Source organism: Bombyx mandarina, chromosome 06 (assembly GCF_030267445.1).
Source record: "Bombyx mandarina strain Sakado chromosome 06, ASM3026744v2".
NCBI lineage: Eukaryota > Metazoa > Arthropoda > Insecta > Lepidoptera > Bombycidae > Bombyx > Bombyx mandarina.
This window is the reverse complement of record NC_143213.1, coordinates 4,620,732-4,692,820: the sequence shown is the minus strand read 5'-3', so window position 1 is coordinate 4,692,820 and position 72,089 is coordinate 4,620,732. Positions and strand designations below refer to the sequence as shown.

The window sequence follows — 72,089 nt, the reverse complement described above, 5'->3', positions numbered from 1 at the left end:
TCTGGCAAGAAACTCAGCGGGCTGATGCTTAGCTTAGGTTGCATGTCGTTCGTCAGACGCACGACTTTGTAGGTCATCGTGTGATTGTTATGCTGTACGATGCCTATTTGCGAAGTAGTCTTGAATATAACGCACTCGTGTGGGATCCTCGCGAAGCAGTTCAAAAGCTAATGCTGGAAAAACTACACAAAAAATTTTGCAGGTTCCTATTCAAGAAAATGTATGGATACTATCCGTTCTTGTATCCATCACTTTATGTGACTGGTATGGTCGGATTAGATACTCTTGAGCTCAGACGGAAGATGACTCTTATGGTGCATTATTATCAGCTATTGCATAACAAAATTGATAACTCCACTGCACTGGAATCAGTGACGTTATAAGTGCCTATGTGTGGAGGGGTGCGTCGCCAGCGGCAGCTTCTTAGTCTACGGGCACGAAACTTGCGATGGTCAAGCGATGGCGGCAGCGGCGCGACGGCGATGTATACAAAAGCATTGCACAGTATGGTGACGGGCACGAAACGGGCGATGGCGGAGCGGGGCGATCGAGCGATGGCGGAGCGGGGCGATCGAGCGATGTACGGGCGATGATGGGGCGACGGCGACGCGAAAGCGACGAGAACAAACTAGTTTGGTTTCATCGCTTGCGCGGGTACAGTGTTGTGTTCAATTATTATTTTAGTAATGGAAATTGATAATGAGGAATTTATAATTTAACAAAGAATTTAAAATTTCATTGAATGACACCTTAGCGTGTAATAAAGCGTAGAAAATTCTCCCCAATTGCGTCTTCGTTGATTTATTGGATGAACACCATCTCTAAGTAATAATAATAATTCCCTCATCAGGGGACTAGGCTCCAATAGTTCTTTTCGACGTAAACTCATGATTCGCACAACACTGTATGAGCGCTGCTGCTCGCCAGCATGTTTCGCGCCCGCGCAAGATATCGCTGCCTACCCGCTCCGTGTCGCGTCGCCCCGCTGCCGCCATCGCTCAGCCATCGCAAATTTCGTGCCCGTAGACTAAGTACTAGGCACGCGCGTACGCAGCACACCGCTAACTCTCCGACGCATCGTGCTGTCTCGCTACTCAATGGCTTGCTAGCCTATGCTCCGGAAATGGATATATTCCATGACGGTTTGCAGCGATTTATTGTTGTTGTTAGGAATTACTTAAGCTAATTATTATTACCTTATAAATGTTTTGGTTTGTACTGTTAATTTGTAAGTAGACTAAATAAATAAATATCGAACCTTTGCCGAGTTCGACAAGTACAGTTACTGGAGTCCCTACTCCTAGTGTTAGAGCTAAAGGTATCTAATGCAAAGGTTAAACGTATGTCCTGGTGGTATGGCGAATTATAAGCCGACATGAGTAGGTACCTCCATCCTATTTCTGTCGCAAACAATAAACAACACAATTGAAATTATCACCTATTTTACGAGACATTATCGTTTCTGAAACATTACATTATTACCCACTTAACATCAGGTGGACGATGAGCTCATTATCTGTTCCATCAACTTATTAAATTTATTTTGAAACATATTGTCGGAATCTCAGTTGCGTTTTGCTATAGCTGTCTAATAAAGGTATTAGTATAGTGGTTTACATTACGTCGTATTAACAATAAATACGCGAATATCTTGATTTTGTGAGACAAATTTACTCCACAACGCTATTTCTTTATAAAGTAGCAAAAGTAATCTGTCACAAAACATTTATTAATGTCTTTCATCTTAAGTCACGAAGAAACGAATAGAAAAACAGAGTATAAAAAATTAAACTTTTTTTTTATTTACATAGGTCCTTACAAACATAATATGTAAGATATATGTACGCATTTGCTTTGAAATAAGATACGTATCACGGGACTTTAGTTTTATTACTCTCAACGAAGAAACCGGACGGCTTGTCCCTGTACTTTCGTTATTTAATACAAACTGCTCCTTTTAGATCTAACAAATTTAAGCACGAATTTGAAGACACTAAAAGAGTCCGCAATAAAAGCTACGAGATAGCGGTCATGAAAAAAAGCCATCTCCGAAACTCGACAAATTAGAGAGACGTATATTAATTTCGCCAGGCTCACATGTTGCTATTAAAATTCTTCACACATGAGCGAGGAAAATAACGCAGGCATTCCTTAAAGCTTAAGGGGGAATTCGCTAAAATAATTAAACGAGATATGACTGCTATTAATCGTGAGAAACTCTTGCGAAGTGTCATATGCGGAATTTAAATGTTTTCAACAATTTCGTTGTTTGAAGATTTTGAGGTATTTAACTTTTTCTTTCTTGCCTTTTGTTTTGTATCTTATATAGGCAGCCAAGTATGATCTTTGAACGCAATTGTCTTTAGTATATTCATATAAGGCTACCAAGCATGAGCACTCGAACTGAATTCAAATTATCGTGTTGCTTCGCATGAGAAGCATACTTGATATGGCTAGGTTACGCGCGCACTTAAATAAAAGTACTAAATAAAACTACCCTATGCCTATGGGCTAATTCGCTCGTCGAGCCCTTCGTCGCAAGCGACGGGTTCGACGAGGACGGTGACCGGTGCTTGTGGTACCTAAAAGCACCGTTAATGGATAGAAACCATTACACATACTACCATGTATTTGTCACTGCCCACTAAGTTTCTCGCCGGATCTTCTGAGTGGGTCGTGTTTCCGATCCGGTGGTAGATTCTGCGAAGCACTGCTTTTGTTAGGGTCAGTGTTAGCAACTCTCCCAGTTTGAGCCCCGTGAGCTCACCTACTAGCTAAGGTTATGCCGAAATAGCCACTCAAGGCTATCAGTCTAGGTAGAAAAAAAAGGATTCCCTGTGCTATGGGAATTAGAGACCGATATACAGACTTATTTCCATTTAAATATATACATATTATTATATAGATAATAAACAGCCAGTCAATGAGCAAATAACTAAAATTCCACCGATGCGCATTGCAGTTTTACAAATTAGAAGAATCGGTGAAGAAAGACGAGACAGCTCTTTTCGATCGCCATAAGTATTATTATTGTACCGTAATTGTCAAACTTTATTTAATTTTATGTAAGATTTTATAATAAAGTTAGATTGGGAATATGTTTCATTAATAAAGAAGATTCGCTGGAGCGCAATATAGTGTAACACGACGATCGGATATCGGTGTTAAGACGCGTTGACTTCGAGTTACTTCTTACGTTCGAAATTTTCAAAAACACTCAAGATCACAGAATGAAAGACATTTCTAAAAGCAAACAGTACAAGCGAAAAATTAAACTTTTATTGTATGGAAAAGTATAAAAGAGGTACGGTAATATGTCGATCCTCCCGCTCTTGGTCACGTTTTCTCTAAAGACAGTCTCATTCGACGTAAGCACGTGTTAAACTACAATTTTCACCGCTGTTCCAAGTCCTTGTAGTTTTTCGTTTTTGAAATATCTCTTCAATACGTCGTTTATGTTATGAAAAATATTTCGTACAAAGGATTTTAACGTTTCCCACGTTTGTTATAAAACACAATTTGCTATAAAGTCATAATGTAGCGTTTCAAATATATTTTCAGAATAGGACGTTAATTTGTAAATGGATGGAAGCAGTTTATTTATTAATGCTCTTTATGCAACCAGTTTATGTAAATGTCTATAAAAATAAAAAAAATATTATTAGACTGCAGACTTTAGGGTTCTATGATTGTTTAATAAAGAAGTCAAAGGTAATTTTTGGGGTTGTAAATAGTCCTCATAGGTGCTATACTAGCTCGTTACTACTTATTGTATATTTCGGTATAAAACTTTCAGAAACTCTCATACTATTGATATAATCGTGTGATTTCAGGATTTTATTGCATTTTATTGCTCATTTCGCAGACGAGAGTATGTCCTACATTTCAAATTAGAACACTGCTTCACGGCAAAAATAAACAGGATATTGATAACTCCGTTCGGGTTAGTTGCCCCTAGGACAATAATAAAAATAGCTTGTTCCACACAAATGCAAATGCACATCTAAAGTGCTATTTAATATGAGTCAAATTACTACACGACTATGTAGCACAATACTTTTCAGTTATTTAACCATTTTATAAATGACTAGCTGACCCGGCTGACGTCGTAGTGCCTCAATCGATAAATAAAAGACCTAAGCTTTTGTATAAAATAAACTTAAAACAAACAAAAGGAATCCGTCCGACGGGGGACACATCAAAGGAAAAACAAAATTGTTATTTTTATTTAATTCCGAGCATTTTCATATTTATTACAAATAATTCAAGACCAAAATTAGCCAAATCGGTCCAGCCGTTCTCGAGTTTTAGCGAGACTAACGAACAGCAATTCATTTTTGTATATATAGGTTTTATGGTGATTGAATTTCGATACTTTGATTAAGTTTCTTTGTTTATAATTTCACCTTCAGACGTTTTCTTCACATATCCAAGTTTCTAGTTTATTTTACGAATTGAAACAAAATAAGTAGAGAATTTAAGAAAACTTCGACAGAAAACGCTGTCGAAATTCGATTCGACGATTTCATTTTTGATTGAAATTGAACTCACTTGGAAAATTTTAAATGTAAATGTCTGCGAAAATATACATGTGATCTTCTCGATCGATCTGTTTCTTCATTAGAAATTTGTAAAATTTGTAAAATCAATAAGCAATAAACTTTAGTGAACATCGAAAAAAACATTTGTATTTATTTTCTACTAGCTGACCCGGCAGACTTCGTAGTGCCTCAATCGATAAATAAAATACTTAAGCTTTTGTATAAAATAAACTTAAAACAAACAAAAGGAATCCTTCCGACGGAGGACACATCAAAGGAAAAGCAAAATTGTTATTTTTATTTAATTCCGAGCATTTTCATACTTATCTACCTTTTAAGCCTTCTCTGGACTTCCACAAATAATTCAAGACCTAAATTAGCCAAATCGGTCCAGCCGTTCTCGAGTTTTAGCGAGACTAACGAACAGCAATTAATTTTTATTTATATAGATAGATTATGAATATGAATAACGTTCTTGGGGGAAGAATAACGCTGTGTTTTAAAAATGAAATTCGCAAATTGCGTAGTGACAGCTATATTGTACGCCTGCACTGCCTCACAATTGTCGGTCCGCCTATTTTTCTACTGCCAAATAATCAATAGTCCATTTCTGAAGTCGGGTTTGACATTAATACCTGTGAACTCTTTTGCATTTATCTGAAACAAAGGATCAACAAATCGAAACATCATAAGCTATCATCTTATTTACTCGATTTACATTTATATTACCTATGTTTACTGGCGCATCAACGTGCCACAGAGAAACTGCTGGTCCGAGTTTGAATTTTCCGCTTCATGCGCTTTAATCAAAACCTCTATACATAAAAAATTACGTTTGGTTCCGAGAGATGAGATTTAATTTGCGGACCAATCTCGAGTTGTGTTTCTCAAGGGCTTCGAATTAGTTCTATGTTTACTTCTACGCTGTTAAAACGTATACGTACATTTTTAATAGCATTAAGTGTATAAACTATTTTAGCTCTTAATTTAAGGGCTTTGGATCTATCAAGAATAAAAATGTTTAATGTTGTCGCTGACATATTTTTCGGCTTTTGAAGATTGCTATCATATACAGCGTGCTACACACAATAAATTTATTAGACCACATGTTTCGGTAGCTAGTTGTTTTGTCTTTGAAGTGAAAACTTCTTTAGCATCGTTGTGATTCGAAAGTTGACGAAACGAAAACGCGATAGTAAAAAGAGACAGATACATAAATTCATAAGATTTAACGTGGGAGAAAATGAGATAGGAAGCCAAGTGTTTCTTATATTTGTAGTTCTCTTTGTGCTCTACTTCATATGTAATATTCGTATTTAATATATTCTGAATAAATCTATGTAATATACTTGTATAAAATGTAAAATAATTACCAAATTTTGTATCACTATGATCATTACTAAAACCATAAGTTATCCTCTTCCCGAAATTTTGTATTCGTCTCATTATTTTGAAGCCAAAAATTTTAAAGGTTTTCACTTCTACAATGTTTGAATTGCACACAATATGTTTATTTGATAATGAACTAGCAGTCACGCTCGAGAAGTGACAACTTAATACTTAATTAACAGGATTTTGTCGTTGTAAATATTAAAATTTTAATTAATTCGTGTACTCTAAATACAAGACGGTGTAGTTGGTGGCGTGTTTTGAATATTTTCAGTGTGAGACTATTTGATGAAATTATGAAAGCCACAGGCTAATTTGTGGTTTGTTTATTCAGAAAAATTACACTAATGAAAGGCGCAATAAATGCTACAAAACAAAGAGTGAAAGCGGAAGTATTGGTCAATAATAATGTCCATAACAGATTTTTAAAATAAATAAAGGTTTCGTTCTACCTTGTTTTTAGCTAAGCTATGGGACCAAAACCTCAATTGTATTAAAAAAAAAACTTCCTTACGCTTCAAATCAGGATAGCTTTTTTTTATGATTGAAGGATTACTGGTGGCCCGGAGACCTTTCCAGTTTCACCAGGGCAGGTAGGCGAGCAAAAGCTCAGCCAGGAGTCAGGATAGCTTGACTGGGGCCCTACTAAATAAATACGATAGTAGTACTTATCCGCACTGTATGTATATGTAAGTACAATGCGATCTACAAACAGTAAATTACCAATTGTTTGAAACGTGAACGGCTAAATGCAAAGATATTTAATTCTGTATATCTATTTAGAAAGCTATTTTAAATAATTATATCATGAAACTGATAAACAAGCAGTAAAATTAATTTCGGATAACCTATAACTCTATCGAACACTGAATGTTATTTTTCAATTTTGTTTTTATTGGATGTTCAAATACCCTCGTTAATTACTTTGGAGTACCAGTACGCAAAGGTAGAACATAAAAGTTTTTGTTCTATCAGACTAAAACAAATTATGACGTCATATTTTATTTCCTTGAATATAAATTGGTTAAAGTTTTTTTTTTTTTTCTAACAAAGAACTCACCTGCTGAAACGGGCTTTCTGTCAAAACATTCTTTTGTTTCAATAGAAAATTCCGAACGGAGTTGAATTTTTTTTATCGGGGTACGGAAATACTTTCAGAACTGTAATTTAGTCGAAATTACTTTAAATTGCATGAGATTATGTTTATTATAGAGCTTAAGTTGTTCGTTAGATACCGTTCATATTTTTATTGATTTCAAATGAATATAAAATCAGACATCAACAGCTCTTTTGTATGGATATTTTAAGATACATACGTACATATATATGTACCTAAATATTTAATTTCACGATTAAGGTAAAAGTATTTCAGTACATGTACAATCTATGTAGGATGTATCTCTTAATAAATATTGATTTTCGTTAATATGTATGTATTCGTTATTTTTAATTAACACATAACATGATGTACTACATATGCATAAAACCTGCTATTTTTCATACATTCTATTATCCGGATTTTCTATTATCCGAATGCCTAACCACAACAGTTAGTCCGGTTAATCGAGTTTCCGCTGTACTTGAATTCAAGTTAAAAAAAAAGTAGATGGCATTGGTTGTTTTATTCATCATGTGCGTGGGTATTAATTAACGACCCAGAATAATTCTGATTCAATTTTTTATTTAACTACTATTTCAAACTTTGTATCATCGTTCATTTAAACAATACGTTGTAATATGGACACTGTCTGTTTTACTACTACAACAAGTAACATCATCATATTATGTTGGTAATATTCGTAATAATAACAGATGGCGTTACTGGTTCATATATATCTTTTACTGTACTATCCAAGCATTTTTTATTTAAATTTCAAATAAACATTTGCCTTATTATTGAAAAAAAGTTTTGAAAACGATTGAACAGCAGTGATGAAAAGGACGTGTGAAATAGGTCACGGTCCTTTGATCGTGATCTTCGAGTTCTTAGAGCTTGATATCTTCGATCATTTAACTACATTTAAAGAAACGCAGACTAGCATGCAATAAGTAAATGATATATGTATGGTGAAATTTTAGGGTTATCGAACTATTGAATATGGTTGAACTTTTTTTTTATTGTTTAGATGTGTGGACGAGCTCACAGCCCACTTGGTGTTAAGTGGTTACTGGAGCCCATAGTCATCTACAAACTTAAATGCGCCACACACCTTGAGATTTAAGTTCTAAGGTCTCAGTATAGTTACAATGATGAAGAACAAATATACAGGAATTCATGGTGGGCGTTGAACTTTAGGAAACGTTGAAATAAGTTAACTGTAGTGTTGACTCTTAACTATTTTAGCTTTACCGACGTGATAGATTATTAAAACAATCAGAGATTAAAAGAATAATTAGTGATTTAGAACCAATGGATTTGCGAATTGCCACCATGTGCTACCGCTGTCAACAAGGGCATAGATTATACACTTAATTGAACAAGAGAATGAATGACTTCGCACCAAGTGTATCGTCTATGGATTTGACAAACGTAACGCTATTTGGTGTTACCCGCTCATAACTGAAACTACCATTTAGCCGAATACACACAATTAATAATTATAAAAATAACAAACAAAAAAATACCAACGATTATAAAAATAACAGAATAAACTATAAAACTCAAAATGATTATAAATGGTTTTCATTATTTAAAAGTGTAATGCACCGTTATTTATATTATATTATATTATAATCAAATGTAAATAAATTATAGCAAACAATACCTCGAATTCGTATGTAAAATACGAAAAAAACCTTTTACCCGATCTATTCGGATGCAAAAAGGACACAACACTAAATTGATCTAAGAATAGTGAGAAAAGTAAGACACTCTGATCGTGATGGATCGTGCCTTCGTCAATATGAAATGTCACCCTCAATCTGGCCCAGAAACCGTCTTGTACAAAAACGGCCGTATCCTAAAAATCGAGTGTCCTTTAAAATGTATTGCTTACCACATAGCTTAAACAAAATAGTTTTTTTTTTTTTTTTTTATTACTTAGATGGTTGGACGAGCTCACAGCCGATCTGGTGTTAAGTGGTTACTGGAGCCTATAGACATCTACAACGTAAATGCGCCACCCACCTTGAGATGTAAGTTCTAAGATTTCAGTATAGTTACAACGGCTGCCCCACCCTTCAAACCGAAACGCATTACTGCTTTACGGTAGAAATAGGCAGGGTGGTGGTACCCATCCGCGCGGACTCACAAGAGGTCCTACCGCCAGTAAAAGTTTTTTCAAGTAGACCAGTTTTATTCAAGTAGACCTCCCTAGACGCTTTTAAATCGTTATAACTTCACGCCGATTCAGAATTTGGCTTCATTTCAGACACATGGCCATGATAACTAAAAACTGAGAAATAAAAATATTATGTCACGCACACAATTTATAATTAAATCGAGCCAATAGAACAAAGTTCAATTCACTCCACTCGAAGACTCGCCCCAGAGAGTTTTCCACTTCCATTGACCTCATACGGCCGCGGCAGCAGCTTGGCTGTGCCGCTGGTATTACTGATCTCCATAAGCGATGATGACCACTCATCATCAGGTGGGCAGTATGCTTGTCTGCCTACAAGGGCAATAGAAAAAAAAACCATTAAACTTAAAATATTGTGTTGCAAATGAGTAGCAGCTTCACTATCTATCTGCTTGCGTGAACACATCTTAGCTAATAAAAAAGCAATCTATAAGTGTGATGTGCCCTTTAACTTAAAAACAAAGTACCGAAACAAAAGTTATTTAAAACCAATTAGGTTGTATGTAACGAGCATTTTGGGACGCCTACAGAACAAAAGGATCCCTAATGATTTTTCGAGTTATTGTTTAATATGACATTGATTAGCGGAGATTCAGAATTTTTAACGCTTTTTGTCGATGTTAATTTGAGTGTTTTACTGGTTGGGGACTCTTTTTAATAGCTTTCAGTCTGTCCTTTAAATTTATGTGATTGTAATTCTATAATGAGTTTTATTTCAATGTCTACAGATGCTTTAAGGGCTATTGGGAATGGAAGTATATACTTATTTAGACGTATAGTATATTTATAGTAGAGTATATGTATAATATATGTATTTATAGTATAGTATTTAGTATAGTGTATGTATACTCCCATCCTAAATAATTCTAAAATAAATCCTAAATAAATGTTCCATATGGATGTTACATTTAGCTCTTTTTATTTCCAATTTCAATTAAAAATTAACTCACAACTAACTCGATGCAAATTAAAATAGTGAAAAATGAAACTGAAACCAAACAGTTTGTAAGAGATATAACCTTTTTCATAAAAGTATTTTCTGGTTGCACGCCATATGAAAAGCAGAAACCGCCTAACAGAATGAGGTCAAGTTTTAAATGTGGATGCAATTTTAACTCCCCTACACTGCAACTTGGTACGAGCTGAGTTTTTATTTTCAAATATTAAAGTCGTGCTGCTCTTTATATTGGTATTTTCGGCAACTTAGGCAGGCATAAAATAAGCCCATGAAATAAGATGGCATTCGTGTAGAAATAGTTTGTCTTTGGTTATAATTATATAGAAAGACAAATGATTAACGAGATATACGAACACCTAAATGCATAACTCCAACCATCAGTATCCAGGTGTTGAGTTTTAATGAACAAATTTGTGTGTTGATAATTTATTATTTAGGGAAGTGATTTACATGAAAATTTCAAACGCAGCTAGAGACTTAATGGTAAGAGATAAGGCTGCACGTGTGTCACCCTGTATAATTATAATCACCTGTATAATTTTGGTGCAAAGCAAAATATTTATTTTAACAGTTAGATTTCATGTCTTGAAACGGGTAGGTAGCGGTATTAAAATTCTTAATGATTTTTGAGGTTCCGTATACTCTCAGCACCGGTTGAACTATGATATCGTCTCAGTTAGTACGATAAATATTAATACATATGTAAATATAAGTGAGCGACCAGTACATAAAAAAAGATGGGACAGGGGTCGTGGTAATTTAAACTTAGAATGGCCAAAAAGGTTCCATATTCGACCTGATAGCAAACGGTTTTCACAGTCCACAAATACCATAATATAATACTTCAAAAAGGCCGAAATCTCGTATCTATTTAGCGATGGCTTTTCAGGGCCTTGGTTTTACAATTGTCTTACAACAACTTTTTTAGTAAAAATCCATTTTTGTGCAGGAGATATCTTCTTTTTTGGGGGTTTTCAACGGTCCATAACACAATAAACGATTATCAATAATTACAAGACATTATGTCCATTATCCAAATATTATCCAAAAATCCATTATTATGTGATAATGTATAATGCTTCTCGATCAAATGTTGGTAGGAAATAATTTAATGGCTCCAAAACTGTATTAATTTATCAGCGTAAGTACTTACTTAAAGTAAGCATTAAATATAAAAATAACAAGCTTATGTTGTGTTCCATAAGAAAAAATACCAACTTGTTGCTCTCGGAATACACGTACTACATATTTTAATTAATTTTTTTCTTCAGTTGAAAATATTTCGTGCATACCAATGGCATTAGATACCACTCTCCATACGTAGATTTATATATATCTACAGCGATTGTAATTGGAAAACGGCAGCGCTTATATTAGTCAACGACGACAACAGAATTGATGACGTCAAACTATTTTAAATCATCGGCGATACACCACACCAAAATATACTTGAACAGTATCCCGGGAAATGGATACCAAAAAGCGTTGTAACATGTTGTGCTTGTTATAACTCATCGAATCACAAAATTTCTAAAGTAGGCTGGTGCCGATGTTTTGAGAAAAGTGCCGCTGACGTGTGAAGAGCGCTGACGTCATAGATTTGATTATTTATTGGAGATATCAACGATTTCCATAACCTATTAAAATGGCTTGTATCACATTAGATTATTTAATTGGAAGCATATTGTACAAGAAAGGAAGCAAATTAGTATAAAAGAAAACTGTAAAGCAGTTGTAGGTGAACAGAGTTGTTGTCAAGTGTTGGATAGGTATGGCTTTGGTAAGTTGGCTATGAATGATGTTTTATCCACCACAAACACAAACACACACACAAACAGCATTTAATAAAACACCAATTAGTCGAGCTTGCATAATGTTTGCTCTAAACAGAAAATTAGCACATAAAAACTGTTTAAAATAATTGAGAGACTCGTTCCGAAAAGTTATAGAGGTAAAGTTTCACCTCCGAACTTTTATTAGCAGCATCGCGGTTAAAAATCTCGTAAATATTACACACAAAGGGCAATAGCTTGACTTTATAAACAGGTAAAGTAGCCACTAAATTTACACACCGAAATAAACGTTTGCTAGAAAGTTTAAAAATATTGAGAATATAAGTGCTTATATTTTCGTACTATCAGGAATGAAGTGGCTGGAATAAAATTGAAAACTAAATTTGGTGTAGTTTGCTGAGATAATTTAATTAAAGTGAGATATAGTTATGACACTTTAGTAAGTGGGTATGCGATATGTAATATGAACTACGAATAAATGACTTATTATTTATTCGTAGAATATGAATTCAATAATAGCTCCGTGGCTCATTACTCATGTCAAACTATCAAAACTATCAGAGAAATACTTCAATGGGATTTTAAATGAATTGAAAATGAAAAATATATGTTAACGCTAATAGTCCATTTTTTTAATATATTTGAGTTCAATCTAGGCTAAAGAATGAGACGCCCAGTGTACTCTATGAAGCGTTGTGCCAAAGCCAGTTTCAAAATCCGCTTTCTTTGAGTCCTTGGGGTGAGCTGCGAGCTTAGTTTACTGACGTAGTCCCCTACCTTTTCTGGCTCGAGCGAAGATTAGACGTTTGGGCGAGAATGCAGGGGAGTTGTTTAGTAGGTTGTATCCGATAACTTTGCAGTCACGCATATGTGCGCCCTCGTGACGCATGCATCTCGTAGGGGGTTCGATCCTCAGATTGAAAAAAAAAAACAGGTGCCAATAATTCCAACTAAATTCGTACTTTCACGTGCTTACGAATGACTTTTACGATGAACTAATAATATCATATAATAAATATTGAAACCTGCAAAAAATATGTTTACATAATTACTGGTGATAAGCCATATTGTGAGCTCGCATAGCTTGGTATTATTCCTACCTAATTGTATCACGAATAATTCACGAGTTCTAAATGTGGGATAACAGATGTATTATACAATTGGGAATTAGACCTCATGCATTAACGCATTCACTTGGTGAAGCATTTCGGTTCCGGAAATCACTAAATAAAGTCGTGAAAAAAAAATTTAAAACAAACGTACACTTCTCAAATTCATATTCATTTTTATTCTTTAACCTCAAAATCTTCTTCTCTTCTCAGTCGGTCTCTTCATTACTGAAGGTCGCTTCAAGCTTGAAGTGTTGATGACTCGATGCACTATGCTTCATGTACGGTCACCGTCCTCGTCGAGCCCCTCGCTTGCGACGAAGGGCTCGACGAGCGAATTAACCCATAGACACAGCCCACTGAGTTTCTCGCCGGACCTTCTCAGTGGGTCGCGTTTCCGATCCGGTGGTGGATTCTGCGAAGAACTGCTGTTGCTAGGGTCAGTGTTAGTAAATCTCCGGTTTGAGCCCCGTGAGCTCACCTACAAACGTTAGAGTGAAGCTGAAATAGCCTCTCAATGCTATCAGCATAGGTAGAGAAAAAAAAAGCTTCTTCACGTCTTCCTGCCCTCGGCGGTCTTTAAAGCCTCGGTTATTGGCTATACACCTACTTATATTGTTAACAAAATCCTTACCTAGAAGTTAGGCTCGATGAATCGCTGCAAAATGTCTAAACCATACCAACAGCCAGACGCTGCATAATAAAAATGCAAATTTGAGAAACGAAGCCGCCAGTAAAATTACGACCAGTGCACGGATCGAACGGATCTATTTATAAATTAGCGCTTAAACGTGGAACTTAACGGAATATATTGAGATAGTTAACATATATTTCATACATTTCATGTTTAATGCATACATTGTACTTTATACGTGACTAGCTGACCCGGCAGACTTCTTAGTGCCTCAATCGATAAATAAAAGACCTAAGCTTTTGTATAAATTAAACTTAAAACAAACAAAAGGAAGGTCCGACGGGGGACACATCAAAGGGAAAACATAATTGTTATTTTTATTGAATTCCGAGCACTTTTCTGTTTATCTACCTTTCAAACCTTCTCTGGACTTTCACAAATAATTCGAGACCAAAATTAGCTAAATCGGTCCAGCCGTTCTCGAGTTTTAGCGAGACTAACGAACGGCAATTCATTTTTATATATATATATTTATTTCGAAAAGAATAGTGAATATCTAAGAAAATTACTCCCTGAAGCCAATAATTTATCTAACAAGAATCACGTTACAGTAGTCATGTTTTTAAAGCACTTAGAATAATACATAGTTAAGTAGGAGAATAAATTCCGCTGCTTGTTTGTTTACTACAACGAAGTTAATTAATCATAAGACCATTATTTAAGAATAAATAAAATAAAATAAAAAAGCCTGTATTTCCTTATCCTGCACTTATTTCATTTGAAATGTGGTATTTATTTGTTAGTGTTTAGTTAGTTATTAATGCTTATTGTCTAAATGTTAGTACGAATTAATTTTTGTTATTGGATATGGACCCCTCATCTCGGGTGAAGGCCTCCTCCAGTCCTTTCCACTGATCTCTGTCCTTGCCGATCGTTTGCCAGTCCTTTCCTATTATTTCGGTTATGTCGTCAGCCCATCGTCTTTTCGGTCTTTTTTTTAGATTATTTAAGAATAAATAAATGTAAATAATAATCTATAAATAAATGTTTTAGTGGTGGTAGGACCTCTTGTGCTTGTGAGTCCGCGCGGGTATATACCACCACCCTGCCTATTTCTGCCGTAAAGCAAAGGTGGGGCAGCCGTTGTAACTATACTTGAGACCTTAGAAATTATATATTTTTTTTTTATCTCATTTTATATCTCAAGTTGGGTGGCCCATTTACGTTGTAGATGTCTATGGGCTCCAGTAACCACTTAACACTAGGTGGGCTGACCCATCTAAGCAATAAACAAAAGTTGACGGTGAAATTGTTGAAATTTTTATTGAAACGATCGTGCCTTTTCCGCTGGCGTTCGATTTATCTATCATAACTGTATGAGAGATTAGTTGTGATGACCGAGATGATATGGGATTGTCTTAATTGAAAAGAGAGTTATTAGAGATCCAATGGATTACTCAGAAGTAACTGCGTTTGATAATAGAAACTGAAGAAGCTCTTAAAATATTAATCGCATCTTTTGCAAACAATGAAGAAAAATAAAATCGTTAAATAGGTTTTGACAATACTGAAATTTTTCCGTCTTTTTAATTTTTATATTATTAAAGCATTTTCAATTTCATTTCAGCAGGTCTTTCGACCGTAATAATTGCGATGGACCCAATTTAATTTTACGTAGATTTGTTAGCTTTAAATATTAGCTATTAAATTTAAGACTCCAGATTGTGTAAGTTTCAGAACATTTTACGGTAACAATTCCCCGCTGCTCAAGTATCGAGGCTATGATTTTAATCGGGGCTCGTAACTTTCAAGTTGCTTGTTTGTGGATGCTGTAGAAGTACTAAACTTCGACTCGCCATAATTGACTTTTCGTGTATTCTTTAAGAGGATATCTCAAGAAACAAACAACGCTTAAGTTTGTTTTCGATCCATCGGAAACTACTTTGTAACGAAACGTTTTCACAGAAGCCGAGAATAACTTGTCGGAATTCATGAGATTTACATAAATAAAGATAAATTTCTAAGTGCCTGCGTCTAAGTCGTTCGACTATTTAAATTGCATCTGAATTGCTTAGAATGTATTTGAAAAGATCTCATGTGATTTATAAGGATTGCGGCACGAGGCTGGAGGCGTCTTCACAAAGGTCATCGCTCCGTGGGGAACGGTTTTGACGTTCGAATAAAAGTTCCACAATATTTTCAAGTACAGTCTCGTAAATGGTAATTCAAGAGGGAGTAAATGGGGAGAGTTCACAACTTGCCCGGAGGCTGTATTAAATAGGGAAAGTTTGTATTAATATGAGGTATTTTTATACTACTGGCTGTCGTTTTCATGTCTGAACGTTGGCGATAAAAAGCTCAAGTTTCCCTTTTCAATCGCATTTAATACGAAAAGTTTCAAAATGGTGGCTAAAGAAATAAATACATTATAAAGTTGAGAATAAAAATTAAATTGGTACATCTCGTTAGTGGAGACTAAATGTATACGAAGGAGCTAGAGTATTCTCCTAGCAAATTATGACTCTCTTGGCTCCCTCAGGCCGTTTAAATAATCTCGGCGCGCAATAAAAGCTGGTCGAGCGATATATTGCAAGTACAGCGAGGCCATTAGGGGGAGGAGTGCAAACATCCTAGCGAACTAATGGTCTGACCATGAGTAAACTTGCCCCTTGACGTTTACTTTTCGAGGGTTTATATTCTATGCTCTAAAGTTTGCACAGTCGATTATATTATATAAAGAGCATTTCGGACTGAGTCGCGTCAAACTATGTTGACATTACACCGTTGGCAAGTTTACCGAGTATGTTTACTTAATCAATTACTTAGATACGGTTTGCTAGGAAGTGGTGGTTCTAAGTTTAACTAAGGGAAATTAAAAAAATTAAATTCAACCAATAGCATTCAAATTTTAATATTTTCATCACTTTTTATGTTTTGTTTCTCAAACAGTATAATTTAAAGTCAAGTAACAGAACACATACTATATAGTATAGTAGTATATAGTATACCGTTGATCCCGAAAAAAAACATTGTAATGCAATAGTCGACAAATCTCGGATGACCTTCCAAAGTAAAATATCTAACTGATCAACAAAACAAAAACAATTATGTGTTATTCGTGTTCCTAACTTTCTACTAGAGATCTTCAATAATCTATTATTACTATGTTTTAACCATTAACTATCTGCCTTACCTGTCTTATTGTAACCATTTTACGTAAGTTTAGGTTTACGTAGGTCATTATCGGATCCTTCGACACTTAACGATAGTTTTTGTCACTTAACCTTCACTCGTCATCTTTGAGCACTACTGAAATTAATTTCGCGATAGTATCGAGGGTTGAGTAGGGATCTGTAAGGGATGAAACGCCCGGTGTACCCGTATCGGGCGATTCGATTGTGGCACTATTAAAATTCTACAGGTAGGTGCTATTTTATTTCTAGTTAACACATGTTTACGAATGTATTACCAAATGAAGGCAGCGTGTGATAAAAATCAAATTGGCAAAAAATGCTATTTGTATAATTACTGGCGGTAGGATGTCTTTGGAAACATGTTGCTTATTTATGCTGCGAATCAGTAATGCAACTAGTAATGCCAGCCGTTATGTTATAAGAGACTTATACCTCATCTCTCAAGATGATGGCCACGCTCAAGATACGGTGACTAAGGCCTCCAGTAGTTACTCAACATCAGTCATCATCAGGATCGTGATCTTAATCATTGGTCTATGAAAGAAATAAATAAAATATTATTTTATGAAACCTGCTTCTAATTCTCTAATTGTATTATTGTATGTCTGATCAGACGGACAAAGATTCTTACGTAAGTATTCACAATGCTTCCATATCTAACTAAATTAGTTTATTCAAGAAATTCTATTGCGTTAATACAACTTGTCTTCAGCTTATCTCTCTCTAGCTAGAGAATGTTTCGTGCTGTTGCAGAGAACATAACATGTTGTAGTTCGCTTGCAGCCAGATTTTAATGTTTATTCGCATGGCTCGTACTGGCTTTGAAGTTAGTAATGTGATTTAGATAATGGCTTTGGTTGGTTCTTGTGAGATTTAAACATAAATTCTAGTTTGAAGGAGCAGAGTCTGCAGTTGATTTTAATTCAACACCATCTTTTTGTGTTTATTGTTTAAATAATTTAGATTTTGTTTTACAGAATACTGATCTATCATTATTGATGGTATTTGCTTCTAAATGGTTCTTAGGTTGCTTTGGTTTCCAAAATAGTTCTTTGTATATATTGCGACATATACACAGCACATCCATACACAGCTTTGTAATCTCGTATCGTGTTGTAATCGTAAAATCCTTTCCAGAGCAGAATGAAAACAAGTCAAATCGTTCGAAACATTGGTGTCCAAAAGATTTTGCGAAAATTATTAGAGAGAATACAAATCTATACCTACCATTAGAAATGGCCTTTGTTAAATTATTTCCTGCTTGCAGTTGCAAATAATATTGCTTTCTGAATCGAATTACTATCGAAGCTGAAATCTAAATTTTTAACAATAGTTTTTTTGTTATGTAACCTATTCAATCTCCCATTAGCCTCATAATTCTTTTTTTAACTTTAACACTCTCTTAGACTTTTCCCATGTCGTTACGAACTACGCTGTTTTAATCATAACGTTTTTGTATTAATGTTAGTTTTTTGTATTGTTAGTGTTCTTGTAACACCAAGTGGTTACTCTATATTTTCAAACAAAGCATTTTATGTTATGTATCAGTGATACAGTGGCAGTGAGCTGAACCATATTATGTCTGAAATCAATAAACATAATTTTGCAATTCGATTTTTCATTTGTAATATCACTCTTTGTCAGCAATCCTTATCCAGCCATATTAAGCTCCGTGTATATTCCATGTAATACTGCCGGATAATAATTGTTGTGCTTGTGTCAGGCCGAGCCATGATCTCGGATTACCAGAGCAATTTCAACAGAGACGGTTACACCCAGCGGATCGGGCTAGCACGCTTCCCTTGCTCCTACAATATGTGTTTGTCACAGGGAATTTTAGAGATTAGACAGAAAACATAATGTCAGGTTTACACATAACACACAATCTTCTCAATTTAGGCTACACTATTTTTATCCAATGTTATCCATTTATGAATTTACGATTTGTAACATACAGTTTTAAAAATATGATGGAAAAACGATTTTATTTTGAAACAATGTACAATTAACATTAAATTTTTCATTGCTGCCATAAAACTTGACTCATAACACCATAGTATAACAAAAACTACATCAAAGTCTGTATACCAAATCATACCGAGGTACCATAATATATCAAAAAGCATCAGTTTTGATATAAATTTATGGGCGGAACGATTAGCTTTGGTCCAGAGATCTTTCCGGCTTCACACTGAATGTGTGATCTAATAGAGCTTAGGGTATCGATCACCAAATAGAATACATCGGACAAACCTGAATTTCAAGAATTTTGAATTTATTAAAAACACAAGTTCCCAACAGTAATAATTGGACCGTTGGCCTGTCGAGCTTTAGCAACCGTTGCAAGGATGACCTATTTTAGTTTATTGGCTTTGTAGACATATGGCGAACCTGATGGTGACTGGTCAGCGTCGGTCATAGCGTGAGCAATGCGAAGAGCACAGCCAAGTCACGGCCTACCGATTCCTAGTGTAATTCTCTCTTGTATTATTGCAGTCGAAGGATTAATTCATCTGAACTTCAGCTCAAGTGTAATCACTGGAGCTGGTATTATATAGGTGGTAGGTGAGCTCTCGGGGCTCAAACCAGAGGCTAACACTAGCCCTAGCAATAGCAGTGCTTCGCAGAATCTACCAGCGGATCGGAAACGCGACCCACTGAGAAGATCCGGCGAGAAATTCAGTGGGCTGTGTCTGTGGGTCCATGAACTGCGGCAATTGCCTAAGACTAAGTGAGCTGTAAACAAAAAAGTAATTAAATAATGAAATTATTATTCAACTGAGACTTTCATTGAAATGTCTAACAGTAAATTTTAACTTCAACGTATTGATCAGGGTTGTTAATCCGTTAAGCTGTGATCGGCAGTCCGGGATTCAGATAATGTGGGTATTTACTGTTTAATGAGGAAAGGGATGGATGAGGTTAGCTTCCCGAAAAATATCGCTAACATATTATTATCACTTTAATGTCAAAATCATTAGACTTGGAATTTCAAACATAAATTTAAGTAACTTCAATTATGTTTAATTAATTTAGATGTTAAATTTATTTTAACGTGTACTCATTTAATAGTTTCTTTGAACTTGAATGCTAATTCAAAGGAAAACTCATGATGAGATAAGGAATATAGTTTGAGTTTTGAGCTAATCGAAATCTGGAAAACGGTAATTGCTTCAATCGAGACAAGTGAGCGGTTTTACTAACGACTTTTGATCCAGTCCGTAAAAACTTTAGATTATGTTTGAAACTAAAATTAAATTTTGTGTCCGAAAAATGTGACTTAAGTTTTTTTAAATATTTACGAGTTATTAATTATATTCGAGTTTACCTAAAAATTAAAACAATGAAATTCGTTTTGATAAAAATAAATATCTCAGTAGCGTAACTTTGTAATCTTACGGCATTAACGCCTAAAACAATTGCCGGCAATTTCAATTCTACCTATATACATACCTACCCGCAAGAACTAGAAATAATATATATCGACGCTTGAAAGTCAAACGTGAATAAGCGACAATGCGTGCGACTTTACAGTAGACTAATTTAAGATTGAAATACCTGAAAAAAAAACTATTTTAACGAATCTAGCTGTAGGATTGAAATTATTTTAATAGACCTAGGAAATATATATATTTTTTTGCGCATCGAATATGGTTATTGCCTATCATTTATGTACAAAACAGTTATTGTCGCTTAGTCACGTTTGCCATTTAAGCGTCGATATATTTAGACAAGACGATAATCGAATGCACTTACTTTGGTAGACACTCATTGCTACGTACAACAGACATTTGTTGTGGCAATGGCACATAATTTAATCGATTAACAAATGCAATGAGATTGTCCATTAAACAAATGCAAATCAGTAACTTATTATTTTTAATTAATATAATTTATAATTCTGTAAACGTACTCGAATAAAAGGAAAATCTAGGCGTCAAAAATAAATTTATCTAAATTCACCTTATTACGATGCGCATTACTTATCATTAAATACGAACTTTTTTTTTAATTGCGTTGATTTTCAGAAGTTCCCAATCTTAGACGTATAAAATAAATTAGTCTAGACGAGAACGTAATCAAAGGTCAAACTCAAATACAATCTGATGCAAAGAAAGGTCCACGGGTTCAATAATGTTAAAAATAATAAAAACATTGATATAATAATAAATAATATAAAAAATAAAAAATATAAAAAATAAATAATATAATAATAAATAATAAATATCATGTAAATTAGAAAATATTTAGGATGACGTAATTAAATACAATATTAATTTATCCTATTTTTGTTAATTATGTTTTATATTGCATAGATGAATGAGGATCCCACGGATTTTCTATTGTTCATTTTTACCGAATTTCGTAATGATCAAAACGTGAATGCCGCTATTCCCTTTAAGATGATATAAGTTCGCAATTTTAATCTATACTAATATTATAAAGAGGATAGATTTGTTTGTTTGTTTGTTTCGAATAGGCTCCGAAACTACTGGACCGATTTGAAAAATTCTTTTTCCATTAGAAGCCGACATTGTCCCTGATGAACATAGGCTACTTTTTTTATTTTATTTTTTATTTATTTTTTTGGTTTCATGTGTGTTTTAATGTTTCCGAAGCGAAGCTTCGTCGCTAGTCATATAGTAAAGTGGTTGTGATAAAAATAAGCAGGATCATATATGGTTGTACGAGTAGACAGTAACCAGCTTTTGAATGAATAGCTAGCTGCAGCGGGTTTTGATGTCAGTTAATTTTTTATTCACCTACAATTTATGAAAATGTCACTAAACACAGTTATAGATAGGATATTGGTGTTCAATATAATTGAGAATTCATTCTTATGGTACAAATTCGTAGTATCGATGTTTTGACGTTAATAGGCTATGCAAATAATTTGATACAAGATGAACCCGAGCATCTGCCGTCTGCTGACAAATCTAAAAAAAAATCTTAAAAGGGTTTCTAGTAAAAAAAAAAACTGAAGAGTCCTAATCCTCAATAGCAAACTAAAACTTTTTGATACCCTGAAATATGATACTTTTCATCAAAATGCTAATTGCAATTTGTTATTTTGTAGAATAAAGATATGTATATACGTATAATTGCTGCTTTATTTCTCGTACCGAAATTAAAGTAATTTTGAAAGGAAAATAAATTAATAATCAAAGTCCATTTACGATATTCGAATACTTTGACGATAAAAAAAATCTCTGTATACAATTAAAAAACTCAAATTCAAAAGAAGAAAGATTTGTATTTTTGTGATAAAATAATGAGCTTTGTTTAATAAAACATTCTTGGTTCTGTAGTTTTAAAGTATTTTCGCTATAGCTATATGACAGTTAAAATATTTGAACGTGCAAATGAAAGTTAAGGTCATTATCAGTGTCGATAAATCTATTGTGAAGCCGCTTTTTTCTAATCATTAACCGCATACCAATCTATATTAGGGAGAAGACCTTTTAAATCTTCTTAGCCTTGTTTCTTATAAGCTAACGCTTTTTATTCGCTGTTAAACAGACAAATCGGCTTCAGTACGGATTAACTTGTCGCCATAAATCTTATTAGGGACGCGCAGCTTATTTGCATGGTTGAACTTTTAGATAGACAAGACGATCTTAAGGGATATGCCGTGATGTTTTTAATTGCATACGAAAAAAAATATCAAGTCCAAATGCTACCACATGTTTTATTTTTTATTTTTTATTGCTTAGCTGTGTGGACGAGCTCACAGCCCACCTGATGTTAAGTGGTTACTGGAGCCCATAGACATCTACAACGTAAATGCGCCACACACCTTGAGATATAGTTCTAAGGTCGTGATACGTTATCGTGATACTTTTATTTTCGTAAAAAGATATTTTTATGGTTCCTCAAATCGATCGAATCTTTTTCGTGTTTGATGTCGCAACAGTTTCTGCAGCACTTCAGATTAGTATTTCCGTTTCTGAAATTATACAATCTATGTATTATTGAATTTTATGTGTTACCATTATTTTTTTCAGGACACTTAGAAATGGAAACTTCTAGTCGGCATGATAGCCTCATTCATTTTTCATGCTGTGCTATATAAAGAACTATTTTCCACATTCTATAGATTTTAGCTCTTTCATGAATGTTTTAAGAGTGAAAAAGCAGCACTTTTATTGTAATTATTTGATATATCGTCAACAAACCTATATACATGTAATGTTTCTCTATTTGCGCAATTATTGGTTTGAAGTATCTATCTAATGTGGCTATCAAAATGCATAGTTGAATTAGGTTTTTTATTTATTGCTTAGATGGGTGGACAAGCTCACAGCCCACCTGGTGTTAAGTGGTTACTGGAGCCCATAGACATCTACAACGTAAATGCGCCACCCACCTTGAGATATAAGTTCTAAGGTCTCAGTATAGTTACAACGGCTGCCCTACCCTTCAGACCGAAACGCATTACTGCTTCACGGCAGAAATAGGCAGGGCGGTGGTACCTACCCGCGCGGACTCACAAGAGGTCCTACCACCAGGTTTGTTTATCGTATTTAAATTTACTTATGTATTTTGTTTTTGATAGCTGTATCTTAAATTACTTTTAAATTAATCTCGTTGTACTTTTGTAGAAATCACATAAAAGAGTAGGCCTTATCTCTGTGGATCTTTTATGTAAAATAAAGATGGTTTTCTATTTTCCACTCAAAAAAAACCTCACTGCTTATAATAGTAATGCGAATGGATTACAATCGCCTTATTAGTGGTAGCTTTTAGAGTTTTACCCCAAAGCTTCTTGCTGCCAGAAAATTCTACCGAAAATATATTAATGCTGTGTTTCACTAAGAATATTTGGATATTATAATGTAAGTTTTTTTTCCTACTCTTGTACCACTAACTACGGTCAGGGATAGCTTGATTTAGATTTCACATTTACGACTAGTCTTTTGGGTCGGTGGATTGCCAAGTGAGCATAGGGTTTAGTGGGCTTAGATTAAGGCGCTCAGAGCACTACCACGGGCAAATTATGCAGATGTAGTAAAACTTGGAGACAGACTATCTTCTGAGTAATTGAGAGGCAGATTATTATCATGTGAATTCCACTGGGTGATGGCGTCGAGAGTTTTTAGTGGTGAAGTTAAAACAAAACTTTTTTTTTGGACTATAACCATCATTCGTAAGTCATATTGGCTCATACTTGACTCATTAATAAAACTAATAAAGCCTAACCACATGATTAGAGATCCTCATTAACTGTATATAAATATGTAAATGCATATGAACACATTGTGGCACGAGATGTAATGTTTCAATCTAATGTTATAATATATACAATAAGTACCAATAAATTTCCCAATCAAAATGATAAAATATGTAATGAACAATATTTCAAATTTATAACTGAGAAGTAAACTAATTGTCAATTAACTTCCATATTTGAATAAACGATTACGATTATTTGTACAAAATAATTTTACTCGTAAATTCGCATCACTAATTTATTACCAGCTGAATTATTATGAACTTTATCTGCTTTGAATTTGAGTTAAAAATGGAAAATTCAAAAATGTACGAAAAGAGAAGTGCGGCGTACTGTGAACAAAACAGCTTGTAATTGACAGCGTCACGGTGATAAGCCGAGGTCTTATTACGTAGGTATACTATTATTTTCAGGTCCTTTCATCGATTTATTAAGAAAAATTGAATCTGAGAAGTATTTTTATCTTATTTCGGATATTTTGGAATGATAATGATTTTTCATTACAGATTTTTAATTTTTTTTGATTATGAGAAGATCGTGATGAGAAATATGCTTCTCGAGGATAGTAAAAAATGATATTTAGCAATAATACTTAAAAATTACCTAACTTTATATTTATAATTACATGATTCAATAATTCATGTATTAAATAGTAATTCGGTAATGGAATGTGAAAATAAACGTTGAACCCTTGTGAAATTTCCTCTGAAAACCCAATTAACCTGGAACTTTATTTGGGAATTTCTAGAATACGGATCCGGAAGCGATTGGCGTAAGTCAGGGCGAGCGGGTCGATTCATCCCCTCATGTCACTGTGAAATCCAGCCAGCGCCGGTAACTATCGTTTCGGATGTTACCCTTCCGCCATTTTTCATGAAAAATTGCTCCGTAGATAGAGGTGAATTTTTAGAAAATATTTTTTTCTTCGGCCGTGTTATCAGAAAATTAAAAAAATTAGGTATGGATTTCATTTGAAAGCTGTTGTAGCCTACGATTTTTAAGGCAAATCAGCATTTTGCCACGTACCATCCGACTATGGAATGAGCTCCCCTCCACGGTGTTTCCTGAGCGCTATGACATGTTCTTCTTTAAAAGAGGCTTGTGGAGAGTATCAAGCGGTAGGCACGGCTTGGCTCTGCTCCTGGCATTGCTGAAGTCCATGGGCGACGGTAACCACTCACCATCAGGTGGGCCGTATGCTCGTCTGCCTACAAGGGCAATAAATAAAAAAAAATCTCCTGATACTGTTTAAGTCCCGAGTGTGTTTTAATATTTCAATTACGACACAACTTATTTGCGCCGCAGAGTTCTTCGAACAGTGACCGCCCTGATATACAAAGAGTTTAAGCTCTCTTATAAGTCAAAGTGAACTATGGTACTTTACTTAAAAAAATTGTTGCAAAATATGTTATTCTTTGCTTAATATAACATGTTTTGCAACAACATTTTTACGACAACGTGAATATACTCCTACATTATCAAATACAAATCTGCACTAGAGTATGCATAGTTTATTAACTTAAGATTTTCGAACAGGTTAATTTGTTGTAACAATTCCAAACTTTACTTGACAATGTTGATTAGTGCTGAGCAAAAAGATAAAAAAAAACTAAAACTCAACACAAAATAGCCAAAAAAATGTATATCGCCTTCAAGCAATGTGGCTTTCACCTTTAGCTGTTCTTGGAACAATGTAAACAATTAATCGGATATATAAATAAAATTGGAGTGTCTGTTTGTAATATTGAAATAACCGGTTTTTACTACATGCATATTAATATATTATTATATACGGTACATACACCAAAATAATATTTTTTTCAATTTTGTCTGTTTGTTCTGGCTAATCTCTGGAACGGCTGGACCAATTTTGACTGTCACTGATAGGTAGCTGATGATATAAGGAGTAACTAAGGCTAAGTAGCCTAGTCAGTTTTTAGACTACCTTCACCCCGCGGCGTCACCCGCGGTACGACAATCACCGCGGGTAACATCACGGGACTCAGCTATCAACAATAAAATTTAATGTTTCCGAAGCGAAGGCAAGGTGGGTCGCTAGTATTAAATAAAAGTTTAACTTACGGCAAATTATTGGCAATCCATGAGCAATAACAACTCATTTTCAGTCCAATGCCAACATAATCACTGTCACATTCTGCACCCCCAATGGTTACAGCTACCAATTTTCCTTTGTAAATCACCGGGGCTCCGGAATCTCTCTTGGAGTATGAAAGTGCAATTTAATTAATTAATTAATTCATTTATTAGGCACATAATACACATTACAAGCTAAAAAAGAAAATATAAACAAACAACAAGTAAATAATTTGGCTTGTAACATAAGCCATACGCGAACAATTAATCAGGAGAAACTTTTTTTATTTTTTATTGCTTAGATGGGTGGACGAGCTCACAGCCTACTTGGTGTTAAGTGGTTACTGGAGCCCATAGACATCTACAACATAAATGCGCCACCCATCTTGAGATATAAGTTCTAAGGGTCTCAGTATAGTTACAACGGCTGCCCCACCCTTCAAACCAAAACACATTACTGCTTCACGGCCGAACTAGGCAGGGCGGTGGTACCCACCCGCGCGGACTCACAAGAGGTCCTACCACCAGTTCACAATGTTCATTACAACTATAGGGCAAGACAGCGCGATAACGGAAATCAATCTAACTTTTAATGTAAGGAAGTAACAATAAATCACAATCACAAAGAAAATCACATACATTAGTCATTCACTGACATAGTGACATTAGTCAGTCAAGAAACATTAAACAATTACACTACCTCATCTACTATTAACATAACGGATGCCCTTGATCGTTTTTAGAAGCATCGTTAATTTATATGTAATAATGTCCAATTCAGTTGACGATTTATATCCAATTCTACAAGTAACTGCTAAACTAAATTATGTAAACGCATCGCTGATATTCGTGGAGATCAGGAATTATCATTATGAAGCCACACAGTGTTAGGACCGGATTGTTTTACATAAGACGGATCGACTTCGCTCCATTGGTGCGATGGTAAAATTTAAACTTTAGAATCATACCAGAGCGAGACCAATACGGCACAAAACAGAGATAAAGACTTCAAGTCACTTTGTAGATCCACAGATTTTAAACAACTCACACGATCCTTTTTATTCAATCTATACTAATATATAGATCTACAGTGGTTTTTACGGATTTTCCGTTATAACTACTGCACCATGCATCCGATCGACTTGAAACTTGGTATCCATGTAGAAAATACATGTAGTTTATAGATAGGCTAATATTTATATGAGTGTTGGACTCCCTAATAATAATGACAATAAATAATAATGTTCATTTTAAATGCCCAGCGAAGCGGGCGAGTACGGCTAGTTATAATATAAAGTTCAGAGTTAAGCTTAAACATTTCTAAAAACATTTGGTATGAACTTATTTTTTTACTCACAATTGTGATATGACGTTCATCACTTATATAACATACGAAATCGTTGCTATCGTTTTCTGAAACACAAGTCGAACAACGAAGATTTATTGGATAATAATATCACTATTAACTACAGTTAGGACATGTTAAAATCGAGGCTAAATATTTTTTGACTGTTGAAATCAAATAAATCTGGGAATGTTTATATTCATCCACTTATTTATAAACTTATTTATTATTAGATTAGAAGTCGTCGTGGCCTAAAAGATAAGACGTCCGGTGCATTCGTATGTAGCGATGCAGCGGTGTTTTAATCCCGCAGGCGGGTATCAATTTTTCTATTGAAATAGGTACTTAACAAATGTTCACAATTGACTTCCACGGTGAAGGAATAACATCGTGTAATAAAAATCAAACCCGCAAAATTATAATTTGCGTAATTACTGGTGGTAGGACCTCTTGTGAGTCCGCACGGGTGGGTACCACCGCCCCGCCTATTTCTGCCGTGAAGCAGTAATGCGTTTCGGTTTGGAGGGTGGGGCAGCCGTTGTGACTATACTGAGACCTTAGAACTTATATCTCAAGGTGTGTGGCGCATTTACGTTGTAGATGTCTATGGGCTCCAGTAACCACTTAACACCAGGTGGGCTGTGAGCTCGTCCACACATATATGCAATAAAAAAAAAAATTGTCTTTATTTTCGTTTCGGTGAAATTCATGGTAATTACGATGGAATCACTTCATCGTAATATAAAAACTTTTATTTTTATTGTTTATTGCTTAGGTGGGTTGACGAGTTCACGAACCACCAGGTGTTAAGTGGTTACCGGAGCCAGACAGACATACTGGTAGACATTTACAACGTAAATGCCGTCACCTACCTTAAGATATGAACTCTTGGTCTCAGTAATAATTCTATAGTAGTAATAATTCTAATTAAGTTAGATTCAATTAAGATACATCTGAACTAGATACATGGATATTAGTATTATATTATTATATAGATATATTGTGTAGTAATCAAACCTCTAATACTTCTAGAGATCTGTCAGAAAGTCTATTCCAAATAGTAAACAAATACCCTTTACTTGGGTCGTTTTTCCCAACTTACTTGTCTCAAGCTCAGGTGGTGCGGCTCTTTCAACGTATTTCTTACACGTCTGCATGTTTACGAATCCAAATATTTCAACAGATAGTGTTTTTTGCTGGAACGGTAACGCGAATTTAACTTAAATTGAGCACTACAATTCAAATGCATTTTTTTATAATGTAGCTATTATATGTATAAATTTCTTTGATGTGTACAATCATTATACAATTACAATTAATACTTGAAAAGAAAATTAGCTCATTATCTTGGATTATATGTACATATATGTATTAGAGACAATAAAATCAAACAGCGTATGTGTAATTATTATATATCATGACAGAATCCCCTGAATATTTATTGTGTTGTATTTTTCATGTCAACAATGAAACTAACAAATCTTTTCCAGATAAACTTCAAAAGGAATAAAGTGTATTAGTTTTGTTGGGGTGTATTTCAGTTGTCTGGTTAAAGCAAAGCAATACTTATTTACCTGTGATCCCATTTGACGGCGCCGATTCTTGTAAAGTAACTTAAAGCTCTTTGTATTTTTCTCCTCTGATAAACGAGACGTTTTGTACTTTATTTCTTTCTCTGAACCATTCTAGAAAATAGCATGGCGAGGGAACAATGGAGTTACAAATTTATGTATACGAATTTCGTGTTTGATAATTAATTTGGATCCTTGGGTCACGTATTTCATTTAATTACTGTGTTAACAAAAATTTATTTTAATGGGATAGAGAATTATTCTAGATGTATTTTGCCTTTGCAGGCACATAAGCTTAAGTTTCACCTGGTTGTATGTAATCGCTGTCGCCCATGGTCATTAACAATCCCAGGGGCACAGTCAAGCCACTGCCTACTGCCAAACGGACAGACTATATTTTTCAATTAAATATTCTTATTTTGAATTTCATGGTGTTGATGATTATCCACATACGTATATTATGTCGTTTGTATTTTAATGTGTGTAGTTTATCAACATTTTATTCTGGTGCTATTCAATAGAAGTTAACTATTAAAATAAAATTAATGTTCGAGCAATGGTCCGAATTCAAATGTACTCGCTGAGGCTCGAAGTATTAATTAAAACTACTTTTACAGTTTATAAATCATAAAAATTGTAAAGTGTTCAAAATGTCAATTAGAATTCAAAAATCAATTAAAAGAAAGTAATAAGCGAGAAATTAAGCCGTAAAGATAGTTATCTATACTAATATTATAAAGAGGAAAGATTTGTTTGTTTGTATTGAATAGGTTCTGAAACTACTGAACCGATTTGAAAAATTCTTTCACTGTTTGGAAGCTAGACTATTCCCGAGTGACACAGGCATCTTTTTTGAAAAAAATTAGGGATCTTTACTAAAACTTAATGTAACCCAAAGTGTAAAAAAAATACCTAAAATATTCTTTACATCGCGAGCCCTGCGAAAACTATTGATGATAGAATAAAATAATATACTACGACTTTGTAGACACATTATTAATTACAAAAAGTATCGGTACAGCATCTGTCTAACTATTGTAGCTATGCAGCAATAAGTATTCTTTTATTTAAAAAAATAAAACAACGTTATAACGAATTATTAAAATAATACCAGTTTAAGGTGTATTTTATAATTAAGTATAACGATGTAAAAATATATTTCATTGGTGCTATATCGACTGACAGCTTTCTGAAAAACTATGTGGTTGCCCGGCGACGTCTCTGCCGCTCCGCCCGCATGCATTCCCCTTCAAGATCGACTAGTAGAGTAAATAGGGATGTGTGATGTGTGCGTTATACACTCCCCCTTTTGATCAGGTGAGGACCTATCACCTGGTCAAACAACACAAATAACGCGGACTGACACCTAAGCAATAACTTTACGCGGGCGACCTCTACCACGTTTAGGTACGACCGGCTCAGGACATTCAACACAAGTCTTAAGATATTGACTTACAAACCGTCTCATACCAGGGAAATAGAACCTTTGCGAGATACGGTGCAATGTTCTATCGATACCACTATGACCGGCAGTAGGCGAGTCATGGCACTCGAACATGACTTTACTCCGCAGACTTTCTGGTATGACGAGTTGAGGCTCTTCGGAATCAGTATCAGGCACATACCTATACAAAACCGCTTGATTCAAAAGATAACCTCTCTCAGTCCAGCGATTAACAGCAAGTTCATCCTTACCTTCGAGGTCCTGGATAATCTTGGCAACCCCTGCATCAGCCAACTGAGCTTCCCGGGTCGAAGTCGCATCCCAGTGTGGTACGTCTATGACAACCGGGCAAATGTCGCATGCCGGTGTTCCCCCCTCACTGGTCGCGGGTCGACTAAGAGTATCGGCTAATACATTGGCCTTACCTGGGGTATACTCGATACGCAGATCAAAAGCCTGCAGCTTCATTGCCCAGCGAAACAACCTACCGCTTGGTGACTTCAAGGAAAACAGCCACTTCAGAGGTTGGTGGTCAGTCATCACACGGACTGGATGACCATCAATGTAACCACGGAATCGCTCGACAGCCCAAACTACCGCGAGAGCCTCCCTCTCAGTAGTAGAATAATTCTGTTCGGCTGTGGTAAGCAAACGACTAGCATACTCTATTGGATGTTCATCAGGGGCGACTCCCCCTGCAGTAGAGCAGCACCCAAAGCATAGTTACTAGAGTCTGTCCTCAGTAAAAACGGCTTAGTGTAATCCGCTTGTACTAAAATAGGAGACGTGGTCAACAACTTCTTAAGAGATTCAAACGCCTTACTTTGCTCCAAACTCCATTCCCAAACATACGATTTCTTAGTCAAGCGTGTGAGTGGTTCAGCTACCTTTGCAAAGTCCGGTATAAATTTGCGAAACCAGGAACACGTTTGAAGAAAAGTGCGTAAGTGCTGAAGACACTTAGGCTCCTTCATATCTAATACCGCGCGTACCTTGTCTTCATCCGGAGATATACCCTCCTGAGAGATCACGTGACCCAAATACTTGACCCTTTCTCTAGCAAAGACGCACTTGTCTCGATTAGCTCGAAGCTTAAACAAGCGGAGACGGTCGAATACTGCACGAAGATCTGAAAGGTGGCGTTGGTATGAATCTGAGATTACCAATATATCATCAAAATAGGCTAATACGGTAACGTCCTTAAGCGAGGATCCCGATCGAAATCTATCTATAAGTCTCTGGAACGTAGCTGGCGCATTCTTTAGTCCAAATGGCATACGCTTGAAACGATACATACCGAACGGTGTGACAAAGGCCGTTTTATCCTGATCCTTGATACTGCACTGCCAGTAACCACTTCGAAGGTCACAGGAACTCATCACGCAGCCTTTTTTAGTTGACTGCAGCAGCTCGTCAATGCGTGGCATAGGATACGCATCACCCTTTGTGACAGCATTAAGCCGACGATAGTCTACACAAAACCTATACCCACCATTAGCCTTTGGTACCAGAACGGTTGGTGCAGACCAGGCAGACTCGCACTCTTCGATGATTCCGTCTTTTAACATCTGATCGAGTTCCGCGCGAATAATCTCCTTCTTCGCGGGCGTGACTCGGTAGGGTGGTACAGCAATAGGGGCGTGGTCACCCTTATCGATATGATGTTCAGCAAAGGGCGTTGGCTCTCCGACTTTGTCAAAAATATCAGAATACTCACCAAGAAGATTTTCTAAGCTGGAGCGTTCCTCTTGTGTCAACAAAGTGCCCTCATCCTGCCTCAATAGGTTGACAGAGGCGCACTGAACCATCCCGCGTGTACTTTCTGTTAGCAGAGGGTGAATGACCCGAGGTCGATCAGCTGTCCACCATGTCATAGTAGAAAAATTCAAGACCAGCTCAAAGTTTGTAATAAAATCGATGCCTAAGAGTGTCTCGTTATTTGACGCGTTAGGGAATACAACAAATTCTACAGGTATACACCTAGACATACAATTTACATTTACACACGTTAACTTAACAATATCAGTACGTATGCTACCATCAGCAAGCTTCACTGACATTTCTTGTGAATTAAATTTAATACCTAAACGTAACAAAAGTGAGTACAAGGTTGAACCCGCGATACTACGTCGAGCGGCAGTATCAATAAGCGCTGTACCGGGATACCCACAAATCTCGATATTTAAAATAGGTCTACCCTGAGCAACAATAACATTAGTATCATTACATTGAACATTACAAATGGTATCAAGTGAATGGAATACATTATGTTGTGATTGTGACGTATTTTGATAAATAACATCGCATGTCGAAACACTTTCTTTACATTTTGGACAATTTGCTCGAATATAACCCTTTTCACCACAACCATAGCAAAACAAGCTAGACTTATTACTATCATTTGACTTTCTAGAGTTCTTAGGACACGTATCACGTGTATGACCACGACACTTACAATAAACACAAAATAACTTTTTATCATTTATCTCACTTTTCACTTTAACCGCGGAATTATTTTTATCGGCACTGATTGGAGTCGAAGACGACGATGAACGCTGCGGAGACTGCACCCATGACCGCTGAACTACCGCGGTACTCTGTGGCAGTAATCCAGGATGCGCCGGAGACGCAGGCCCGATGCTTCCCGCTAAAGTCGCACCATCCGATGTGACGACGCGTGAACTTCGCGAGCCGGCCGTCGGATAGCATGTCGATTGCACACGCGACGACGACGTTGACTTTATGCTCATAGTAGCATTTTCCATGAGCGATTCTTCAATAGCTCGCGCTTTATCTATCAGGGATTCAATACTGGACACCGCATCTCGTGACAAACGTTTTCGAATACGCCTATCCAATAAGCCGTATATCATGTCCAACTTCACTTGTTCGGGTAATACGTATGGTAATGTCGACATCATAGCCCTTATTTTAATAATAAACGAATCCGCGAGCTCTTCGTTTTGCTCGACAGCGAATATGTTACGGAAAATCTTGTAGGCTGGACGTGGAATACCATACATACATCGTAGTCTCTTGACAGCTTCGGGCCATGAAGACATTTCGGTCCGGACCCCTCGCCACCATACTGCAGCTTCACCGTGCAGCAGCATAGGCAGTCCTCGCAATGCAAGATCATCGCTGATCGACGCACACTCTTTAAAAATCTCCACTGAGTCGATGAATGCTTCTATAACTTCAGGGTCACGGCTCTGACCATCGAAGCGCGACGTACACTTAGCCATGTTGCCGGACTTATTGGTTAAAGACGTGGGTGTCGGTGAGGATGCTATCGCAGCGTCGGAAACTTCAGGGGGTGCACCTGAGCTACCTCTCGCGTACGATGTCATGAGGGATTCGACGAGTTGCCGATTCATTTCCGCCTGAGTTTTCGCGAAGGCGGCAAGGAATGAGGTCAACTGTCCCCAGACATAAGTACTGACGAAGGTCTTGTGGCTTCATCTTCCGAGCTGGACTGATTATCACTCACTGCACCTGTACGTACTTTGCGTGGCGGCATCTTCTAGAACATTCTTTCTAGCACACACAATGAACTATGATTTTAATACCTACGGTACGAAATCCAGTTTAAGCTGGGTTCGCGGCCACTAGTTGGGACGCCACTTATAACGAATTATTAAAATAATACCAGTTTAAGGTGTATTTTATAATTAAGTATAACGATGTAAAAATATATTTCATTGGTGCTATATCGACTGACAGCTTTCTGAAAAACTATGTGGTTGCCCGGCGACGTCTCTGCCGCTCCGCCCGCATGCATTCCCCTTCAAGATCGACTAGTAGAGTAAATAGGGATGTGTGATGTGTGCGTTATAACGTCAAATATCGTTGAAATTTTTGTTTTAAGACCGGACCGGAGCCGGGGTCGCTAGTAATAAAATTAAATTGAAAAACTAAAATGCGCCTAGATAGCTGTTGAACAAAAAACCACAAAAAAGTTCAGTAAATCGGATTTTATACCCTTAATTCCTTTTCCATCGTTTAAATGTAATAGGGCACGTACCGTAACATTTGTAACACCAACGTCAACACCCTCTAAATTTAGTTTAAAATTTATTTGTTCATATTCACTATGTTCTTCGCTCTGCAAGTGTAAGAAAGACTAAATTTGCATACTAAAAGTAAGATGTCTAACTAGATATTCAACATTTATAAACGTGCTTAGTTCCAACTTAGGTTATAACATTTTTTACGATCCAACTTTTGGCGTTTACGTGACTTCTGATGAAACTGTTTGAATAAACGACTAAGAGATGTTTAAGTTACTTTAAAATTTAATGAAAATATAATTATTTTGTCTCAAAGAAAGTGTTATTATGGAGAGGACTTGTATTTTTACTCTAAGAGATTTTCAAGTCCTACGACTGGACTCTACTGGTGGTAGGACCTCTTGTGAGTCCGTACGGGTAGGTACCACCACGCCGCCTATTTCTGCAGTGAAGCTGTAATGCGTTTCGGTTTGAAGGGTGGGGCAGCTGTTGTAACTATACTGAGAACTTAGAACTTATATCTAAAGGTGGGTGGCGCATTTACGTTGTAGATGTCTATGGGCTCCAGTAACCACTTAACACCAGGTGGGCTGTGAGCTCGTCCACCCATCTAAGCAATAAAAAATACTTCTAGAAATCACCAAAACTCCTTAAGATAGTATATTGAGTAGAACGGCTTGGCTATGCCCTCAGCAGTTCCAGTGTCCAAGGGGGACGGTACCTATTTATCAGAAGAAGAGCTGAAGGTTCATCGAACAACGATACCAAAAATATCCATACTGTGAAAAGCGCGTAATTACAAAGTATGGAAATGAGTATTTACTATTCTTGCATTCACGCGAGCATAATAAATTCCACTTACAAAATTTTCCTTCGATGTTAAATACCGACTGGCCAGTTTTGGCACGGTATCTGTACGTGATCTGAGAAGTTCTCTGTTCGAATCTGTATCACGTTTTCGGAACTGTTTCTTTTCATTTTGTTTTCGAAGATTATGTTTATAGCGGCTAACACTATTATCAATGCTAGATCTGAGCGGTATGTTCGCCGTTACTCCTTTCACGCAATCTTCAGTCTTTAGCAAAGAACAAAGAATGTAAAAGTATTAACAATGAAGTACTCTGTTTATATGTAGTACAAAGTCAATAATGCTAGTATCCCCTTTTTCACTGATGGTAGGACCTCTTGGGAGTCCGCACGGGTAGGTACCACCACCCCGCCTATTTCCGCCGTGAAGCAGTAATGCGTTTCGGTTCGAAGGGTGGGGTAGCCGTTGTAACTATACTGAGACCTTAGAACTTATATCCCGAGTTGGGTGGCGCATTTACGTTGTAGATGTCTATGGGCTCCAGTAACCACTTAACACCAGGTGGGCTGTGAGCTCGTCCATCCATCTAAGCAATAAAAAAATAAAAATAAAAGAATTTTAAAGTCCAAAAATTATAATTCTGATGGAAACAAAGGTTTAACACGATAACGTTTTGCTTCGTCCTGTTTGTTCATGTTTGGTTTGTTTAATGGGTAACAGGTTGAGAAGTGACGTCATAATTTACACGAAGTTATAAAATCACTGGTAAATAAAAAAAATCACTACTCATCCTGTAGGTACCACTACCCTGCCTATTTCTGTCGCGAAGTGATAAAGCGTTTGGTTTGAAGGCTTTTTTCCTCTGAATCTGAGTGGATTGTTAACACTAGCCCTAGCAAGAACAGTGCTTCGCAGAAAATACCACCGGAACAGAATCACGACCCACTTTGAATATGCAGCGAGTGGGTTATGTCTATGGGCTAGTTCGCACGTCGAACTCTTCGTCTTAATCAAAAATGTTGGGGCAGCCGTTATATTATAAAACTTAGACTTAGACGGTGGAAAGAGTTTGGCGGCATTTAATATATGTAACTATTAAATAAATATAAATGTTTTAGATGTTATTAATATCTGATAATACAGTACCTCATCTTCTTCAAAGTTTCCCCAACTCAAAACCGTGACGTTTGAATCAACAGGGGTGGTCGTTCTTTCTCCTGACAATTTTATAACCGAGCCGGGTTTATCCATCGTCATGGAAACGAACGTAAACACTAAAGATAGATCAGCGGTCAGACCGTTGAATTTTGAATGGGTCAAAATTCTTTCTATTGGAAGGTAATGTTCATAGCCCGTATCGAAAATCTTCTTTGTACCGATCACCACGAATGACATTGAGAGTTCTGGAAGCACTTTCTTATTGCTTGATACACTAAAAACATTTTTGTTTGTGATACCATCTTGCTTGTCTACTTGAAAACTTAATAGATTCAATTTTAACTTGAACTCGTCGCGGCCGAAATATGATATTAAATTTTCCGATTGAATGACAATTCACGATGAAGGAATAACAACATTTATAAAAAATAAAGCCCGCAAAAATTAAAATTTGCGTAATTATAATACAATTGCGAGAAAAAAACCTGTCTTACGGTGTGTGGCGAAGTTGACGGTATGATGTCTTTAGGTCTCAGGACACATGGATCGTGAACGGGAAGAAATGAAAATACGAATTATAAATTAATATCCATAAAATACATACAAACAATGCGCTGCAGTTATTACCACATTTTCATGTATTATGGTACCAGTGCAGTATTTTTTTAATCCATCAGTGAAGATAATGCTGAAAAAAAGTTGCGTTGGAAGCAATTAAATTTTGATATACACTGCAAACGTATAAAAACTGTAACTAGATATCAAAGAAGAAATTTTTAAAGCGGCACACACATTATTATATAAGACACATTATCGAAAACTCGATGAGATACAATGTTAATATACTTTTCCTTTCTAACAATCTCAGAATAAGCAGCTATTTTTAAACAAACACTGTCTTAGGATCTGGTTCCCTTTTTAATTTTTATGGCTGAGGTTTTGTCTTCGTCTAGGATCGGCAGAGATTCTCTTTTGTTTTAGCATTTTTTATTCTGACATAAATCATCTATATCATTTAAATATAATATAATTTTTTTATATTGTACAGAAGCAAGACATATTCTTTCTACTTCTGAAGCCATCAAATATTAAAGTTAATGCTGGTCTAGTTTTCCGCCCTTGTCCAATTTGGATACCAATCTCAACAATCACGTCGCGGCTAAATGTTGCTTTTCATATAAACCAGGTAGACTCGTATTATTGAAATCTTATAGCCAAAGTATTCCCTACATTGATTTATGTATGTACAATGATTATGTTAATGATAATTCGTACTCTATTAATGCAACAAAAGAATGTTGGGTCATAGATTTTGTCCACTGTTCTTCGTTGATTTCCTTGGTGTCATCTTCAAATATGGTCACAGTGGTACCTTGAATGGAAATAAGTTATTGAAAGTTTTTAAGCACTACGTAATAAACTCAAATTTACAAACAAACATTCTGAGACTATTTTCCTGGAGCCGATAAACAATAAGGAAACTTGAAGTATGGCATAGATTACCAATCTAATTCCATAGGTCAGGGTCTGTTCAAACCAGGCCAAGAGATTTCTTGTGGCTCTCACATCTAATATTTTTACAGTACGTGGAAAGTATTTAAAATTGCTTCAGAATAATATAAATAGAAAATTAAACTCAATAAATATAATTGTCAAAAGATTCCGTTCTCAATAAAATTCGTAGAATGTATTAAAATTATTCACTCTTTTTTTTCCTGAGGACTCATAACACTTAGTTCTTGTCATCGTTTTTGGCTCGTAAACATTTCTAGATTTATAGAGAATCTGCTATATTCTTAAATTTTATTTTATCTCAGGATTTTGTACATACTTCAAAAAAACCATTTGAACATGATGTGGCACCTCAAATATTATTAAATAAATATAGTATACAAACTGTCATCAGGGTATGTTTCCTGGCCACTAGCGAATGCTATCAAACAGAAAGTTCCGGTGAGCGCGACGTTCGTAAACTGCATATCGAAATTAATTTCATTCCGATTGTGTCCGTAATTAATGGAGGCAATACTATATTTTTTAATTAAATCGATAAGCTAACTCAACTTAGGTCGTAATTAATAAGTTTCAGTATATATTCTGTTAGCCGAGATCGAATTAAATGCGCTAGCTCAACGGTTTTCTTTTATTGAGGAATAAATTTCTGGATCCGTGCAGCTTACGGAATTAATTTGGGTCGGTTGCATTTATAACGAAAAGAAGGAAAAATGTTATGTTGGATTTTTCATTCGTATAAAGATTTTGTGTTTCCTTTCCTATGGTCTATTAGTTCTAAAGTAAATATAATATAAAAAAATATAATATGATGGAAAATATTGGAAAAATAGGGCATCCGCGGGATGCAGGCAGTGTAGGACCGGTCGTTGAGGCTTAGGGAAGGTTTATGTCCAACAGTGGACGTCAGTGGGCTGAAAGATAGAAGAAGATAGATGCAGAATAAAGTAACTGTAACATATATTTTTTTAAAGACATAAAAATTTAATATGCAAGATTACGTAACTATTCCTCGAAAAATATTGAAATGAGAATAAAATTTAAAAGTGCCAAATTCACTCATGTATTTAGGGCTTAGTTTGGGTCGCTTCATTATTCCAGATCTGTAACATAAAACCCATCGAGCTGAACTCCTCAACGCCAGGTTAGGGACCGTGTAATAAATATTTAGGAGCTACACCAAGCAGAAATCTTACAAGGGATTACGGAAAATAACGCTTTCGCTGCAATAGACGGTGTAATGGCTGTTTCTATGGCCGATTCTTTCCTCGTGGCTTTGTTAATAGCTAGAAAAACGAGCGTTCCCACCAATGCTTACTGTGTCCGGAACGTCAGGGTCATGTTATTTTTCTTTTGTTTAAGCTGAAAATTTCCGGTAAATAAAATTCGTGGAAAGGTTACATTGTAAGTTGCCTGTTATCAAAGCGTAGATAAAAAAACGGATTTACTGCCGTGCGTTTCGAATTTAATTTAAAATGTAGTGTTGCAAATGATGTGACAATAAAAACCAGCAGCGTAACGACAAGTTCTTTTATTTGTGCAAGAATGCAGAAAAGTAGCTAGAAATGGCTGGCACGGCTTGTTTTATTAACACTATCCCCCCTTCGTTGGCTTTGGCTGGCGGCGGTGGCGTTGGCTGTGGCGGAAGGGGGCGTGTTAATATGGCTTGGCGGCTTGGCTGGCGGCAGGGCATGACAGCTGACGTCACGTCCGTTACATTCGGCCATCCTGCAACAATTGCTCCCGCAATGGGGAACACACAAAAACATTTAGTTCTCAAATAAATCAATAAGGTCTTCAGTTTCGACCTGCTCATCGGAACTACTAGCGCTATCAGACACATGGGTTATATTTTTATAGGGCCTTAATGAATCTGTTGATACCAGGCCAGTGAAGTTTTTATAACTTCGTAAACCTTTTAGATATACTTCTAATTCGATACCAATTGTTACCTACTACTTTAGTTACTACATACGGACCTGAGTACAAATCGTCTAATTTGGTATTAATCCTAGCGGCGCTACTAACCAGTTGGCGCCTGTCTCTACGATACAAATATGCCTTTTCTTATAAACATGAGCTTTTTTTATATTAATGTTGTGTGTCATTATTGTACTCGCTTGTTTTATCCTAGCTGCAGCTATCTTACGCCGTGCGTCAACAGTTTCTGGTTCGCGACCAAGAAAACATCACATATTGACCTACCAGAGCGCGTAAAGATTAAATCACAAGGCTTGTAGCCGCTGTTACTTTTAATTGTGTTATTTGTGCCTCAAATGACGGAGTTTAAATTATTTGAAGTTTCACTAGGATCAGTTGCCCGCAACACATAAAATTATATGTTTAGTTTGTTCAACCTGGCCAATTAGCGCGCGGACAAGCAATACCGTTTAACGTATGCCTAAACTGTTTATCTTCTGATATATTTTTTTAAAGTACCTACTCGTAAAAGCTTTCCCGTAGTCTGTCACCACGTAATTCGGATATCTGGACAAACCCTATTAATATATTTTTCAATGCACGAATGGTCCCGATTGAATTTACAGTACGCGTTAGTTCAGCTATCACAAATTTAGACAACGCATCTTTCATTACGATCATGTACTGGTTGGTGCCCTTTAGATGTCCTACAGAAGGGCATCATGTTATCTTTTTGTACCATGCGCATAGTATCAGATGGTTTAGAGATCGGATATAGACAGTCTTCTTTTTTTTAACATAGTTATCCTTCTCATGTGTACAATAAAGACATGCTGCCACGTATTTCCTAATAAAGCGTGTCATTTTAAGAAACCAATATTGGCTTTTAATCAAAGCTAAACGATGATTTAGATCCACGTGACAAATGTCGTCATAGTGCATTTGTACAATTTTCCATTTAGCCGAAGGGACTGCGAGTCTATTTCCCTTAAAAAAATTTCGAACTAGTTCATAATTATCTTTAACATCAGCGCGACTTCGTCCGCGTGGAATATAGTTCACAAATAATGCTTTATTTTAGAACAAATTTGGTTAGCATAAAAAAACGTTATAGTGAGCCAACCTTAACATATAGATATATGCTATCGCGGACATTTTTTTTTAAAGGGGAACAATTCTGTCACATTATTTTAGCGAAACTTTAACCGCTTCTGCAGCGCAGGCACCGGAAGCTCTTAAAAGGGAAAATAACCCGATTTTGAAACATTATTTACTGGTACTTCGCTTGTATTGGCCTTAGCGTGACACAATGATGGTCTTAGCGGTCTTAGCGTTATATAGCCTATAACCTTTTATATAGCCTATAACCTTTCAATAAATGGGTTATTTAACACTGAAAGAATTTTTCAAATCGGACCAGCAGTTCTTGAGATTAGCGCGTTCAAACAAACTCTTCAGCTTTATAATGCTAGTATAGATTGCTTTATAATCGAACTAAGCTTTTCGTCCTGACATTGCACAGTACAGAATCAATTAGTAACTTTAAGATAATTTACGTTCATCATGTCAACAGGATGCCTATTAAGCGCGTCTACAAATGTTCCATACGTTCACCAGGTCTATACTCAACACTAATGTCATAATCTTCTTTCAAAACTCACCATCGCGCCATGCGTGGTATAATGCCGCGTTTGGTAAGCGTAGCACAAACCACAGTACAATCAGTTTCTATTATATCATGCTTACCTACTTCATAAACACGGAACCTACGTAGCGATTGTACGACCGCCAGGTTTTGAGCTCTTAACTATGATACACACTCTTCCTTCCTAGTAACCCGGCTAAAATACATAACAGGCCGCAGTGAGTTGTCAGTTTGTTTTTGTAATAGTATACAAGAAATTCCTAAGTTACACGCATCGGTTTGTATTTCTGTAAGAAGCATAGGATTATACAGAGCTAGCATAGGTTTGGAACATAAACTGTTTTTCAGTTGTTCGAAATTCGCGTTATGTTCACGGCCCCACACCCATGATTTATCTTTTTTTTTTTTTTCTTAACTCAGTTAATGGACGCGCAAGTAACATATAACCAATAAACTGTCGCACACTATGAGCATTATTTGGCACAGGAAACTGCGAAACGGCCGTCAATTTTTGTTGCACCCGGCTGTATACCGTCTGAAGATATTTTATGACCTAAACAAGTGACTTGTTTCTCCAAGAATGAGCATTTACTCATATTTAATTTGAAGTCTCCACCATAAAATTTCCCAAGTACTTTCTCAATAACTATTGAACCTGATTTTATATCAACCGAGGGTAGAGGTAAATCGTTTAAAATTGCTAGTATCTCGATTTGACCTACATTTATTTTTACTCATTTCTTTTCTACCCACAGACTCAATTATTTTATTAATTAAACGCATTTAACCACCCCATCTTGAAGAATAATGTGGACAAAAAGAAGAAACGCATGAATACAGATGGCACATATGCTAAACCAAAAGGAGTTCTACTGTACTCGAAATAATGACCTTGCGGCGTAATGAAAGCAGTTGTGTGTCTGGCACAATGCTTAATTTATGGTAGCCCTGGTCTAAATCTAAACTCGTGAAGTACTGTTCGGTGGATACTTTTATATTTTACCATAGCGTTTAACGCACGATAATCAACGCATAGCCTACTGTCGCCGTTCTGTTTCTTAATAAGACCACTGGTGAAGCATGACTAGCTTGAGATTATTTTATAATGCCGGCATCTAAAAGTTAATTAGCTTTAGATTTAACTATCGTTTGTTCATTATGAGAAAGTAAAGGTGGCGATACACGGGCTGATCACTAGTAAGCTTAATTTGCATTTGGACTAAATTGGCAATACCTAAATCATGTGTATTCGTAGCAAAGCAATGCTTATACTGTATTTTTTAAATCTGAATGACCCTTGTTATTCAATGGCTCCTTTTAATTTTTTTTTATTTCTACCCTCAAATCTCGAAATATTTGTAATGGCATGGCTAGGGCAAGTAGAAATGCAACACACCTGGCTGTTTGGCTGTGGCTCCTCGCAGCTGTTGGCCCTCGGCAGGACCTCGCCCGGCGGCCACATGATGGTCTCCGAGCTCATGTTGATGACTTTGACGTAGCTGTCTTCGCCGCGCAGCAGCGTCGCAGGCAGGGAGAAGGAAGCTCGTAGCCGTGAATCTCGTGAAGCGCCGTGAAGCTCGTAGTGCCGCAGTGGAGTAACCACGTTGCTGCTCTTTTAGTTTCCCTCCACGTGAACCAGAATTATGGAAGGACAGGGCGGCAGGCGCTCTTGGTCCGACGACGTCGAAGTCCCTTTGATTTGATTGTTCCAGGTTCTTCATCCTGTAGCTCAAGTATCGCCTTGTGGACCTCCTTCTGAAGCAATTTTTCAACACCTTCCTCGCCAGTGGAATAGGAGCTTCATCTTCTTCAAACTTGTCAGAAGACCGAGAGATCTGAGCGTGTATATGACGTTGTTTCATTTCTTTATGCCACTTCTGATTGTTGCAAATGATGTGACAATAAAAACCAGCAGCGTAACGACAAGTTCTTTTATTTGTGCAAGAATGCAGAAAAGTAGCTAGAAATGGCTGGCACGGCTTGTTTTATTAACACTATCCCCCCTTCGTTGGCTTTGGCTGGCGGCGGTGGCGTTGGCTGTGGCGGAAGGGGGCGTGTTAATATGGCTTGGCGGCTTGGCTGGCGGCAGGGCATGACAGCTGACGTCACGTCCGTTACAGTAGCGAGATTGAAATTTTTGCTTATTTTTTACCTCGTTTTGGGCGCTTGAGTGATATGAAGTACCTGACGAATTGTTCTTTATTTAATACATACAATTATTATACAATATTTTGATATTTATCACTTATTCTCTATGGCGTGACAACACTAACCTAATCTGGACTTTCTAACCAAACGTTTTATTATTATTAATAGCGTAGTTTGCCGATCAGGGAACAAGCTGACGGCCCACCTGGTCTTGAGTGGCTACCGGAATTTACAGCGTAATGTAATATGATCATGAAAATAGTCAGTAAATAAATAAAACCAATTAATTTTGGTTCGGGCACCATAGAGGAATAAATAATACCTAACAAGAAAATGGATTACATTAAATTTAGGTAACAGCATAAATGTAATTAAACTATGATTTAAAATTATTTATATAAAATAAGATTAGCCCAAGATTTGATCGTAAATTAGATTTTTATTTCTTTAATCGGGTCGACAACTCGTGCAAATATATAAAAATTTTAAAGTCAAACAGTTGTAATGACTAAAGTAAATCCAATTATTCCGTAGTTAAATTTTAAAATTTAATTTTCACATTTCAAAAAAGAATATTGTATTAATACATAATGATTGATCATTGCATCGGTATTGCTTCCAGATACGACTACTCCAAGGACTATTGGTATTAAGCCTCGGAAGACTTTCTTTGGCTTTATTTAACCGAAGTGCATATATGACCTAATATATTAAACCTATAATGTTGTCATACTAGTAATAGTGAGAGAAGAAATGGTATATTATAGAGGAGTATGGAAGGAGAAAACATGTTGTGCCGACCTCAGGTGACTAGGAGAAGGGCAGGAGAATAACGACGAATTTTGTCATACCAGTCGGCAGATTTTCCAATCGAAATATCATATTTTTAAGAGAACCTATGAAAGTGAAGTACTTAGTATTTTTGTTAAGAAACAAAAAGCTTTAGAGTAATTTTTGAATTACGTATAGATATCCCGAAAGGAATGTTGTTTTCCAATTTGATGAAGTATGTACCTTTCAAAGCAGAATATTAAATATTTCAACGCAGAAAAGAGTAGTAATAGTTCATTATTGTAAAATAACTAATGATGGTAAATTATGAAATGCAACCACACGTACGTGCTAAAGTATCTGACAACATAAAATGCCACTGAGTCGATAATATTGGAGATGCCTCTTGGCCTATCTTTTCCAGGCACTTCAATGGCTATTTCAAAAGCATTTTGAAGTACGAACCTAATTTTTTAAATTGGAAGAGATAAAAGAAAGATATTCTTTCGACGAGAACTTTTAAAAGCTTAGTCAAAGTTTATGTTTGAACATCGGTTACTGTGATTTTTGGCGTTTTAAAATCTTATCACTATAAAATCGTCACTATAATATAAATTGTTTATGGTTTTACCTATTTCGATAATGGCTAAAAAACAAAATTGAATTATCCCTCATTAAACCTAAATACAAAAGATATTTTTCCTAACTACTTATTTCAGCAACTATCGCATTGTAGAGAAACGTAGTGAAACTGAAACAATTTGTAGAAAATAAGCATAAAATTAACTACGAAGGACTCTCCGGGGTTAAATTTATTGTACGCAGCGCAATTCTGGAATTTCAAGTAGACAGTCGCACTGCAGGGTCGCAGACGGGAGCCACGCTGATGTTTTAAATTAAGGAATAAAAATTGTACGTATTTATTTGAATGTAAACGTTGGAAACGTTGACGTCATCTATATTTGTTTTATTTAGCGATAGCTGTACCCGTCCGCTTCTCTGGGCATTTAAAATTAACATTATTATTTCTCACCCCCATAAAAATTCTCATCATTAATGCCCCCGCAACTTGTGTAGGAGGTCCAACACTCATATATATATTAACCTATCCATTAAGTACGCGTATTTTCTACATGGATGCCAAGTTTCAAGTCAATTGGATGCATGGTTCAGTAGTTATAACGGAACATCCGTAAAAACCACTGTCGATTGAAATGACACTTGATATATTTCTGCCAACGGAAATGTCTTAAACGTTCTGAACATACTCATATATCATGTGTTATTATTGACTATTAAGAAAGAGAAACGTGTTTGAGAAATGGTACAACAACTCTAAATTCAGATGCTTAAAATGTAGCCGCAAAATTTTCTCATTAATTGTTTCATTTAGAATAAGAAGAAATGATATTTAAAAAATACCTAATATTCATACTAAATATTGACTTATCCGATGCGAATACTCTTACTATTAAACAAATTGGTACATTATACCAAATATATTGCCGCTGACAGAAAAATACGTAGATATGCTGAATCCTCCATAACCACGCGGTAATGTACTTTGGCACCATTAAATAAATTGCCGTATTTCTCTTTCCCTCACTCATCATCCATTGTGGGGAACACTGATACAGCAGACTTCCTTATACTTTCTTGATAGCTATCTTTGAGATATATAGATAGCTAGCCTCGAGAATTTAGTGAAATCATACAAAATGCTTTGAATGATAGTCATTATATTTTTAATACGCTTTTATTAGCTTCAGACGTATGTATGTAACGGAATCTTTGAACATGATTTTGACCCCCTTAAAAACGTCGGATTAACTCGAAATTTGGTATACTTATTAAGGACCGATGACAATTCAATATTAAACATTAATTGAAAAAAAAATTGAAAAAATTGAAATTCTACTAAAATATGAAAAATAAATAATAGTTTAAAAAAACTAACAAAATACGCTTTTATAGAAAATCCAACTAAAAAATAGAGAATAAATTTTAATAAATTTGAATTAAAAATAGTGTAAGAAAAAATGATTTTATTATAAAAAAGCGTGGGGTGCTTTTCAGGATATTATCAAAATGACCCTTTTACTCATATCTGTTCATAAAATATTTATAACTACTGATACCATGCACTCCACGCTTTTTTACAATCAAATCATTTTTTCCTACACTATTTTTATTTCAAATGTATTAAAATTTATTTTCTATTTTTTAGTTGGATTTTCTATAAAAGCATATTTTGTTAGTTTTTTTAAAATATTATTTATTTTGAATTTTTTAGTTGATTACTTACCAGTTATAAATATTGTCGAAACGTACGCATTTACACACATTTTCAACACATTTTTGTCCACATTGATTTGTAGCGAGATAATCATTTATATTTACAATCATTAATAAATTTTATAAATAGATTCGGTAAGCAATTCTTGCGAATAATAAATACACAACTCCTGAAGTATCATGAAGATCGCCAGCTGATCAGTGACCGACAGTATGGTTTCCGTCACGGTCGCTCAGCTGGCGATCTGGAGCCACTGCGGTCATCCACAGTGCGTTTCCAGAGGTCTTTTTTGCCACGTACCATCCGGCTATGGAATGAGCTCCCCTCCACGGTGTTTCCCGAGCGCTATGACATGTCCTTCTTTAAACGAGGCTTGTGGAGAGTACTAAGCGATAGGCAGCGGCTTGGCTCTGCCCCTGCCATTGCTGAAGTCCATGGGCGACGGTAACCACTCACCATCAGGTGGTCCGTATGCCCGTCTGCCTACAAAGGCAATAAAAAGAAAAGCAACCGCTTGGTTTTACCTACCGAACATTAGTGGGCGGTGTGTTCGTTTGCCTACATGGACAATAAAAAAAAGAAAGGTAAATCCTCCTTTCTGTCTTCTTTTCAACGAAGTCAAGCGGTCCGGTTTTAAGATATATAGAAGTTATGGTAATGTAAGTCGCAGTTGCATCTACGTCGTGGTATCTACAGTATGTATCCCTTTGTGGTATCTATCCCTTTAATTGAAAAGTCTATTCACCATTGACACGAAAACAAAAAGACCGCTCCCCGTGACAAAGGTGTGCCCACATGACAGCATGATAACGCTAATTTCAAAAACACCTTATTTTAAAATAGGACAAACAAATACTATGTACTTTATTACAGGAAATAATGTTGTGGTTCCGTTGGCTTATGCGAGGAACCTAGCAGTACGTAATTTTATGGTAAGCAATTCTACTGCATAATAAATGAGGCAGCTGTTATTAGCATTAAATGAATGTAGGCTTAGATCGGGGAATTGGTCATTCGCCGTGGCTTTCTTTCTTTTGGCCGAGCCTATATCGTCTAGGGCAGCGTAACTTCCTACTGTTATCGACAATTCTCATATTGTAAGATTTATTAATATTATAGTTCATTTCTTTTATAGTTTGTGTTCATTCGTGATACGGCACCTTGTTCGTATTATCATTTCATCAATATAATATATTATAAGTTTTATCTTTCGTGATGTTAGCTGAAGTTTTATTAATCGATATTACAAATGAGAGCTCACCGTATTCTGGTCGATCTGTATTGAAAAATATAATGGTTCGAATTCTACGTATTCGTGGAGAGAAAAGTTTTTCATCAAAAATGTATTTAAACATATTGATTACTGGAACTAATACATATACATTAATTACAATACGACAATACTTTAACTACTTGCGCTTGTATTACTATCGACTTTTTTATATGTATCGTCAGTCACCGGATAGACGTCTGTTATTTCTTCATAGTTTAAGGTGTTCCGCAAAATATTTTTATTTATTTATAATTGTAAATCCATCTATGGCTTATATTATACTTCTATCTTTAACGCATTACACAATTACACAATCACACATTACACCTCTCAAAATATCTTATCACTTCACTTCTAAAGATTTCGAACTCAACGAAATTTGAGCTTATTTTTTTGCCCACAAAAATCATAACAGTAAGGTGTCAAATAAGTTTGCAAACCTTATTTTATTTCACAAATGTATGTATTAATATAAAATAATTACAAAAAAAGCAATGGGAAAATCAAACATAAATACCTATAGCAATTGTCATATTTTAAGTCGTTGTGGCCTAAAGGATAAGACGTCCGGTGCATTCGTATGTAGCGATGCACCGGTGTTCGAATCCCGCAGGCGGGTACCAATTTTTGTAATGAAATACGTACTCAATAAATGTTCACGATTGACTTCCACGGTGAAGGAATAACATCGTGTAATAAAAATCAAACCCGCAAAATTATAATTTGCGTAATCACTGGTGGTAGGACCTCTTGGGAGTCCGCACGGGTAGGTACCACCACCCCGCCTATTTCCGCCGTGAAGCAGTAATGCGTTTCGGTTCGAAGGGTGGGGTAGCCGTTGTAACTATACTGAGATCTTCGAACTTATATCTCGAGGTGGGTGGCGCATTTACGTTGTAGATGTCTATGGGCTCCAGTAACCACTTAACACCAGATGGGCTGTGAGCTCGTCCATCCATCTAAGCAATAAAAAAAAATATATATTATTAAAGTTAAACATCATTGAGATTTTCGAATAAATCCGTTATCACGTTAAGGTAATAAATAAGTACGGTAAGTATTTTTGGAAAGAACAAAAGCAAAATTAATTAACCGTTACATAAATGAATAACGTTAACGAGCTATCAACGTCAATCAATTCTAAGCGCAAATTCGACAGATTTAATTTTGAAAACTAATTAATTTGATATTTGTCGAGTCTGTAAACAAACGAAATACAATTATCGATACAATTGTAACGCGGAGCTTAAAAACGAAATTGCTACCGCGAATAATACAGCGCGATACGAGGCACGATTTAACTCGTTCGTAATGGAACGTGAAATAAACATTGGATTTAAAGTTTTGTGTTACTCCACACTGAAGTGTAGGTAACGTTGTTGCATGAAACTGAATATTACTTCATTTACCTTGACTTTCATTGGCAATTAAAATATTTTTTTGTTCAGCCACACGGAACACGGATCGTTTAGAACAGTGGTTCCCAAACAAATTTTGTCTACTGTCCACCTTGAGAATAAATTCTATTTTAGCGCCCCCATTTTTTCGCCTACTTAAAAACCACAATAGCGAGAGCTCAGTCGGTGTCTAAGAGTCTCCTAGATGAAATTACAAATCGCCTCCCAAGCCTCTACACAACGCCCCCATTTTTTTTCTGAGTCTCTTAACGCCCTCCTTGGGTCCTCCAGCGCCCACAAGGGGGCGCTATCGCCCACTTTGGGAAAGGCTAGTTTAGAACCTCTACGTCTATGGAGAAGTTTTATTTCATTACGTATTTTCATGTTAATGACCTCGTTACCTTCACATAATCTTACCATGCGCCCCTGCGTTTATTCATAGATAATTTCAAACTATCATTTTTAATAAATAAATAAAAAAGGATCATACGATTTTTATTTTTTTTACAGACTGAAATCATAATCAAGTTCTATTCAAATGTGTAATCTAGACAAGAAAATACCAATTAACTAAAGATAAATTTAACTCTTAAACGGCTTCGATTGAGGCGTCTGAGATTTCAGACGAACGAAACATGACCAGCATAAATGCGAACAAATAGGCGTGGGCCGTTAGGCGTGGGCCGTCCGGAGCACATTTCGTAGGAAAGATTCTGCACAAAAAGATATTCTTCGGTGAATATCCTGTAAATAAATTACGAACCTTATTTATAAACAATAAGAACGTTATTTCTGTGAAGTGAATCCAAACCTTCATTTCCTTAGTTCGTTCAGCTTTCGAATGAGTTGACCTATTCTTTGTTGCTGCGGCTCTATAACATATTGCTCAATTAAAGCATGAAATATTGATATATAGTACAAGCTTAGATCAGATGAGCCCAGCCGTAAAATCGTTCGTCTCCGATACCAAAGAGGAAACAAGGCAATTGTACAAAGCGCTATCAAAGAAGTCCATCTCCATCAGAATAAATTCCTTCATCAAATCCATCAGATCTCTGTAGAGAACTGACTATAAGACAAAATTAGCATTCGCACTTTACTTTTTGGTTTTAAACGATAACAATTTAAATTTGGAATATAAAATATTTATTACTGAAATTAATTATATAAAAAAATTAAAAAGGGACACATTTTAAGTGTACTGAATATTTCATGTAACCTAACGGTATAAGTAGTAGTAGTTTTTTTTTCAACTGGGAAGGCAACGGTGTCATACCATACAGCCTAATCTTTAATATATTTTTTATATATATGAAAAATGATAAAATGAAGTGAAATAAAATGAAGTTGATTAATATGATACGTGGCATGAAATGAAATCAGATGATATGATATATGATGAAATATAATCTCAGTAAAATAGTGGTCATTTACTGAGACTTTTTCAGTGGACTTTTCAGCGGCTTTGTTTTATTATTTATTATTTTCCGACATTCAAGCAATGTGACATTTTTTAAACGTCATAAATAGTATTTCTGCGTAAAATATTTAACGCATTTGTTGATACAATAGGTAAACAAAACACGGTTTTGGGGATAATTCATTTTACAGCTACCCAATTAAGCCAATCTCGATTAACGAACTCCGTTACATCAACACGGAACCCTATAAAAACTCATTGTGAGTCGTCTAATTTTCGTAAAACGAGCTCCTGTTTTAGTCTCCCTACTTTACTGAATAGTTTATTTAATTAGACATGTACGTTGGGTTAATGGCCGCTTAAATCAGAATGTATTTTTATTATGATATCAATTTTTTTTTATTGCTTAGATGGGTGGACGAGCTCACAACCCTCCTGGTGTTAAATGGTTACCGGAACCCATAGACATCTACAACGTAAATGCGCCACACACATTTTTACTGGAGGTAGGACCTCTTGTGAGTCCGCGCGGGTGGGTACCACCGCCCTGCCTATTTCTGCCGTGAAGCAGTAATGCGTTTCGGTTTGAAGGGTGGGGCAGCCGTTGTAACTATACTTGAGACCTTAGAACTTGTATCTCAAGGTGGGTAGCGCGTTTACGTTGTAGCTGTCTATGGGCTCCAATAACCACTTAACACCAGGGCTGTGAGCTCGTCCACCCATCTAAGTAATAAAAAAAACTCTGATTGGACGTAAGGGCAATTTCACTCATGAATCATTGCCATCTGGTGTTAGCACAATCTGGTGTTATCGTTATTGTTGTATCTATCCAAATGCTTCTATTAACCTAAACTCCACTTTCATATGATTATTGTGGTTAGTATTCAGGTTCGGGCAAATAAATAAATAAATAACAATGTTTTACACTTCACTGATTACATACATCTTAGAATTACAGATTAGAATAAGTAGCGAATAAATTTATAACAAAAGTTCTGCCTTCAGCACCTACGCTAATTCACCTAAGTTTCCTATTGACTTATCGAAATCTGAGTACGCGTCAAATTTCCCGTTTGTTAATTTATAAAAGGAACAATTTTTGGTATCTCTGGTAACGCAAAAACGAAACGTTATCGGATTACCGAAAATCGAGCCCTGATCTAAAAGTTTAAAAAATTCTAAATAGTTAAATAAGGTACGATTATACTTACTCCTACTCTAATGACACGCTCCGACAAAATACTTTTATGGTATCTTCGCGTTTAAGTGGTAACAACCTAAAACAATCTAGAAAGAGGGTAGACAGATGTCTGTCATGTCCAACTATGTAAATTTGGGCGCTTTCAAAAGCGAACTTTTAAAATCGCGTAGAAGTAGAATAACCTAGAAAAAAAGTTTCCCTTTTACCGTGGTTTCATAAAACCACACAAATATTTTTATTTTTATTTTTAATTATACGCATGGCGAAACACATTCGGAGATACCTGAATACTCGAACGATATGACTAGCAACTAAACTAAAAGCCTCCATAAGAGAGATCTATTTAACAACCTTTCCTAAAACTAATTACTCATTACACATCTCGTGATGGCGTGATGCTCATTCGGTTAATGGGCGCAGCTGTAAAGCAAATGGATAATGAGGAAATTATCCTTTTATCCCACATTGTAGGCTTCGTTTGATTTTATTGTTAAATTAATAGTTGCGTTGTTTATATTCGGGTTAAGGTAATTGCTATTTTATGGAAAATCATTAGTTACTTCTCAATTTAATTTTTAAAATTTTATCTTACATATAAAAATGCGTATAATAAAAATGTTCTTTCCTTTGCGATATATGTGCTTGGGAGTATATTATTTGGTAATTTGGTAGGTCGTAAATTAAAAAAAAAGTGAAATGTGAGTAGGTTTTGCTAGTGATAAGAAATAATAGTCAAACAAACAGTAAAGAAAAATCTACGCTGTTATTTCATGCCTGCGCGCGTGTACTAAATATAAGAAAGTAAGCTCTCAGCTTAACCGATATAAACTCACCTTAACCTAAGCACCGCAACATTGAATTCGCTACTTTTAATTTTATAGGTTGTTCTATTCGTTATCTACAATGCATAACTGATTTACACGATAAATACGCAGTGTGGTTGTAAATGCCGGTTTCAGTATAAAATACACCCTAAATCACTAGTCAGTCGAGTAATCATGACCGCCTCAACGTGGCCGCTATTGACTACCCTCCGAAAACGGCTCGCTCAGGAGTTTGTCACCGTCGACGTCCTAAACACGTTCTTACGGATCTACCCGATTACTGATAAAGTTATTAGATAGGTGCAGGTCTAACTGTAGGAATAGGCATTAAGACTTCGATAACTGTACGAACGGAGAGAATCTCAGAAACACTCTCTCTTCGCAGCAGGTCGCGATTTCGATCCGGTTGTAGATGCATTTGCGGATCAGCCATCTTTAAAATATTAGGTCTCCTTCGGAGGAGCTCGGGCAGCTATTAGAAAATCCCACCCCACCTGACTAATCCCGTACTCGCCCACCTGTTCTGGTGAAACTGGAAAGGCCCTCGAGGCATCAATGATCCTTCCATTAAAAAAGTGTCGAGTATTATAGTACAGCTATTTTATTAACATTCTACGTCAATACGTACGCTAACATGTGTTGAAAAATTACTTTCACATTAAGGGCATAATATTATGTGACTAAAACGAAATCCTACACTTTAAGACATGAGGTAGCAGTTTCAATAATATGGTAATAATACTCGTAGCTATATAATCGAAGTGGAAATTGCTTGACGGCAGAAATAGCCAAGCAGGCTTATAAATTTTGCTATTAGTACTTACTTATTCTCTTTAAATCCTCAATCTTACTTAGTAACTTATTTCTATTTAATCTTAATTGAATATTAATGCTATTAAATTAATTGTAGATCTCTTTAAATACGTAATAAAATATCTTCCCAGGAATTATTTCTCTTGACTAGCTGAATTATTTATTCGATTACAAAACGAAGGCTCGGGTATAAAACTTGGTAATGCGAAACTCTAAACGTTTCGTCTCAAGTTTAATAAAACAGTTCAATTAAATTATGGGCCTTCCTTAATACTTTGCTTTAAGTGTGGACTGCTATAAATAATATTAAAAAAAAAAAAAAAAAACTAAATGTTTTTACTGTATCGTCATAATATGCTATATCGTATCGTCTTTCATCTTTTTTAGATCATTTTGTTTGTTTCCTATTCCTATCATTGTACCTATTCTAGAAACCTCGAGGGGTTTTACTAGATTCACCGGACGAGTAGGTGAGCTCACGGTGCTCTGACCTGACGAATTTGCTAACACTAGCTCTAGCTAGAGCAGTGCTTCGCAGAATCTATCATCGAATCGGAAACGCTTTCATACTGAGAAGATATGGCGAAAAACTTAGTGGGCTACATTGTGTCAAAGTTGGTCTATCATTATTATAAGTCCACAGCTGTCCACTGTTGAACACAGCCTTCTCCCAGCTTACACCATGGAACCGGTCTTTGACCCTTGTCATCCATTACATGCTGGCTATCCTTCGGAAATCATCGCTCCACTTGACCTAGGGGCTCTTCATATTATGTATGCGCGTGCACGGTTCCACTCAAAAATCTGTCTGTTCTAATGATCGTTGGCTCTAGTGTATATATGTCCAGTCCGCAGCCACCTGCCACTGTCTACTGTCCAGTTTTTGCAACCACTTGCACACAACCACAGCCATAAAAGTGAATACGAATTAAATAGGCTCTTTGAATTTTCAAAGATATTTGCAATCGATTTGACAGGGAAAGTTGTTTAATGTTGAGAAACTGCAAAGGTGTTGGGAGAGACAGGCGGCATGCAAGTTTTGCTGAAAACTCGAAGTAATATAAATGTAAATTCCGTGAAACAAAGCGTTCGGGCCAGCGGATCAACTCGCAACTTCTCCTGTTATTAGGTACGAGACTCCGTTAGACCTATGCAGTAGATTGTTTACACGAGTATAGTGAAAAACTTGATAGTTCATTCAATACTAGAACTTAGTGATTACGGAACTGCAATCCCTTACACCCAGTGATGTTTTAGATTCGTGATTGTAATTTTTTTTTTTTTTCTTATTGCCTAGATGGGTGGACGAGCTCACAGCCCACCTGGTGTTAAGTGGTTACTGGAGCCCATAGACATCCACAACGTAAATGCGCCACCTACCTTGAGATACAAGTTCTAAGGTCTCAAGTATAGATACAACGGCTGCCCCACCCTTCAAACCGAAACGCATTACTGCTTCACGGCAGAAATAGGCAGGGTGGTGGTACCCACCCGCGCGGACTCACAAGAGGTCCTACCACCAGTAATTACGCAAATTATAATTTTGCGGGTTTCATTTTTATTACACGATGTTATTCCTTCACCGTGGAAGTCAATCGTGAACATTTGTTGAGTACGTATTTCATTAGAAAAATTGGTACCCGCCTGCGGGATTCGAACACCGGTGCATCGCTTCAACACGAATGCACCGGACGTCTTATCCGTTAGGCCGCTACGACTACAATAATTTTCTATTATTATTCTATTAATGATAGGGTACTATTAGCTCGAACGGATGCTTATAATATCCTCCTTATAGTAATTGTTCCAATTCAAAGGCGGAACCTCCATACTTCAAGGGAGACTTCGACTTTGTCTCAACTGTGAATGACAGCATTAACGTTGTGTTTTTGACGTCTGTAGGTACTTATTTAAAAGAAATAAAAACGAACATTACACTTCTAATGTCAACAGTTAAACTATTGAAGTCATTTAATTAAATGAGATGCTTAATCTAAAACATGAGCATATCTATCTCAAAATTACTCTTTATTAGTTTTGCGAGAAAAAGCAGACAATTTTTTCTCCTCATAAAACACAGTGATTCATCACCTTTTCTTTAAATCGATCAACTGCACTGAGAAATTTAATATACTACTACTTAATTGGACCTCTAGGACCTCTTGTGAGTCCGCCCGGGTAGGTGCCACCGCCCTGTCTAGTTCTACCGTGAAGCAGTAATGCGTTTCAGTTTGAAGGGTGGGGAAGCCGTTGTAACTATACTTGAGACCTTAGAACTTATATCTCAAGGTGGGTGGCGCATTTACGTCGTAGATGTCTATGGGCTCCAGTAACCACTTAACACTAGGTGGGCTGTGGGCTCGTCCACCCATCTAGTAATAAAAAAAAAAACTATAGACGAACCACGATGTTCATCAAGTCAGTCTACTATCAGCAAAAGGAACTGGGTTTGTGTAGTGTTGGCTTTGTTTCATCTTGTCAATATCGTCCTAAGGCGGAGAACGCATTTTGAATTTTCTCATTACGATCCTGCCTTGTTTACCTTCTCATTCGCCGAAATGAATAAAAATCTATATAAGCATATATATAACTTTGCTAGAAGTAACCTATATTAACAACGTAAATGAATCGTATCAAAAGCTTTCACCCAAACATCGTGGGACGAATTTGTAATTTAGTTTTTGTGTATTTCATAACAATTTAGTAATGATAATGGACACACTGTTTGTGTAATGTCAACCTAATTTAGTCGGCTTATTATTCGAGAGCTACAATCGAGGACAGCTTGTTGATATAATTAATGGCATTACGTTATTTTGGCATTAAGTTGAAATTTAAAAACGAATAGAACATTTGTCCATCTGCCAGTTAGAGTTACAAAATCGTATCGCACAAAGTTAGCATTCATTAATTTTAATAAAAATAAAATAAATAAAACCAATCTCCTGACTGATTCCAAAATTCAAATTCAATTTCACGACATTAACCGCACACCGCTGTAGTACCATTAATTAAAATGAATAATTGTTCTCGTTTTAATCACTATTCCTAAGAAACGTTACTGGCAGATGAATGAATAAATTGCTTTTTAAAAAAAACGAAACGTAGCTTTGTACAGTTCGGTTTTTTTTCTAATAATAGCAGATCTGTAATATAATTGCCGAGAGAAGAAAAATGTCTTAATACCCCAAGGATCATTTGGGCGTCCACGGCAGGGGGTGGGGGCGCTGTTAAAGTTTCTCCCTAGTCACTCAGTTGTCTGCGGCAGGCAGTCGCTTCTATATTAGCATGCAAATTGATGGCCTCACGATTTATAGTCTTTTAAACCTTATTAGGGTTCCATATTGTTGGGTAAAGTGGCTATTGCCGTAAGGGCGTCCGTACTACCTGCGTTAGCTTTGTGAGCGAGTATTTGCTTATACAGATCCGGTTTTTTTTTTTTTTTAATTAAACCTTTAAATTTGCATATATTTTTGGAACGAAGTTCCTTATGGGACGATGCGGAGGGAAAACGATGCGGGAAAAAACGTCCGTAACGTAAGATTTTTATTAGTAATGCACACAGCGTATGACTTAACTTTGTAATAACGTACAAAAAATAACATATTTCTTTATATATCACTACATAGTATAAAACAAAGTCGCTTTCTCTGTCCCTATATCTGTCCCTATGTATGGTTAAATCTTTAAAACTACGCAACGGATTTTGATGCGGTTTTTTTTAATAGATAGAATTATTGAAGAGGAAGGTTTATATGTATAATAACATCCATTAAATAGTGGAGAAATCAATAATAAATTACAGTTTCCGAAGCGAAGCGAGGGCGGGTCGCTATTTTTTTATAAACCGTTGTGAATAAAATAAAGTTGATAACTTTGTAAAGTAGTTTTATTTTATTATTATCAATAAAAATAAATCATAATAAAAAATTTATACCCAAATAATTATTTTATTTATACCTCGAATAGAACTTAAAATTAATATTTTTATAATAAGGAACTTCGTTCCTATCCGGTTTCCCACGACACCACACATCTTTTTTGCACAATAATGCCATTCAAAATATATTCTATTGAAAAAAAAAAAACTATTGAAAGACTATATTGAGCTTAGTAAAACATTATAGTAATTTTCGAGAACAGGAAATATTTTAATATTCATAACTGTGGAATAATGGAGCACGTAATATGAACGTAATCCATCCAACCTTAGTACAATGAACATACCAAATTGTTTTTCCCTCAGATCTTTATGTTTTTCATTCACAGTAAATTTCAAATGTAATATGATAAATTATCTGGAACCTTCCGAAGCTCTTATAGCAATACATTCTTCGATCAATAATAGTACTAGATTACGGATCAGGAACAAAAATAAGACGCTCCAGTGGCCACGTTTGCAGACACGAAAACATCTTCATTTCTTAGAAAAAAGTTTAATAATGTTAACGACTTCAGTTTATTATAAACCTTAATACTTAAACATAAAGTTTAATTACCATTGCAAAATATATGTATTTAGGTCCTTTCGTCAGAAAAAGAATATTATGGAATAAATTTAAAATGTCACTTGAACATAAAAAGTCATCAGTACAAAAATATTTATTCTAAAATGATACTTAAAGCCTAATTTATAAGGTTAAAAATATTTGTTTAAAATTTCGTGCTTATTGTATTGTGGAACTAGATGTAGTTCTTGGTATTACATTTCAATGCTCAGAACACAGTAAGTATTGAAAGACATAGAGTTGCAGAATATACATATTTGTTTTAGGTTTGTTTTGTATGGTCGCAACTATTTTTGACCGATTCAAAAAAGTAGTAGATAATATTTTACATTGCCGCTATTACAATAAATAGGTGATAAAAAATAAAATTGAATAAAGTAAAAAAATATGAAAGGAAACACGAAACATGTTTTCCACGTATTCTTTATACAGAAGTAATTAAAACAATAATGTAGGTTTAATTACCTTTAAACAGATTCAGTTTGTTATGAAGCTGTCTTTTAGAAGTCATTTTTATATGAGCGGTTTCTTTTTACAAATATAATGTAATCTTATATCAATGAATTTTTCTATAATCAGTTTAATTTAGGCTTATTTTATGGCTGTGTTCGTTTCCCCCAGAAAACAAATCCTTTTCAGCATATACGCTTAAAATATTTACACATACATATAAAGTTTTTTTAATACTTTTTTGCATTGATTTGCCACCACCATTGAACAATTCTAGAATTTTTATAAGAGTTCTATATTTCTTCTCCTCTTTCTTTCGCGACAATATATATCCATTGTGCACAGCGACAAGGGGCTACTAGGAAATCTACAAACAAAAATAACATTATAAAATAACAAAACTACTCTATGCATTCCCTGTCCAAGAATAGGTGATGTTTGTTACAATAGTTGGTGCCTTGTCGCAAACATTGGCCAAACAATTACAATATTCGTAAATTGTGTTTTATTTACAATATAATTGTGTTTATTATTTTATGAAAAACACTTAATAATATAAATTTACCAAAAAAAGATATTCCTTCCAAAACCTTGGTGTTACGGTGGTTTTTTACTCAGTTTTTGAACGCGCATTGCAGCGTTTTGACGTCTTAGTGTTGGCTATGATTGGACCATACTAATTTGAAATAAGACCACAAATTTATTTGTGGTCTTATTTTTCGGGCCGCTTTTGAAGCGCTAATCGCGAATCTAGTAGTATTATTGATCTAAGAATACATTACTTATTCAGTGTAGATAATTACAGTTTGGTCTTTAATACGTACTTTATAGGCTGAGACTTTGTGAGTTCCCGTGGCTTTTCCTGAAACTTCCAGTTTAGTTGTTCTACGGGGAATAACATAAAGTTTTTCATATAAACTTTACGTTCTAAGAAACGGTGTATCACGTTATTAATGTGCTAAGAAAATAGAGAGAGAAAGAGGTGCCATGGGGAATGCTTTGAGGAATTGTTTGAGATGATTTCATCATCTCGTTTTTACCATCGCACGGCCCGCCATCGGAGTAGAGTTCATCCATACTACATGGAGCCACTGCGTTCATCCACAGTGCGTTTTCAGAGATCTTTTTTGCCACGTACCATATGGCTTTGGAATGAGCTCCCCTCTACGGTGTTTCCCGAGCGCTATGACTTGTCCTTCTTCAAATGAGGATTGTGGAGAGTACTTAACGGTAGGCAGCGGCTTGGCTCTGCTCCAGGTATTGCTGAAGTCCATGGGCGACTGTAACCATTCACCATCAGGTGGGCCGTATGCTCGTCTGCCTACAAGGGCAACAAAGAAAAAGAAAAAAGAGACGCTCTATCGCATTATTTGATTTAGTTGAATGCTAAATATTCAATTTTAAAAAAACAATTTTACCCGAAAGATTTGTTAAGTGCTATATTACTTTACTATTATTTACTTAAGATCTTGAATAGATGTGGTCCACTGATCCTAAGTAAAGGTTGCATTAAAAGAAAAAAAACAATCTAGAACGATTTAGCTGGAAAGCTCCATTTATAAAAGCATCCATCTAGGGGAGCGTTTTAAAAAAAGTATTTGTGTAAGTGTTTAGATTAGATTAGATATGGCTAAAACTACAATTTATGAAAATATTGGATATTGGGTTTTAGTAACTTCAGCCGTGATATATGTTTCATACGTTGAAAAAAATATGGTTTCTTACATTTAAATAATCATTGTGTTAAATAAATGTGAGTTTTTGATAATTAATATTGTTTGGATAATTAAAGTAATCTAAAGATCTTGACACTCGTAAAACTGTTTTGGAACGAAGTTCCTTATGGGACGATGCGGAGGCGTACCCTAACCGGGAAAAAACGTCCGTAACGTAAGATGTGTAAACGTAATGTTGTCTATTTCACAACTTGTGTGTATTGTGTGTAATTGTAGGTTTCAAGTATTCTTTGAAATGAATATTAACATAACAAACATTCGTTAGGACAAATGGAAGTCATACAAATATCTTAATTAATCTAATATATCAAATTGACAATTAAGGTTCTATATAGAATTCTGTAACCTTTACAATTTGTATGTCATTGTACTAGAGATAACGTTTGATGGAACAAAAACAATAATAACATATTGAATATGTTTGATCAAAGACATGATGTATTCAGAATTATAGGAGAATAAGTCCGAAATCTATAGGTAGCAATTTATTGAATGTTCCACCTTGGTTACGTTACGTTAAGAAAGTCATGTGTGAGCGAGATAGACAATCAAAAGTATGTTAGTTTTAACAATTATTTAGTATAAAATCAATAATTTAAAAGTTGATATTCAATGACAGTCGTTTTACCTACATATTTATGCTACAAAATAATCATCCTTTCTGGTTTGAAGGTTAGTATAGCCAGTACTCTCTTATATAAGTACAATTGAAGCCTATATTATAGTACTAGTTCTTAACTACTTGACCAGCAAGCTCTGCGGTATTTGTTTGATAATGGATATTATTAATACTAGAATTTCATAAATTGTTAAATTTCATTTTAATTCTTTCATGCTCAAATCTTGAATAAACAGATGGGTGTTGAAAGTTGACCCACAGACACAAACAAGTCTTGATATACAACAGTTTTACGGAGACGCCTTCAGGTCTAACACTAGGAGCAGACTTAGGGAGCCCGGTAACCGTAATCGTGGAACTTGGCATAGAGTTCGACGTGCAACCTAACCTAAGCATCTGCCCTCTGAGTTTCTCGCCGGATCTTCTCAGCGGGTGGCGATTCCGATCCGGTAGTAGATTCATTCGCGAAGCAGCTGCCCTTGAGCTATTAGGTCTCCTTTGGAGGCGCTCGGGCAGCTGTTAGCAAATTCCACCCCTCCTGACTGAGTCTTTGCTCGCCCACCTGTTTTGGTGAAACTGGAGAGGCCTCCGGGCCACCAGTAATACCTCAAACATAAAAAAGATGTGTGGTGTCGTGGGATACCGGATAGGAACGAAGTTACTTATTATAAAAATATTAATTTCAAGTTCTATTCGAGGTATAAAGAAAATAAAACCGGAGATTTCGCAACAACCCACGGTCATTCGGTAACGTGCGAACTTATTGTGGTACACTTCATTCACAGGTGTTTGCATAAGAGTTAGTGTATTGCGCAAGCGAACGCTCTGAGATCGTGGTCAATGATTGATAAAAAAATATGTTATTATATTTTTGTACGTTATTACAAAGTTAAGTCGTACACTGTGTGCATTACTAATAAAAATCTTACGTTACGGACGTTTTTCCGCATCGTCCCATAAGGAACTTCGTTCCAAAACAGTTTTACGAGTGTCAAGATCTTTAGATTACTTTAATTATCCAGACAAAAACAAAACGACACGTTCTGAATAATTCATAATGTTGAATTGTCACAAGAGCGACAAGAAAAATTCATAAAAGTAGATCAACGACGAATAAAGATAATTTAAAACGGTCCGAGGTGTTTTTGTAGACTGTGATAAATTTGTAAAGAATACATTCATTCATTTGAAGTATCATTGTAGAACGCCATTAGGAAATATAAAAGCACATTTTTTAATTTGTATGTTTGTTTTGTTGTCCTTGTGTAATAATATGATTGAATATTAATAATTGCTGTGTGTACACAGCGATAGTCACAGTGAACCTTGATAAAATTGATAACAAAATCTATCAATACGTACTATATAAAACAGTAAAACTTTATGTGTCGGTATATTCAAAAATATATATTAAAATCAAATAGCGATAATAAAGAAAAGTAATAGATAGAACATTAATCAGAAATTTATTAATTATTTTCTGTTTATTTGTTAACCTCGCACATCTCTGAAAAACTATTTAAACAATTGCGCTATTTTCACAGATAGATAATTATTAACTTGGGGCTTTGTTTAAAATTATTAACTTGGGGCTTTGTTTAAAAAGTCGTCGTGGCTTAAAGGATAAGACGTCCGATGCATTCGTGTTGAGCGATGCACCGGTGTTCGAATCCCGCTGGCAAATACCAATTTTTCTAATGAAATACGTACCTACTTGACAAATGTTCATGATTGACTTTCACGGTGAAGGAAAAACATCGTGAAAACATTTTGTGTCACGTAGTAAAAATCAAACCAGCAAAATTATAATTTGCGTAATTACTGGTGGTAGAACCTCTTGTGAGTCCGCGCGGGTAGGACCACCACCCAGCCTATTTCTGCCGTGGAGCAGTAATGCATTTCGGTATGAAGGGTAGGGCTGCCGTTGTAACTATACGAAAAAAAAAAAGATTGGATGTTGCAGAAAAACCCTGTATTATTTTATTTATATTACTTATATGTTATTTTATGTCAGAAGTTATTATGCATAGAAAATATTATTAATACGTATGAAGTCGTAGGATGGCCGGGTTGTAGCGTGGGCAATTTCCCTCCTGGCTGAGCCTTTGCTCGCCCACCTGTCCTGGTGAAACTGGAAAGACCTCCGGGCCATCAGTAATCCTTCAAAAAAAAAAAAAAACAAAAAAAAAATATATATTTTAGAGTAAAAAGACATGAGCTCAGGGTGACTTTATAATGGCGGATGCAAATACCGGCAGTGTTGCCAATATAAATACATCATTACCTAACAATACGAAAGTAACTTCGTCTGTTGTACATTTTCGCGACAAATTGTACTCACTGATTTTAACGAAACGCAATAAAGATAAGTAGTTAATAAAAAGTTAAAAATAAACTTAAAAATAATCTTTGCACCATATTTGGATTGGTTATCGTGGCATATTAATATTATATTTATATAAATTTAACCTGCATAACAGAGTTCAACTATTATAATTCACTCTAGTAAAGTTATGTTGCTATCAGACGTAGGTACTTGGTCCGCTTTGCCTTCAATGGTCGTAAATAGACGATTAATTATAAATTTGGCGATGAGCACACAGGATTATCTGATGAAATATAAATGGGTTAAAATTGTGAAGTTCTGTTTGAGAGTCACACCCTGGACCCTTCCCGGATCACCGTTGAAAGGGTTTAAGTGTTCCACCCGAAAGCATTTTAGCTTTTCGTATAATATGTGCGAGCCCCTGTATAATTTTGTTTCTTAAATTCTCTACTGTTTCATTCAGTGTTTGTGACAGTAAATTTAAAAACACAAAATTTATTCGACATGTCGCACCTTTTTTTGGAAAATCAATTATATCAACATTCTTAGTAATGAAGTAATGAATCGAAGTAAAGTAGTGTCAGCTACTCTAAGATGTCGAGTCACATGTCCGATTTTTAAATTAATATTATATATATTAATATCATATTGCGGTAGGCAGCGGCTTGGCTCTGTTCCTGGCATTGCTGAAGTCCATGGGCGAGGGTAACCACTCACTATCAGGTGGGCCGTATGCTCGTCTGCCTACAAGGGCAATAAAAAAAAAAAAAATCTATCTCTACTTATAAAAATGAATTGCTGTTCGTTAGTCTCGCTAAAACTCGAGAACGGCTGGACTGATTTGACTAATTTTGGTCTTGAATTATTCGTGGAAGTCCAGAGAAGGTTTAAAAGGTAGATAATTATGAAAATGCTCGGAATTAAATAATAATAACAATTTTGTTTTCCCTTTGATGTGTCCCCCGTCGGACGGATTTTTTTGTTTGTTTTAAGTATATATTGTACAAAAGTTTAGGTCTTTTATTTATCGATTGAGGCACTACGAAGTCTGCCGGGTCAGCTAGTTAAAGAATATATTTGAAGTTAGTACAGAGGTTGGTAGCAATGATTAATAAATCTTTTTTTTTTCTTTGGTGTCCCAAGCCTATAACCGTGGAAAGTTAAAACATACCTTAGAACACAAGGTCGAAGCCTCAAATTCTATTATATAATGACTATCCCGGACTTCAACCAGAATGCACTCTGCGCAGTTCCTAGTACTGGTACTTTACGGTAGGCAGCGGCTTGGCTCTGCCCCTGGCATTGCTGAAGTCCACGGGCGACGGTAACCACTCACCATCAGGTGGGCCGTATGCTCGTCTGCCTACAAGGGCAATAAAAAAAAAAAAATTTACCTTTTTGAACATTCAGCAAGGGCACGTAAAGATTTTAATGATTTTGTACATCCCTCTGTACGCCAATGTCTGGTTACACGAGAAACTGACACGTGTTTAAACTGCGGCTTAGACGCATAGCGCGAGTCAAAAACAGGTTGGCAAGGCTAATATCCAATCCGTTATTCAATATAAAAATGATATGACTGCCAATAATCAAAAGTAAACTACATATTGAAAGTATACAAATCTAGACTTTTATTTGATTTTTTCTTACTTATTAATGAAATAAATAAATAAGCGTTATCAAATTACGCAGAATCATCTGGTCCAAACTATAATAGAAATTCACTGTACTATAAGAACTCAAGACATATATATGAACAACAGAGAAGGCCACAACCTATTAACACAATCGTCAGACATCGTAGGGGCAAATGGGGTGATCGACCTAAGAGAAATATTGAGTACACCAATCACGTTTGTTATCTTAGAACAACTTAGAAATCTTCTCTTGACGTTAGCAAACGAAAACGAATGACAGTTCTTAGAACGGAGGCACCGCTCTTCAAGAAGGCTGTTTGGTAAGTGTGTTGGCGTCTACACACCTCCATCGGCTAGGCTCTGTCGTAGCACGAAGTTAGCCGAGTTCCGACGATACCGCAATCGTGCCGCCATCTCTCGGGAATCGTGCTGCGTTTCGTTTAGCTACCAAACTAATGACCGTCTCCGACATATACTTTAAAATTCTACATTGCTTACAAAATATATTATACTCTAAAATTCTATATTGTTTACATATAAGTACACATAAGACTTTTTAATAAAATGTAGTTCAGTGAAAGATAAAGTTATATTCCTAATATATGTATATACGCCTTAACCCTACTCGACCTTAATAGCGGACAAAGTCCACAAGAAGGAACGTAACTAACTAGATGAATAGGTACTTCAAATATGGAAATGAAAGGTATGATGTATATATGCTTCAAATAAGCTTATCCATATCAGTGAAATAATATAGTAGTCAGGGAATAAATAAATCGTACGTAAAAAAAGGTAAAGGTCATACGTACCTTTTGGGTAAATACAATATCTTATGAAATAAGGTTTTTTTTTTATATTTTCCTATTCTACAAAGAGATGATGATAATGAGTACATGACGAGTATCTACCGTATCCTCGGTTCAGAGTTAGTTTTTTAGATTTAAATATTTATCATTAGATACAGATATGATTTTATTTAAATAACTACGCTTCTTCTGGATGTAGTTGTGATTCTTATGGTACATGAATGCTTAATAAGGAATATTAAGCATTAAATATTTGTGGTATTCAAATTCGAAATTTCTTTGAATTATTTTCACTTCTCACTTTTGAATTTTGGTACACCGCGTGTAGTTAGTTTCCAAACGGTTCTTTTTAGGAGTGGGTAATATCGGTTTTGCCGCGTATCGAATCGTATCTATATATCGAGGATCAATATCGGATATTGAATCTATATATTTTCTGAATCTATATATTGATGGATGCTAGTAGATTTTCTCGATTCATGATATTTGAGATTTGAAACGATACGCTGATATAATATCGTAGTAGATATAAATTTAAGTCAACGTTATACGGTTGGTTTTCTGATATCAATTTATAATATGATCTTAAAGTAATAAAAAGAACATGAAAATAAAAATATCAAAAAAACTTTCGTTCATGCTTTTACCAGGCTTAGGACTGGCTACATTATTTTCAGTTTTTAGTATTTTGTGTCTTAATTTAAAATTACAAAATATACCAAAAGAGTGTAAATTTCAAAAGTTTAATACAAACACAAGAAATAAACTCAATTATTTGGATTCAACTAAAAATAGAAAAATGCGTACTTTAAAAATCAAACACAAAAAACTTTTAAGTATTTATAAACACTTGTCCAAAAATTCTAGTTCAAGGTCAAAGCGCGTGAAATTAAATTCAACGATGCAAATAGGCTATACTGCATTCAAGTTAGGGTCGAAAGTTGAAACTTCTTTCCTTAATTGTATCCTGCTGATACGCTAAGAATAATCTACAGACATATGTACTTAAATATAAGGTTTACAATTGTATGGATAATGCCTGTTTCTGTTTCATTCATCACATGATATCCCTATCGTGCGCTCACTCACTCTGGCCGATTCGATACGAACCAAACGAATATTGCTGATATTAACGAATCGGTACGATATGCCGATGCGCATCACATCGAGCAATATCGTGTATCGGCTGATATCGAAATATAGATTTCGATTCAAGAATCGGTCCGATATGGCGATGCGCATCACATCGAGCAATATCGTGTATCGGCTGATATCGATATATAGATTTCGTGCGGGGCGATATCGGATTCAACGATATTGCTGTGATATATAGATATTGAATCTATATACGATTTATATCACCCACTCCTAGTTCTTTTCCACCTGATGGTTGTCTGAAAGAGATCGCTCTTAGCGATAAAACCGCCAATTGTACTTTTTTTTTGTATTTAGTGTTTTGCATTGTTTCTTTTGTTGGTGTAAATTAAAGAATACTCTCTCTCCCTCTCTCTATGTTATACCACACTGTAAATACTGCGCATGCAGAACTACATGTAAGTCCCGCACGACATCAGTCTTCTGCCTGGGCAGACGGGTTTGCTCCGAGGCCCGTCCCGTGCCCCCGTAAGGGGGTACGACGACCCTTCTTCGTCTTCTGGTACTCATATCAAAGGAAATCTTAATTTGGGGCTGTTGTCTGTTTTTTTTTTTTTGCTTTTTTATTGCCTAGTTGTGTGGACGAGTTCACAGCCCACCTGGTGTTAAGTGGTTACTGGAACCCATAGACATCTACAACGTAAATGCCCCACACACCTTGAGATATAAGTTCTAAGGTCTCAGTATAGCTACAACGGCTGCCCCACCCTTCAAACCGAAACGCATTACTGCTTCACGGCAGAAATAGGTGGGGCGGTGGTACCTACCCGTGCGGACTCACAAGAGGTCCTACCACTAGTAAAAGGTTAGATTATTATAGTTAATATTATTATTAAATAAATGTATTTAGAATGGTGATATTTTACGTGATAATGTTACCGTTACATTTAAACCAAATCGTCAAAAGTTCAAAACAAACTAAGCCACACTGTATTGTCAGTCTTGACACCTCACATAATTCAAGTGGCCCCTTACACATAATGCAATTAATTTAAACTTCCTCTACTCTAACAGTTATGAATATCTGACTAGGCTTTAATATACCATTTGTAACTTGAAGCATATGTACTTACTAAGACACTAACTGCCGTAATTTAGGGGAAACTACGCTGGCGCTATCATTATTTCGGCGCGAATGAGCAATCGTAACATTCTCAACGTATCTTGAATGGGGTGCAAAGTGTGGCGAATTTAGACGAAGTTTTAGGAGTGCTTTTTAATATAAAAAGTTATTTAATCGGCAACTTGTTAATTACTTATTTCATGCTGACAAAAAGTGTAACTACCTAGTCAGGTCATAAATTCTGTCACATGTTTAATGTAAAATAATTGAAACAAGTTTATTCATTATGTAACCATTCATATACCAAAATGAACTTAACAAAACATATATTCTTATGACACTAAAGTTTATTCAAAATGACCTCCGTTATTTTGAATACAGGCCTTCAATCTGCGCGGCCAGTCGTCTATCACAGCACGAACGAGGTCCATGTCAATATCGGCGGCTGCCTTAATCAAGGATGTCTTGAGTGACTCCAAATTGGGATGAGGCTTTGAGCACGCCTTTTCCTCCAAGTGTTGCCATATCTTGTAATCTAACGGATTCAAATCTGGACTGGAAGAGGGCCAGTCTTCGTGACGGATGAAGTCGATTTCACGCGCCGCCAGCCAGTCTTGTGTGCTCTTCGCTCTATGAGCTGGCGCCGAATCTTGTTGGAATACCCAGTGCCTGTTATTGAACATGGTATGAGAAACAGGTTCCACAAGGTTCGTCAGGACTGTATTTTGATACACAACTGCATTCGTTTTTACACCTTTCTCACAAAAATGTACCTCTGTTAAGCCCCAATAAGAAACTCCCAACCATACCATGAGCGAGGATGGAAAATGACCTCGTTGGATACGCGGAATACGGTTGCTCGCTTCTTCACTACTGTGTGCGTACACCTTATCATTTTGTTTGTTGTAGCTCTCTTCTACGGTAAATTTTTTTTCATCCGATAAAAGAGTTTCCCGATATTTTTTTCCCGCGTACCGCATCAACAAAGCGCGGCATCTCTTCAGTCTCAGGTCCATTAGACGAGCATTCAAACGATGTCCTGTTTTTCTTCGATATGCCCGAAGCCCTAAGTCTTCATTTAACACCCTTTTCACCGTGGTTCTGCTTAACCCCATCTGAAGGGCCAACAGTTTCTGCTTACGTTTGGGATTTCTTTGAATTCGCGCCTTCACAGCTTTTATCACTGCTGGAGTCCTAACAGACCGAGGGCGACCACTTCTTGACCTGTCATCTACACTAGAGTCTTCATTGTATCGTTTGATGGTACGATAAACGAATCTTTTGGTTATATTCACAATTTTCAGTATGTTAAAAATTTGAATTGGCGCGTAACCGCAACGATGCAACGCAATAACTGCAACACGGTCTTCTTTAAGCGTCCACTCCATATTTAAAAATGAGTAAAATTCTAAAAGTATACATTTTTATTTTCATGAACAATTCGAAATTCGAATTCAATAAACTTTTTTGTGGCCAGCATTCTAAAAGAAAAGTTTTTACTGTGTGACAATATTTATGACCTGACTAGTTATTTAGTCATAGACAGAATTTTGATTATGTTAAGATTATATTTGATAGCAATTTAATTTGAAAATTGAAATTGAGGTTGGTAAAATTTTTATGACACTTAATCTTAGCTTTGAATTATTAAGCTTCATAGAAAAAAACTAGATTAAAATATATTTTTTTAATCGAAATCATAAATGGAATAAAAAATGTTTTCGAATAAAAACAATAGAAAAAAAATCTAAATTTGATTTTGTTACCGTACCATTCAAATGTGTTAAATGTTTTAACCTTTAGAACGTCCTCGGAGAATAATTTCTGTTAATGATAATCGTCTGCTCATCGCCACGCTCCGCACATCTTTTCCTCAGATTAGCGCGTTCTTCGCTCAGTATAATCACCCTGCATTTCGTTTAATTAAATTTCACATATCACTGCGCCTTCCACGGAGATGCGCTTGGAACTAACGTACCGTATAAAGTGGGTGCTGCTTAAGAATCCATACATTTATTATACACACATTCGTATGTGGTAGATTTGATAAATGTTGCTCATGCATATACGTACCAAGTTTCTACTAAATAGATTTAAAAAATAAACGATAATTATGGCCCGCTGCCTTTTTTATTGCTTAGGTAATTGGACGAGCTCACGGCCCACCTGATGTTAAATGGTTACCGGAGGTCATCTCATCTAGAACGTAAATGCCGCCAACGACCTTAAGACATGAGTTGTAAGGGTCTCACTTTTAACAATACGACGGCTGCCCCATTCTTCAAACTGACATGCATTAAACAGGGTGGTTACCACCACCCCTAACTGTGCGGACTCACAAGACGTCCTACCACCAGTAAAACCTAGGAAAGAAATCTTAAATTAGATCCTCAACTTATACTATTAATGTTAAATAGCCTTTAGTAGTGTGTAGATGTCAATAAATTATCAATAAACTACTTGGAGTATTCACAAGACGATTTTGGTGTTCACGGCTTTTAAATAATTAATCAAATAAAGTGGCTTGTGAGTCCTCAGCTTATGACAGAACCTACGTCTGTGCCATTGGCGTTACTAATTTTCTGCCTGGTAGAGACAAAAAAAATAGTTAGTCCAATGAGATTACTTCCAGTTTTATTGATAAGAGCTTCTTATCTTCTTATTAAAAAGTTACATCGCTTCGTTCGAATAAAGGTGACAAAAAAAAAACGCACTAGAATTAAATATATGCGTAATTACTTGTAATTGAGTATATTTTGGCGTGCAGGCGTACGACTATATTCGAGTCCGGTTGGAATAGTGGGTAGTGACAAAATACCATGGTAAACAGTCGACGTCGCCCTAAACCCGTCACTTTGGATCCTCCCGATCCACTAACGGTGCTTTTAGGTACCTCAAGCACCGGTCACGGTTCTTGTCGAACCCGTCACTTGAGGCGAAGGGTTCGACGAGTAAATTTACCCACAGATACGGCCCACTGAGTTTCACGCCTGATCTCGTCAGTGGGTCGCGTTTCCGGTCCGGTGGTAGATTCTGCGAAGCACTGCTCTTGCTAGGGCTAGCGTTAGCAACGACACCAGGTTAGAGCCTCGTGAGCTCACCTACTACTCAAGTTACGTTGGCATAACCCTCTAAGATTACCAGCTTAGGAAGGAAAAAAGCAGCAAAATACAGTTACGCCTTTGACCTCCATATCTTATAGTGAGTGATGGTATTTACTTTATGGGGAATATAATTAAAAAAACCAGGTGTGCGATCCTGCTGTACCCGAGCCACTGTGGCTAATACTTTATCATCAGTCTGCACTATTTTTTCCTAACTTATTAAATAAATACGCAATCTTCTCCATCATGAAGACAACAAACACAAGCTTTGTGGAAGTTTGCTTATGAATTCCTAATGATTGTGCATCGAATTTCTAAGACCCGCATGAGTAAACAGCCATCAGTCAGCACGACCATACTGGAGCTATTTCTGAGTTACTCATGCAATTCTATTCGAAGGGTACGGTACCAATTCAATTGAAACTTTAATGCGTGTGCAAAAGGGCAGCGTTGTTTACACTATTATAGCTGCGGACGACATTTTAATTAAATCAATTAGACCTCCATAGCGACCACGCTTTCAGTGAAAAAAAAAATGAAGTCATTGACCTATAACGCGCGATAAAAGATTTATAAAACAATAGATACGATGCTTTTGATTTTCCTTCAAGTTTTATGTAAAAATTAAGAAGGGGGCTGTTGATATATGTATGATTATTCGTTTTTTTCTCAAAACCGCCAGGGTCGTTTAATTATGCGACTCTGTAATGGTCCGTCCTCGAGACCTTCCAAGTGACCTTTCGGAGGTCGGGCGCTAAATGTTTACATACTTTGAGATGTTCGTGTTTGTTGCGGTAGTGCTTGTTTATAGGGGATTGCAACGTTTAAAATGTAGAATCAATTGATGGTCGGTGTTAGGAACAGCTTGTATAATAATTAAA

The 72,089-nt window shown here is 35.9% G+C and overlaps 1 long non-coding RNA gene and 1 pseudogene across 2 annotated transcripts; both read right to left on the bottom strand.

The window, feature by feature from the left end:
* Positions 1-39,608: 39,608 nt before the first annotated feature.
* On the bottom strand, positions 39,609-43,786 carry LOC114248785 (uncharacterized; annotated as a pseudogene). The gene is made up of 2 exons (XR_016323248.1): positions 43,055-43,786; positions 39,609-39,821 (listed from the first exon to the last, which is right to left on the bottom strand). The product of XR_016323248.1 is annotated as an uncharacterized LOC114248785 (transcript).
* A 14,599-nt stretch (positions 43,787-58,385) lies between these two features.
* Positions 58,386-59,525, bottom strand: LOC149502812 (uncharacterized). Its single transcript, XR_016323247.1, has 2 exons — positions 59,325-59,525; positions 58,386-59,126 (listed from the first exon to the last, which is right to left on the bottom strand). It is a non-coding gene; the product is annotated as an uncharacterized LOC149502812 (long non-coding RNA).
* Positions 59,526-72,089: the final 12,564 nt, after the last annotated feature.